The sequence below is a fragment of the Nicotiana sylvestris genome, chromosome 3 (genome assembly GCF_000393655.2).
Source record: "Nicotiana sylvestris chromosome 3, ASM39365v2, whole genome shotgun sequence".
Lineage (NCBI taxonomy): Eukaryota > Viridiplantae > Streptophyta > Magnoliopsida > Solanales > Solanaceae > Nicotiana > Nicotiana sylvestris.
This window is the reverse complement of record NC_091059.1, coordinates 102,929,877-103,001,398: the sequence shown is the minus strand read 5'-3', so window position 1 is coordinate 103,001,398 and position 71,522 is coordinate 102,929,877. Positions and strand designations below refer to the sequence as shown.

General features: G+C 37.3%; 5 protein-coding genes and 1 long non-coding RNA gene across 8 annotated transcripts; 2 read left to right on the top strand and 4 right to left on the bottom strand.

Moving 5' to 3' along the window:
• Positions 1–9,904: 9,904 nt before the first annotated feature.
• LOC138888743 (uncharacterized) lies at positions 9,905–17,994 on the bottom strand. Its single transcript, XR_011406135.1, has 2 exons — positions 17,448–17,994; positions 9,905–10,129 (listed from the first exon to the last, which is right to left on the bottom strand). It is a non-coding gene; the product is annotated as an uncharacterized lncRNA (long non-coding RNA).
• A 12,226-nt stretch (positions 17,995–30,220) lies between these two features.
• On the top strand, positions 30,221–39,400 carry LOC104243262 (uncharacterized). Of its 3 annotated transcripts, none has more exons than XM_009798423.2 (4): positions 30,221–30,828; positions 31,835–31,904; positions 31,989–32,081; positions 37,993–38,249. In XM_009798423.2, the coding sequence occupies exons 1-3, from the start codon at positions 30,424–30,426 to the stop codon at positions 32,039–32,041; spliced, it is 528 nt and encodes a 175-aa protein (XP_009796725.1). In that variant the 5' UTR covers positions 30,221–30,423; the 3' UTR covers positions 32,042–32,081; positions 37,993–38,249. The 3 variants fall into 3 exon arrangements, with proteins under 3 accessions (XP_009796725.1, XP_009796726.1, XP_070027014.1); XM_009798424.2 differs by having other exon boundaries at positions 30,322–30,828; positions 31,989–32,061; XM_070170913.1 differs by lacking the exon at positions 37,993–38,249 and adding an exon at positions 39,273–39,400 and having other exon boundaries at positions 30,325–30,828.
• Positions 39,401–39,445: 45 nt separating this feature from the next.
• LOC104243261 (uncharacterized) lies at positions 39,446–44,505 on the top strand. Its single transcript, XM_070170912.1, has 9 exons — positions 39,446–39,581; positions 40,070–40,213; positions 40,306–40,789; positions 41,037–41,414; positions 41,509–41,727; positions 42,313–42,598; positions 42,904–43,036; positions 43,647–44,176; positions 44,262–44,505. Exons 3-7 carry the CDS (start codon positions 40,583–40,585, stop codon positions 42,957–42,959), a joined length of 1,146 nt encoding a protein of 381 aa, XP_070027013.1. The 5' UTR covers positions 39,446–39,581; positions 40,070–40,213; positions 40,306–40,582; the 3' UTR covers positions 42,960–43,036; positions 43,647–44,176; positions 44,262–44,505.
• A 274-nt stretch (positions 44,506–44,779) lies between these two features.
• LOC104243265 (uncharacterized) lies at positions 44,780–45,679 on the bottom strand. Its single transcript, XM_009798426.1, has 2 exons — positions 45,244–45,679; positions 44,780–44,868 (listed from the first exon to the last, which is right to left on the bottom strand). Exons 1-2 carry the CDS (start codon positions 45,677–45,679, stop codon positions 44,780–44,782), a joined length of 525 nt encoding a protein of 174 aa, XP_009796728.1.
• A 601-nt stretch (positions 45,680–46,280) lies between these two features.
• Positions 46,281–48,158, bottom strand: LOC104243264 (uncharacterized). Its single transcript, XM_070169553.1, has 5 exons — positions 48,059–48,158; positions 47,785–47,959; positions 47,158–47,446; positions 46,898–46,979; positions 46,281–46,810 (listed from the first exon to the last, which is right to left on the bottom strand). The coding sequence occupies exons 1-5, from the start codon at positions 48,156–48,158 to the stop codon at positions 46,281–46,283; spliced, it is 1,176 nt and encodes a 391-aa protein (XP_070025654.1).
• A 1,068-nt stretch (positions 48,159–49,226) lies between these two features.
• LOC104243260 (staphylococcal-like nuclease CAN2) lies at positions 49,227–51,576 on the bottom strand. The gene is made up of 9 exons (XM_009798421.2): positions 51,223–51,576; positions 50,970–51,025; positions 50,713–50,827; positions 50,505–50,618; positions 50,237–50,424; positions 50,095–50,151; positions 49,844–50,003; positions 49,694–49,762; positions 49,227–49,621 (listed from the first exon to the last, which is right to left on the bottom strand). The coding sequence occupies exons 1-9, from the start codon at positions 51,367–51,369 to the stop codon at positions 49,517–49,519; spliced, it is 1,011 nt and encodes a 336-aa protein (XP_009796723.1). The 5' UTR covers positions 51,370–51,576; the 3' UTR covers positions 49,227–49,516.
• Positions 51,577–71,522: the final 19,946 nt, after the last annotated feature.

Genomic DNA, 71,522 nt, shown 5'->3' with positions numbered 1-71,522 from the left:
AGACTCGTGAGAGTATAAGGATTCTAGTTTGTGAATTTTGTCAAATTCTGAGATGTGGGCCCGGGGTCGGGTTTGGCCAATTTCTGGAATTTTTTGATAATTCGATTGTTTTCGCTTGGGCTTTATTCCCTTAGCATATTGTGACATATTCGTTCTGATTTTGGATAGATTCAACGCGCATGGAGGCCATTCGAGGGGCAAAGGCGTCACGAGCTAGAGAATTAGCTGGTTTGAGGTGAGTAATGGTTGTAAATGATGTCCTGAGGGTTTGAAACCCCAGATTGCACATCGTAGTGCTCTATTGAGGTGAGACACGCGCTGGGTGATGAGCGTGGGGTCTTTTACTACTGGGGATTGTGACTTGGTCCGTCCCGATTGATGATTTTACCGCGTATTTGACTGAAACGTATTTGCTATCGTCATGATTTGGGCTTCTTGCTAACTATTTGAACCCTCTGGGGATTTTTATCACTAATTCCTCACTGTTTGACTTATTACTTGAACTCAATCCTGTTGATATTTAGTGTTTTACAAACTCAGCCACTTTTATTCGTACTTGATCTTAAATGATATTTCTAAATGATGTTTTGGGCTGAGAACTACAGTTTTACTAATGCCCGAGGAGCTTGTGATGATTTTCGGACTGAGTGAGGCCGAAGGCCATATGTGAGGATATACTGAGTGATATGAGGCCGAGGGCCTAAGATACTTTTTATTGCCACGAGATGTCTTGATATTGCGTTTGGGCCGTAAGGGGCACCTCTGGAATCTGCACCCCCACAGTGAGCGCGGGTACTCATCATGATTTGAGAGTGAGCCCGAGGGGCTGATACTGTACTGAGAGTGAGCCCGAGGGGCTGATATTGTACGAGAGTGAGCCGAGGGGCTGATACTGTTCTAAGTGAATGTTACTGTGCCCGAGGGACAGATTTCTACTTGTTATTCACCTGCTAAATTACCTGTTTTACTTGGTTTAAAGGAACTTCATTTGATTTCTTCATGGATTTACTGCCTTAAGTGATTTTACTAATTGATATAGAATTGCTTTGTGCTTTTACGTGTGTTCTTGCTTTCAGCCATTATTTATGATTATTACTCACTGAGTCGGAGTACTCACATTACTCCTTATACCGTGTGTGCAGATTCAGGCATCGCAGAGTCCACTCCTGAGTGTTGATCCTCCCAGTCCAGGCAGTGTTTTCGGAGACTACAAGGTAGTTGTTGGCATCCGCAGCCCCGTGCCTCCCTTATCTTACTATTTTCATGTTCTTGAACTTCTGTAACGAATTTCGTACCTAGTAGACTGGTATCCGGAACTATTAGTTGCTCATGACTTGAGACACCCCGGTTTAGGCTGTGTCGGGATGGTTTCTACTGTTGTTATCGTTAATTCCGCAAATTATGGTTATTATATCACGTTTTAGAACTACTTATGATATTTAACTATTTAAAAGAGGTGGTCTGTTTTGGCCTGGCTGGACTTGTCTTTACGAGAGGCGTCATCACGACCGGGTTCGGGGAATTGGGTCGTGACATTTTATCACAAGCAAAATTTCATAAAAAGAAAGGAAATAAGCATTAGCAAAAGACAAAAACGTGTTTGCAAATCTATTCTAACATTTAAATTACCCAAATGTCATAATTTGAAATTGAGATAGATAATTCCACTAATATAATGTCAAAATACTTTCATCCCTTCCATATTTATTCTAGTTAAATATAAGATTAAGACAAAGAGAGATTGAACCTTTGCAATTGTTGAAAATTTCTCAAAAATGGACGAAGTGGGATGTTGACTGCATTAGAAACCACGCCGACAACCTCGAACGGACCTCATCAACCCAAAAAATTCACCGGGTAAACTCGAACCTCTTGAACCCAACTCGAAATTCTAGCTAAACAGTTCAATGACGGAGTGGAGTTGTGTCGGACTCGGAGTAACTAGTAGCTAGCACCGGTGGAGAACAACATATTCGTGAGGAAATGAGGAATTGAGGATGAATCTGTTTTTTACTTTTAAGGATTACATTTCTTATTCCCAACTGTTGTTTTGTAGAGATTTGTTTATTCCTAATTTTATATTATAAAGCAAGAATGATGGATTGAGAAGGTGCAGTGGGGTGTTTGATTCTTATGTTGATTTTGCGTGAGAGAGGACGGGAACATTGGGGGTGTGCTCCCCGGATGTAATGGATGCTTTTCATTTTTGTGTATATGTCTTAAGTGTTTCCAATGAAGAAGACGATTAGGGGAGGGTCTAGGATTTGGGGGGTCTACGGCGGATCTCTTCAGGTAGGGATCTAGGGTGTAGTGTCTAGGGTCTTGTTTGTTTTATAGGGTTTTTTAGGTTAGAGTGTATGAGCCTAGGAATTATGGGTTAGATCCGAAAATTAGGCCTAAAAATGGGCCGTTTGAGCCCAAATTTTATTCTTTTCCCGCGAACGAGACTAAAAATACGATCTCATTTATTAATTAATCCTACTTAAGTAAAATAACTATTAAAATAAGACTGACCATTAAAACAAAACTATTTTTGGTATTTTTCAAGATTTAAAAATGACTACAAAATATTAATGAAACTATTTTTTTTTGTAATTTTCATTTTTGTGTAATAAAATAAAGTAAAAGAATCAAAATTAGTTGAAATAGCGATATTAGGCCTAAATTAAATATTTACATGCTAAAATGGGTGAAATTTCGGGGAGGGTCAAAAATCACATGTCTACAGCTGCCCCTCTTTGACTGGGAACGCGAAGAGTCTTTAGACAAAGAACGAGTAGACAGGTTTTTTGACCCGATCCTTATTTGGAGAGACCAAAACTAAGAGAAAGGGGGATGTGACCGAGCCCTAGTATCTGAGCTGCCTACATATCCTTGGCTATAAAGGAATCATGCCACGTGTAGTTCAGAAGTGAGTGAGATGATGGAGTATACCGAGGTGGAGAGCCGATCGAGGTGCCATTCTGTCGAGGTTCCGGTCTGCGGTCCTGTTATTACATCAAAATAAAAAAATTAAAAAAAAAAAGACTAACTAAGCCTGTCAACTATGAGTTACAAGATTCCTATCTATAAGTCTTCTGAAGCTTGATCTTGAGTCTTGAATGGTTCTTCATGCAGACTTTGGATTTGAACCTTGACGCTTGCTAGTTGCAGGTGCTAGTTCATTCTTCTCCAGCTTTTCGGATCAAAATCGGACTTCACACCATGCTTGTGACTTCAGTCATGTCTTGAGCAGCTCACATCTTTCATCAACTTCTGCATTTGGATTCACTTCTTGCCTTTCTTTTTTTTAATTATAGATTGTGACTAACTTTCGTTGATCATCTCGGACTGTTGACTCGTATTCTTGCCGCGAGCTTCTTTTGTTGCTGACTTGAATTGCATTCTGAAGTGAATTCCCTTATTCTCCAGGTAGCGCCTGATTGCCAACATTTGAACTGTATTCCCTTGTTCTCCAGGCGGGCGCCTGATTACCAAAATTTGAATTGTATTCCCATTGTTACCTTAAATTATTTTCCCTTGAAACCTGTGTTGTCTTCCTTTGAAACTTGAATTGCTTTCCTTGTTCTCCAGGTGGGTGCCTGATTGCCAAAACTTGAACTGTATTCCCTTGCTCTCAGGGTGGGCGCCTGATTGCCAAGACTTTAACTGTATTCCCTTGCTCTCCAGGTGGGCGCCTGATTGCCAAACTTTAACTGCATTCCCTTGCTCTCCAGGTGGATTGCCAAGACTTAAACTGTATTCCCTTGCTCTCTAGGTGAGCGCCTGATTGCCAAACTTTAACTGCATTCCCTTGCTCTCCAGGTGGGCGCCTGATTGCCAAAATTTTAACTGTATTCCCTTGTTCTCCAAGCGGGCGCCTGATTGCCAAAACTTCAACTGTATTCTCTTGCTCTTCAGGTAGGCGTCTGATTGCCAAAATATGAACTGCTTTTCCTCGAAACTTGACCTGTTTCTCCTTGTTCTCCAGGTGGGTGCCTGATTTCCAACACTTGCGCATGTTTTTCCTTGAGACTTGAACTGTTTCTCCTTGAAACTTGACATGTTTCTCCTTGTTCTCTAGGTGGGTGCCTGATTTCCAACACTTGCGCATGTTTTTCCTTGAGACTTGAACTGCTTCTCCTTGTTCTCCAGGTGGGTGCCTGATTTCCAACACTTGCATATGTTTTTCCTTGAGACTTGAACTGCTTCTCCTTGTTCTCCAGCTGAGCGCCTGATTTCCAACACTTGCACTGCTTTTCTTTGAAACTTGCACTGCTTCTCCTTATTCTCCAGGTGGGCGCCTGATTCCGACACTTGCATTGCTTTTCTTTGAAACTGTTTTCCCTTGAAACTTGAACTGTCTTCCCTTGTTCTCCAGGTGGGCGCCTGATTGCTGAACTTGACCCGCTTTCCTTTGAAACTTGAGTTGTTTTCCCTTATTCTCCAGGTGGGCGCCTGATTACTGAACCTGAATTGTCCTCTTCTTGAAACTGCTTTTCTTTTGAACTGTCTTCCCTTGTTTCCCCAGGTGGGTGCCTGATTGCTTGAACATGAACTTCTTTCTATTCTTGAAACTCATGTTGTCTTCCCTTATTCTTCAGGTGGGTGCCTGATTTCAACAAAACAGACAAAACAAAAGAAATTTTTCTGCCCTAGTTTGATATTGGGAACATCTGTAAGTATTAACCGATTCTTATTATCAAAATAAATACTAAGCTAAATTCCCTTATCCTGAAAGATTTCAAACCAAGTCTCATCTCAAAAGTGAAAATTTTAAATGCTAAACTATACTTCCCAAAAGTAAAACTCTTGTCAGACCTTGTCACTTGCGAGGATCTCAAAACTTACTAAATTTCGTTATCCAGGAGGGTACTAGAAACTTACTGCCGAGCCTATCTGGCACCTGTTTTTCTTACGGAGGGTTTCTCCGAAACAAACAAAATTTCCTGCCCCTGTTTCAACCAAAGAAAACTTGTGAGTTTAAACATGGTGGTTGGTTTGCGGCCTTGACTTTGAAGGCGATTGTTCCTTTACTTCCCATGATAACTTCGATTTCACCTCAAAAGACCTTGCCTGTTTATTGACTGACCACTTACTCTGTCACTCTTATCACGAAAAATACCTCTGATCCGTTCGAACCCAATACCATTCATCTATTGTATTATGCTCATGCATTGACATATACTGAACCTTTGTATTTCACATGAATCCCAAAGCACGTCAATTGTCACCCACTTAGTGTGCATGCTGTTCTTTCCTGACTTAACCCACTAGTCTTGACCTTGAGGTCTATTGCTCCTTCACTTGCCATGATAACTTTGATTTCCGCTTGGAAGACCTTGCTTGTCATTGGTTAACCACTTTCTCTGTCAACCTTATCACAGAAAATACCTTTGATCTGTTCACCCAACATCCATTCATCTGTTGCATTGTTCATGAATTGACATATACCAAACCTTTGTATTTCACATGAATCCCAAAGCACGTTGATTGTTACCAACTCAGTGCGCACGCTATTTTTTCCTGACTTATGCCACTTTGATATGCTAGTCAGATTCCATTTTGTGCAATTGGAAAGCTGGTGGCAAAATTTGAAGTCATTTCTCACTTGTTCTGACCAAACAGACTCAGGGAGAGAAAGTAAACAAGACAAAAGGAACAGAGTGAAGGACAATGGAAAGAGATGATTCCTAACAAGAAAACTACAAAGTAGAAACTTATCAGATGTGGATACCAACTCTAATGACCATGACATGAACCTGTGGCCTAATCTGTCAAGCAAGTCTGATGTTCAACTCTTGTTATACCCCTAAACCGTGAAACTAGGCTTCAATGCTCCGATTATCCACTCTGATTCATGATCCTTATTCGACTTGTAGTGCCCGAAGGGTTTCACCATCAAGCCTCTCACATTTTGTTCTTTGTCTCAACTCACCATCGCCTTATGGTGTCTGTGAAGGTTTTCGCCAATAAGTCTCTCATTTTGTTCTTTTCTTCTTATTTCCTTTGATTCTGCAGATGACAAGGCATTAACCATGGTAAATACATCACATATTATTGGCATGTCTAAACTCAGCACTCTCAAAGATTATCTGGGAGGTCTTTTTGGATTGTGATGTGGCTTTTGGATAAGGTTAGAAAGAAAGGATATCATAAAGGCTCAAAATAACTAGGACAATGGGGTTAATTTATTTATAACTTTTGGAATCTATTCTAAAAACTTTGCCCCAATTTCTAAAACAAGGGAATTTGATTCTCTTTTTTTTCCTTTCTTTTTACTAAGAAAAACTGCCCCACTCTCAACTTCGTGGGATTGTGAAATATTTTATTTGATATGACCGAACCGTAAGGCTGCCTACGTATCTTGTGGTGACAAGAATTAGGTCAAACGTAGTTCACACGACTACTTTTGTTACTATTTTCCTTTTTCTTTTTTTCTTTTTTTTCTTTTTCCTTCTTTTTTTTTTCTTTTTCTCTTTTTTCTTTATCTCTATTTTTTCTCTTTTTTTTGAATTTTCCTTTTGGAATGAACTTTCTAAAATAAACATATGGGGACATGAACTTTTCTTTTAGTACGACTCTAACTTGATTCCAAAAGAGGGAAGGTCAAAGAAATCAATACAAGCTCAAAAGGGGTACCAAAGGGTATAAAGTATTTGGATAACTAAAAGAGGGCTTCCCAATCTCTAAGAAAATCAAGTATAACACATATAACTTGAAAATGAAAATGAAGATCATGCATAGCATTTCTTTTGCAGCATCGGCATTGGTATCATTGATATGCCTTCCACTTTTTTTAGTGTTTTGTCAAGTACAGAACCCTCGTTGGGTGATTCCCTCTTCACAATGGATATCCTCCGTCAATTTAGAGAAAACTTCCTTGACTTTATCTTGTAACTTGAGATGCACTTGAACTCAAAGTTGCTTGCTTCAAATCGTCCAGGATGCACTCTCCCTTAACGAATTCTTGTCACCCTATCAACTTTCCAAATTATCTGCCCAGTTTCACACAATTCGAGCTTTAAGTGATCTCAAAAATCCTTTTACTTACTTTCCTCAAATGTCCCTATCATCTTCAAAATTATTTTATTGCTTCATGATTAAGCTAACTTTTAAGACCAGGCCTAGAATTATGCGTGCATGTCATGTCACTAGAGTCAGCAGGAAAAGAACTATAAAAGGAAAAGAGAACTAAACAAACACTGACTAGAAATAACAGAAAACAGGAAATTACATTAGACAAATGTTGACAAGGTTTGAACAACAAGACAAGCAAAATAAACTGGGTACAACCCTGGAATAAACCTAGATAACACTAAATAAGTTACTACGACTAAAGGAACTAGGCAAAATAAAAGGGATGGAAGGGTTTGAGTCACAATACAATATCCGGATTACAACCCTGAAATAACCCGGACAACAGAAATGACAACAAAATGAACCACCAAGACTCCTCCCTGGCTAGCCAAGAAAGGGGCGTCTTTCCAATTACCAAGCTCGGTATCTTAGCCACTGAGTTCCACATCAATATCACTGGGACCTTCACCAACTTCAATCATGTTGTCTTCACCAAGTGGCTCATTGACTCCTTTGACCAACCCTTTGTCACAACCCAAACCGATGGGCCGCGACGGGCACCCGGTACCTTACTCAACCGAGTACCAATGTAACGTATCTTTCTTATTACATCATCATATACACGTGACATACGGGCCTAATAGGCCAACATAATCATTTATAGACTCAAAAAATAGGCCGACAAGGTCGTACAATCTTTCACGTACAAGACATATGTCTACAATCCTCTAAGAATACATAAATGTCATAAAGGTCGGGACAGAGTCCCGTCATGCCAAACAATACACATCTAAATCATACTAACCAAATGAGCAACTCCGAAGCAAATGGAGCGCACCAACATCTTTCACTGAGCTGATAGCCTACTTGGAGGGCTCTCGACCTGTCTATCGGGACCTGCGGGCATGAAACGCAGCGTCCCCAGGCAAAAGGGATGTCAGCATGAATAATGTACCGAGTATGTAAGGTACATAAATAAATACATAAGAGACATGGAAGACATATAGAGTACATGACTCAACCTGTAAGTATGAATAACTTTGTAGATCATAAATTACTTTTAGCGTCATGCATGTGCGTATGAATGTCATGTCGTGCATAGGTACATGTTTCATAACATCATCAGCCTCTGAGGGTATTCCATTATATCATACCGGCCACTGTGGGCAAAATCATCATCGTATACCAGCTGATCAGGTGGTGGTGCGTATATAACGCCATAACCTTTCCCATATCCCATATACATATATTTACATATATACGCGTATATAACGCCGTTTGAGTACATACATATATATGCGTATATAACGTCGTTTGAATCATATTTCAGTCACTGTAGGCAACATCATCATCATATATCAGCTGATCAGGTGGTGATGCGTATATAACACTGTAACCTTTTCCCATATCCCATATACATATATTTACACATATACGCGTATATAACGATATCTGGTCATGGGTCAGTGCACATGAATGCAGTGCATAAAAAGTACGTCAATAAAATTATTCGGAATGTCATAAGACCATTTTGCCTCTGAGTAATATCATAAAGTAAACTCTTTTCAACTTTCGTATTTTTCTGAGAACCATGAACAGATGATAAGACATTATAACACACGGAAATTCAAGAACACAGATATCTCTAATACTTCTATGAATAGAGTCATTCGTGGAATTTGTGCATTTGCACGTTCCGTTCATATCGTATGGATCATGCCAAAAGAAAGAATGGATAGCCTTAACATACCTGAAGTAGGAAAGACTCAATATAATACTGTGTTGGAAAACCTTCGCTGATTAAGCTAAATTTGCCCCTGCTTCTTTAGAAATTCACAGACGAAATTTTATCTGGTTCCTTGAATTTCTTTGGAACGATTCACGTTTTTGGCTCTATAACAATTATTTTAAGCTCGAATTCTTGAACCCTGAACCAGTGGTTCTGGGTTTCTTCCCCAGCAGAGTCGCCAGAGCTGTCACACCTCCTTTTTCCGCACCCGCGAGGGTGCGTGGGAGTTTTTCCAATTAAAGGACAATCGAGACGGGATTGGTTTATTTATTTCAGAGTCGCCACTTGGGAGATTTAGGGTGTCCCAAGTCACCAATTTTAATCCCGAATCGAGGAAAAGAATGACTCCATATTACAGTCTGCGTACCAGAAATCCGGATAAGGAATTCTGTTAACCCGGGAGAAGGTGTTAGGCATTCCCGAGTTCCGTGGTTCTAGCACGGTCGCTCAACTGTTATATTCGGCTTGATTATCTGATTTTATACAAATATGAACTTATGTGCAAATTTTATCTTTTAACCGCTTTATTATTATTGTTTTTAAAAGAAATATGAACATCGCTTAAAACACGTCTTTGGACTGCGTTACATGAAATGCACCCACAATCCGGAACACGTTTTATTTGATGTTTTGGGATTTGGATTCGGGTCGCATGAAATGCACACCCAGGCTTAAGAAAGTAAAATATTAAACACGCGCCTAAAGAGACTATCGCGTTATTATTTTGGGGAAGACCGTGAAATTCGCTAAACGGTCCTTCCGAATTCTAATTAAACCATACATTTTGTGAGGGCCCCGCAATCTATACGTTTTATTTGGCGAGGCTCGTCTCATTTTTATTTTTAAAGGATAAACCTACAATGACTATATTTTCTATTAAGTTCGTCTCTAAAATAAAAGAAAATCTCTTAATTATTTACATGCTGAAAAACGTAACTTATTAGTTATTAGTTTACGGCTAATGCGAATGGAAAATTGCGATCGAGTTTGTACAAAGAAAAACTGCTTTCATTTTATATTCTGTTATTCAATAATACTAGAACATGAGATTGACCATAATATCAAAACAGATTAATTATTCTCCGTAATTTAAACTAACATTATTAGATGAAGAAAGTATACATATGCAACCTCATTATTCATTAATCATTCAACTACATCTTTATACGAAGAAAGAAAAATTATATTCAACCACAAATCTAAACAGGAGGAATTCAACAGGAACAAAGCCTGATTAATATTTCATTTTTTGCTTCAAGCCGAGATTGTACAAATGTGTACCTGGAAACAGCAGTACAAGAACAAAAGAAGGAGAAGTCAGCAGCAGTAATAACACAGCAACAGCAGATTCAGCAACATCGCAAACCAGTACAGTAGGAATAGCAGAAAACCCAGGAGACTATAAACGACTCCAAGTATAGTGAAGAAGTAAAAGGTAGGAAGGTTCTGACTATTTCAGATCTTAAGCGAGGCAATGAAGCAGTAACTATTCTTTTTCAACTTCAAAACTCTCCAAAATGAATTCTGCCCCTGTATATTCAGTGTATCCAGAATGTATATCGGGTGTATACTTCTCACTCCGCCCCCTCTTTTTTTCTTCTCTCTATCTAGTTTTTCCTCTCTTTTTTTCCACCCTTCTTCCTAAATTTTCTCTTCTATTTATAGCAAAATTTTCGAAATTTTCAGATTTGTTTTTTATTATTTTATTATTTTTTTAATTAAAAGAAATCCCACTTACAAATTGCTTTTATTTTTTTAGAAAAAGAAATCTCACCTTTATTTACTTTTATTTTTAAAATTCCAACTTTAATTACTTTATCTTATTTAAAATCCCACTTTTTATTTTTTTAAAAGAGAATCTCACTTTATTTAACTTTTCTTTAAAAAATAAACCACTATCTTTTCTTTTTCTTTTAAAAATGCTACTTTCAATTACTTTAAATTTTTTAAATTTTCAGATATCTTTATATTTATTTTTTAATTCCAACCTTCTTTTACTTTTAAATTTTTTAAAACTTTTTACTTTTTTTAAAATTTTCTACATTCTTTTACATTTTTTTATTTTTTTATTTTTTATTTTTTTAAAATCATTTCCGAAATTACTATATATATATATATATATATATTTTTTTTAAAATAAAAATAATAAATAAAATAAAATATTTTCGGATTTTTTTATATATATAAAAAAACAAAAAATAAAACTATTAATAGTGATAATTCACTTTTTATTTTTTATTTTTTTTTTTTGGTTTTGTTTTGTGTTGGACAAAAATGAAGAAGGGGTGTTGGGTTAATGGACTGGGTCGACCCAGTTCGAAATGGACTGGGTCGTAGGGAAGATTGGGCCATTTTTTGGGCCTATAGCTTGAAATTGAAGAAGAGGCCCAATTCCGACTTTCTTTATATTTTCGCTCTCTTTTCTTCTTTTATTTTTCTAAAACTAAATTATAAAAATACTTAAACTATTATTAAGAACTAAATTAAGTTATAAAGGCGCAAATTAACTCCCAATAACAATTAACGCACAATTAAGTATTAATTAAGCATAAAATTGTATATTTGGACATTAAATGCTAAAAATGCAAACGATGCCTATTTTTGTAATTTTTAGTTTTTGTAAAACAATTTTAATTACTAACAATTGTAGAATTAAATCCTACATGCAAAATGCGACATATTTTTGTATTTTTTATTAATTTAGCGAATAAACACGCACAGACAAATACAAATAATTCTTCAAAATATCACAAAATTGTACACCAAAGAAAAATCATTTTATTTTTGAATTTTTTGGGAGTAATTCTCATATAGGGCAAAAATCACGTGCTTACAATGTCGTTCGCTTTTTTTTTTTAAGCCCAAAGGCAGATTGTTTTCTGAAGCCTTTTCAAGACCAAATGTCTTGGATAAATCAAATCTTATCATACAAAGACTTAAGTTATCACATCTTGGCCATTTGGCAAAGTGAATACTTAGTCATTTCCAATTGTTGTGGCTTCTTGCCACGTGGGTAGGGGTGGGATATTAATTTTTATCCACTTATTAGTTAACTGGGTAATGTCCTGTTACTCGGTAATTAATCAATTACCCGTATAATTTTAAAAATTACCACAAATTACTTAAAATTCTATTTATTTTAAAATACTTCATATATACTTTATATATTATACTACTGTGGTCACATGGCACCTTGTGTGGTACTAGTTTATAATTATCGGGTATTATCGCTCGACCCGTATTTTATTCCAAATTGACTACTTTCAACGAAACTCGTTTTCTCTAATCCGTGTACCCTCTTATTCTTCATAACACTTATTTATTGCCTGCTATAAATAGCGTAAGTACGTTAACGTCAAGATGATCTCATTCCCGATCTTACATCGGTTAACTGAAAATGAAATTTTAACGTACAATACTTTAGGGTGCAACATCGTTGTAACTTAATACTGCGAAACGTGACATCACCATAATGTAATACTGCGGGACGTGACATCTCATTTCCGGGCTCTCATTAATTTATTTATGGTGTATTTTCATGTACGAAAATATGGGGTGTAACACCCTTCGTCATTGCAAACCATCCCAACAATCTGTGCGTTGTCATGTACCTGTAGAGAATTATGTGTGACACTTGGGGTATTACTGCCTTGGACCACAATTATTCCTTCTTGAATCATTCTTTCTATTTCCCTTTTCAAAGCACGACAATCTTTAATGCTATGCCCTTGGACATTAGAGTGGTACATGCACCGTATAGTACGATTAAAACCTTTTGCATATGGGTCTAGCGTATAGCCGAGGAGCGGCTCAATCAGACCAGAATGTTTTAACTTTCCAAACAGGCTTGTATAGGATTCTCCTATTGGCGTGAAACTATTTCTTTGTCTTTGTTTCCCTTCATGCCCCAGTTTTCTAGAGTTGTTGGATGCTCGAAAGTGCTGTGAAGGAAAAAGTGCATTATGCGGTGCTGGCGCTCGCCATGAGGAATGACCCAGTGGTTGGACAGATGACCGAATGTTGTTCGGAAGATAATACTGGGGTGAATTATGTGGTGCTTGGGGATGTTCATAGGGTCAGTATTGAGGCTGAAAGCGTTTAGCAGGAATGCCCCCCGGATCCTGTCGTTGGCGGGACTCAGCAACGTCTTTTCTATCAATGGGAGGACTGTCCCGAGCAACTTGTTCGTTCATCTGAACCAAAATTTCCTAAAACTTTCCTTGGGTTTCTTTTCCATCTAAGATAGGGAGGAGCGGTCTGAGACAATATCTATATTGTACTGAAAGTGTCGTACAAAATCTCGAGCCATGTCATCTCATGTATGCCACTTACCGACATCTTGATGAGTATGCCATTCCAAAGCTGCCCCAGTCAGGCTCTCACTGAAATACGCCATCAGCAACTCATCTTTCCCGCCAACACTTATCATTTTACTGCAATAACCCCTCAGATGGGCTATTGGATCTCCACGCCCATCATACAAATTAAACTTTGGGATCTTAAACCCTTTCAGCTTTCTGGATATCTCATCTTGCTCCACTGTCTTAGCAGGATTTACAGTCTCATCGGGAGGCTCAAAATGAGGAACGTAAGAGTATGGACCCGAGATCTTGAAAATTGGTTCTGGAGCATAGTGTTGGGCATTGGAGATTTTGAACACAATCTCGCTAAAGGATCGAGGAAAGGTAGCAGGTGGATGAGCCACAAAAATATGAGTGGTCAAAGGAGCGGGATATGAGGTGGTTCTGGGGGTGGAGTGTGAAAAGGTTGTGGGGAGATATCTCGGACTTATGACAGTGGCGGAATGGTGACAAGGCTTTTAGTGTAGTTAGTGGGAACTGATGGTGGAGGACGCCCACTAATCCAGGCTTGGTATATTTCGGTCATCTATCCTTTCAACCTTAAGACTTCTTCTTTCAACTCAGATTCTGATTCAACAATTCCCTTAGACAGATCAATAAAGTCCAAATCTTTGCTAGACATAGCTACCTTGCTCTTTGACCTTGTGTTGTATGGATGAGTTACTTAAGAACCACAAACCAACCACCCTTCTGCTTAATGAAGATAACAAAAGGAACAAAATGGGGTCATCCTGTTAGCATTAGGACATTTAACAGCTAAAAATATCACATTGTGTGCAATGCACCTAGCAATAATTAACGGTTCTAGAATGACTTCGAGGGTCACAATGTCACTTGACATCATCCCAATTTGTTCCCTTCAATCATCTCTTTTCGTTTCTTTTCTAGCACTTGCTTGCTCATTTTCCTTACTTTCTTTTTCTTACTGATTATCGCTCTTTTCTTTCCTTTCATTTCTCACGTCCCACAACTTCATCCTCTTTTTTTCGTATTTCTTTATTTTTCTTTTAATAAAAAAATGATTCAATCGAACCTTATGTAGGTTGCCTACGTATCATAATGTTGCATGAATCATATCATTGCGTAGTTCGGGAAGATCAGGAATAAAGTAAACAAAGTAACGTTTTCTTTTTTTTTTCTTTTCTTTTTCTTTTCTTTAACGAATACTGTGATGAGAAATTATAAAGGAAAAACCCCTAGAAGAGAAAAAATATTTTTTGATTTTTTTTCCTTTTTAAGAAGGAAATCTTAAGGCTAAACCAAAGAAAAAATATTTTGAATTTTCATTTGATATCTCTGAAGAAAGATTTCGAAACGAGAAATGAACAAGATAAAAAATATTTTTGGATTTCAGTTTGATTACCTAAGGGAGAAACACTGAAAATAAACCAAAGATAAAGTATGTTGTTTTCTTTTTCTTTTATGTACAATGTCCTAAAGTTATAGTAAAAATAAAAAGAATTTTTTTCTATTCATTTTCCATTAATTTCCCAAAGAAGAACATCAAAAGAAAATCTTTTTGGATTTTTGGAATTAATATCTTAAAGAAAACTTTTAAAAAGGTACTAAAAGGAAATTCTTTTTTTTTTTGAATTTTTAGTTTTAATATACTAAAGGAAATATAAAATTACTTTTTTATTTTGAGTTCTAGATATTAATTTCCTAAAGGAAAACCACCTTAAAAGATTTTTTTTATTTCTAGAATTAGTATTCTAAAGAAAACTTCTAACAGAAATATAAAACACAAAACCTCTTTTTTTGGATTTTTGAGTTACAACACACCTTTTAAAATATAAAGTAGAAAGTACAATAACAAAAGACTCGACATTACTGTACAAAACTAAAAAGTAAAAGATGACATAAAATGAAGAACAGACTCAAAACATAAAAAATAAAAAAAATCTCCTTAAGTCACTCCTGAATGAGCGATCCTGACTGGATGGTCCCGGGGTGTCTGTCATACCCAAACTCCGGTAAGTAGGTCCATACATGTATGAGAAAATTAAGACCAAATAAAGTTAAAGACCTAGAACGCTACGTGGGACAATAACCCTTCCTGTTGGACACATGCAAGACATGATTGTGACTATTTTTCTAAAATTAACCTATGTGGCTAAAAGTGACTAAAAATACAAGATTTGGCTAAAACCCTGCGAAGCCAAGAACTTAAGACTTACTAGAAAAACTGGACCCTATGTGGGTTGCCTACGTACCCAAAAGATGAGAATCAGGTATGCGTAGTTCGGGCAGATTGGATACGACAAGAATTATAAAAAACAACTAATTTAGAGAAAATATATTTTTTGTCCTTTTTTTCTTGAAAAATGATGAAATATGTAAAATCTTTTGGATTTTCTTCTTCCTTTTTTTTATTTTTGGAAAATGATGGGAAAGTGCAAAATCTTTATGGATTTTTCATATATTTTTTTGGGTCTTTTTCTTAAAAAAAAAAGTGAAAGAAAAACATAACTGCGCCCTACTTGCTTTACTTTCATACTTCACCCTTTTTTTCTTTCTCATTTACCCTCAGCCATCATTGGTCTGCCACATGACCCTTTTACCCTTGAAGAAATGTAACATGTAGCACAAAGGATGCATCAGGATGGTCTTTTATTTTTGGGTACACTTGACCTAGACGGACCCAGCCCTTGTGTTAAGTCCCCTAAGTCAAATGCACATGATGCAACAAACGTTCCTACTAGGGATCCAGCATGAGGCTATGTTATTCTAGGTTTAAAAACCTGGGTTTATTTGTTCTAGACCTGGCTTACCCGAGCGGACAGCTCGAGCCGAGGGGCAGCGTACCGGGAATACAGAAGCTTCATCGGCTTTGCAACTTGTCTGAACCTCGTTCTAAAGATTGGGATATGACTCTAACAGAAGAGAAGTCACATGAAGTGTACATTTCCCAGATGATTTAGAAGACTCAAAGAGAGGAGGGTTTCGTAACATTATATATATACAGTCCAAACAACATCAAAGCGGTAAAAAGCGGCAATTAGCACATTAGGCTCAAATATATAAAAATCAGATAATAAATAAAAGCCAACTATAGCAGTTATTCTAAGCTCGAATTTTGAACCCTGAACCAAAAGTTCTGGGTTCTTATCCCCAGCAGAGTCGCCAAAGTTGCCACATCTTCTTTTTACTACCCCAAAAGGGATATAAGGGAGCTTGTCCAATTTAAGTGACAATCGAAACAGGATTATTTTGTTTATTCAGAGTCACCACTTGGGATAATTTATGGTGTCCCAAGTCACCGATTAAAATTCCAAATCGAGGAAGTTGATTCTATTTACGGTCTGCGAATATAGAAATCCGGGTAAGGAATTCTGTTAATCCGGGAGAATGTGTTAGGCATTCCTGGGTTATGTGGTTTTAGCACGGTCGCTCAACTATTAACAATTGACCTAATTATCTGATTAACTATACATTTTAAACCTACGTGCATTTTTAACTTTATCACAACTTTTAATATTTTTTAGGAAAATTCAAGATCATTTAAAGCACATCGTAAGCCACGCTACATGAAATGCACCCGTGGTTCACGACATGTTCTATTTAACCTTGTTGAAAATTAGAATCGGGTCACATGAATGTACATCCAGATTGGAGATTACGTATTGTGACCATGCCACGGGAACCGTACCCATAATCACGATGATTATTTACACGCCGAAAAGTTGCCTAAACATACGGCTAGCGATTAAAATAGTAAAGTAAATAATTAACATGAAAATTTCGACTTTTCAACCTTAACGCCCAACCCTGCAACCATCACATAGATCATTAACTGTGCTTCCCTAATACTTACATAAATTTACTACAAAGAAAACTAATTAACTACAGTGATAGAAAACATAACACTTAGAGAAGAGCATTGCTTTGAAATACGACAAAATCATGAAAAAGATAAAGAAAGAAAAGGTGAAAAGCTAACAATAAGAACGGGAAAAATTAAAGGTATTTTTAACCCATTTTAATGACTACCAAAGTTCTTAGAATCTGAAAGAGGTATTACTGCCAAGAATTTTATAACAAGCAAAATTTCAGAAAAAGAAAGGAAATAAGCATTAGCAAAAAAAACGTGTTTGAAAATTTATTCTAACATTTAAATTACCCAAATGTCATAATTTGAAATTGAGATAGATAATTCCACTAATATAATGTCAAAATACGTTCATCCCTTCCATTTTTATTCTAGTTAAATAAAAGATTACGACAAAGAGAGAGTGAACCTTTGCAATTGCTGAAACTTCCTCAAAAATGGACTAAGTGGGATGTTGACCGGATCAGAAACCACGCCGACGACCTCGAACGGACCTCATCAACCCAAAAAATTCACCGGGTAAACTCGAACCTCTTGAACCCAACTCGAAATTCTAGCTAAACAGTTCAATGATGGAGTGGAGTTGTCAGATTGTCGGACTCAGAGTAACTAGTAGCTAGCACCGGTGGAGAACAGCATATTCGCGAGGAAATGAGGAATTGAGGATGGATCTGTTTGTTACTTTTAAGGATTACATTTCTTATTCCTAATTGTTGTTTTGTAGAGATTTGTTTATTCCTAATTTTATATTATAAAACAAGAAAGAGGGATTGAGAAGGTGCAGCGGGGTGTTGATTCTTGTGTTAATTTTGTGTGAGAGAGGAAGGGAACGTTGGGGGTGTGCTCAACGGGTGTAATGGCTGCTTTTCATTTTTGTGCATATGTCTTAAGTGTTTCCAATGAGAAGACGATTAGGGGAGGGTCTAGGATTTAGGGGGTCTGCGGCGGATCTCTCTAGGTAGGGATCTAGGGTCTTGTTTGTTTTATAGGGTTTTTTTAGGTTAGGAGGTATGGACCTAGGAATTATGGGTTTGGGAATTATGGGCTAGATCCGAAAATTAGGCCTAAAAATAGGTCGTTTGGGCCCAAATTTTATTCTTTCCCCGCGAACGAGACTAAAAATACGATCTCATTTATTATAAGTAAAATAACTATTAAAATAAGACTGACCGTTAAAACAAAACTATTTTGGTATTTTTCAAGATTTAAAAATGACTACAAAACATTAATGAAACTATTTTTTTGTAATTTTTATTTTCTTGTAATAAAATAAAGTAAAAGAGTAAAAATTAGTTGAAATAGCGATATTAGGCCTAAATTAAATATTTACATGCTAAAATTGGTGAAATTTCGGGGAGGGTCAAAAATCACATGTCTACACTTGGTCAATCCATAGATTTGATATCTTTGAACCGTCGAACTTTGGTGTATACCTAGACAATCATAAGTCACACAATCAACCCTTAACCGTCTTTGGTTCTCATTGTTGTGTTCGTTTCAGCCATGAACACCACCTGGTTTCATAAGTGCATAGAGAACTGGCCTTGCAAAATTCTCCTTGAAGCGGCTAATACTTCACAATTACATAGTTGATTCCTAAACGTGTCATCTCATAGATACACTCTTTGATATACCCCATATAATATTAAATATCATTAAAAAAGCCTTAATGATTTATCCTTGGTACTGAGCATTGTCTCATTACGAGAATGGACCAAATTTTTTGTTGACAATGTTGAACCGTTATTAATGACTTTATTTGATCTCCTTGAACCTATATCTAGGGATCTCCAGTCTTCTAGGTAGAGTTACCGTCATAATGACTTGTCCTCGGCCATAGTTTCTTTCCCCTCAATGATCTTTCAACTACCTCTCTAGTTAGGCCATTTATAAGTGGATCCGACACATTATCGCTTAACTTTACGTAGTCAATTGTGATAATCCCCCTAAAGAGTAGCTGCCTAATGATTTTATGTCTTCGTCGTATATGACGAGATTTATCGTTATACATAACGCTCTCAGCCCTTCCAATTATCGTTTGACAATCGCAATGTATGCATATTGGGCCAACGGTTTGGGCCAAAATGGAATATCTTCAAATAAATTTCGGAGCCATTCAGTTTCTTCACCGGCTTTTCCTAAGGCTATGAACTCAGCCTCCATCGTAGATGTCACGACCCAATTCTAGTTTAGGCCGTGATGACGCCCAGCACCGTTGCTAGGCAAGCCAATAGTGAACTATCTAGTGATTTCCATTTTTATTAAGTTATTCAAACAACTAACTTTCCTCACATTTAAAGAATTTAAGTAAATAACAGATTTTTAAAGCAGTCTAAGCGGAGATAACTAAATGAAATCATAACTGTAGAGATACAACCCAAAATCATACGTCTACTAGTGTGTTCCAAGACCTGGTGTCACAAGTGTATGGATATTCTAGTGAAATATACAAAAGAATACTAGTATACTGCCTGAAATGAAATAAATAGAAAATATAACAAAAGGAAGACTTCGGCTGTTGTAGTACGGCTCAGAAGGGCATCTCACCGTGTAGTCTCGAAGCGGGGCTCAAATATGTGTGCCGGACTGGTAACCAGATGCACTCACCTCAAATCCTGTACAATTATGTACAAAAGTGTAGCATCAGTAAGTATCCAGTTTAACCTCGAAGAAGTAGTAACGAGGGGTCGAATTTAACACTTACTAGGGCTAATAATGACATATCGAAGTTTTATACTAAGCATGGTATACATGAAAAACATTGAAACTCAAAGAAAGAAGTTTATCTCCCAAGGCAATTAAGCAGTATCAAATAGGAATAGTTTCAAAGATTTATCATGCACAAATCATGCCGAGGTCGTATGCCCCGATCCAACATAATATTTAAAATTTGCACTGCCGAAGATCGAATGGCATGAACCATAGATGCATCTATTTACTACCGAGACGTTCGGTCCGATCCACAAATAGCAATTTTTTTAAAGAAACACAAATTTCACATTTACAGTCAAGTATTCCATTAAATCTTCAAGTAAGTGAATTTAACCTTTTGCTTTTTTTTTGTCAAATTCCGACATGACTTAAGTAATTAAATTAGCAAGTAAGGACGCAAACATTTCAAATAAAGCATGATACAGATCCTAAACTACTCGGGCAATAGCATAATAGTAGCTACGTGCGGACTCTCGTCACCTCGTACGTACGTAAACCCCACAAATAGGTACACATATTTATTAATTCACCTATAGGGTTAATTCCCTCTTACAAAGTTAGAAAGGAGACTTACCTCGACTCAAGACCTATTTTCTAGTCCTTGATTATGCCCGAAACTCTCAATTCGGTGCCAAACAATCCAAACCTATTCAAATAGTGTAAAAACTAATCAATATATGTTTAAAAGTTCATAACTCAACTATTAAAGTGATTACCCAACTCTATATGCAAGATTCCTAACATTCATCCCCGGGCCCACGTGCCCGGATTCCGAAATTTTTCGAAAAAGTTGTTACCCATAACCTTAGAAACATAAATATATGATTTTCACTACGTTCCATAACTATTTTCATAGTAAAATCCCATTTTTATTAAAACCCAAGGTTTTCATCTAAACTCATGATTTTCACTATTTTACATGTTATAATCTATCCATAAACTATGTATTAAACTCACATTAGGTAGAAATTACTTACCTCACAAAACTAGGTCTAAATCCCCTTCTTAAAAGCTCTCAAATTGCCCAAGAGTGAAATAAATGACCCCATTAATGCCTAAGTCTCGTTTTAAAAACTTCACTACCCAGTTGCCTCCTTCATCGCGAACGTGGAAGGGGGATCGCGTTCGCGAAGGCAAACAGCCCAAGTCCCCTAGAGACACTACATCGAGAATGTGACCAAGGCCTCGCGAACGCGGAGGCTGGCTTGGCCTACCCTTCGCGAACGCAAGGGATGCTTCGCGAATGCGAAGAACAAGTCAGTGGTCCAGCCCAACCCAGGCTCCTCTACGCGAACGTGAGTTGCCTCACGCGAATGTGAAGGTCACCGGCCCCAGACCTTCGCCAACGCGGACTAGTTATCACGAATTCGTAGCACAATTTCCCCCAGTACCAACTCCTTTGTCACGACCCAATTCCCGAACCTGGTCGTGATGGCGCCTCTCATGAAGACAAGGCCAGCCATTCAACCCAATTCATCCTTTTAAGACAATTAATTAACACAATTATAGTATAAACATGGTTTAATAATATCCAATAGCGGAAAGTATAGATAAAATACGGAAATCCAACCCAACTCAGCCCTAACCGGGGTGTCACAAGTCATGAGCTACTACAGAGTTTACTAAAATTCTACAAAGTATGGAATTAGGAACAAAGTCTGAAGATATCATAAATAACAGAAGATAAGGGAGAAAACGGGTCTCCGAACGCCATGCAGCTACCTCGATAACTCCGATGAAAACTGAACAACAGAAAACTCGCTCTATGCCTCAGGAATACCTGTACCTGCACACATGGTGTATGGAGTAATGTGAGTACTCCGACCCAGTGAGTAATAAATATAAATAATGACTGAAGGTAAGAAAACACGTTAAGGCACACAACATTCTATACAGAAGCAGTGAAATCATTTAAAATAACAATTCAGTGAAACATCATGTGAAATTTCTTTTAAACCAGTAAAACAGGTAATTTGGCAGTAAAATGACGAGTAGAAATCTGCCCCTCGGGCTCAATATCAAAACAACAAGTCGAAATCTGCCCCTCGGGCTCAGTATCAAAATAATAACTAGAAATCTGCCCCTCGAGCTCAGTATCAAAATAGTAAGTAGAAATCTGCCCCTCGGGCTCAGTATCAAAATAATAATTAGAAATCTGCCCCTCGGGCTCAATATCAAAATAATAAGTAGAAATCTGCCCCTCGGGCTCAGTATCTCAGAACAGTATCAGCCCTCAGGCTCAGAACAGTATAAAGCAACCAGTCAATAAAATAAGAGCACATAATTATTATGACAGATAATGCAGATAAAGAATAAATGCATGAGTGCAATGCAATGCATATGACGGTACCCTCTGGTACCCACTGCAGCGTGCAGCCCGAGCCATCCATATTTATTTATCGTCGACGACGCTCACTGGGGGTATGTACAGACTCCGGAGGGGCTCCTACAACCCAAGCGCAATATCAAGCTATCTCGTGGCATCAAATCTAGGCCCTCAGCCTCATATCAATCTCAGTATAATCACCCAGGCTCTCAGCCTCAATATCAATGTAATCAACCAGGCTCTCGGCCTCAATATCAATGTAATCAACCAGGCTCTCGGCCTCAATATCAATATAACACTGGCTGCGGCGCGCAGCCCGATCCATGCTCAGTCCAGAAATCATCATAAGCCCCTTGGGCATTTGTAAAACAGTAGTTCTCAGCCCGAAATATCATTTAGAAATATCATTTAAGTTTTCAAATCTTAGAAAGATGGCTGAGTTTGCAAAACAGTATTTAAAACCTTGGACTGAGGTCAAATGATATGCAAAATATGCGAAAGCAGTGATATCAATCCCTGAAGGATTCAAATAATTGGCAAGAAGCCTACAATTGGAAACATGACTGAGGATATAAATTCTTTAACAAAATAAGTGAGGAAAACCAGTCAAAAATCCCCTAAGGGTTCTACAGGTCGGCACAAGGCCCCAAGCATTGCAACAAGCCCAATTCACAATAATAAAGTATACGTCTCAACCAAAAATGTAGTAAAATATCTCTCCGGACGGACCAAGTCACAATCTCCAATGGTTCTCTATCCCATGCCCATTATCCGGCGTGTAAGTCACCTTAATATAGCGTTACGATGTGAAATTCCGGGGTTTCAAACCCTCAGAACAGCATTTACATCTATTACTCACCTCTAGCCGGCCAAATACTACTCCGCGATGCCCTTTCCTTTCGTATCGACCTCTTCGCGCGTCGAATCTGGCCAAAACCACAATGAATACATCACAATAGGCTAAGGGAATATAACCCAATCGAAAAGACTCGAAAATATCAAAAATCACGAAATTTGCAAAACCCGAGCCCCGGGCCCACGTATTGAAATCCAGAAATTTTTACATCAAAATGTTCCTTATCTCGCCACGAGTCTATACATACCAAATTCACAAGAATCGAAGTCCATTTGACCCCTCAAATCCCAAATTTAGAATTTCAATCTCAAGACTTAATTTGTTATAATTTGGCTATGTTTTCATGGATTTCTAGGATGATTCTTCAATAAAATCATGTATTTAACTCATAAAACTTACCTCCAATCGATCTTAGTTGAAACTCCCTTCAATCCCCGTCCAAAAGCTCTCAAAATGACTAAAAATGGTGGAGAAATGGGGTGTTTTTCGCGAATGAAATGTAAACATTCTGCACAGAATTTTTCGGAAATTACCGTTCACCCCGTGTTACTATTCACGGGGCACTCTTCACAGATACTGTTAAGGGACTGTTGCGGGGGTACTGTTCACGACACTATTCATGAATACCGTTACGGGGTACTGTTCACGGCACTATTCACGAATACTGTTACGGGGCACTGTTCATGGGCATTGTTCATGGGCACTGTTCATAACTACTGTTCACAGTGCTGTAAAAAAATGCAGCAGCTTTATTTTTTCGTGCCTAAATCGATCCGTTAACCTTCCGAAATACACCCGAGGCTCCCGAGACCTCAACTAAAAGCACCAACATGTCTTAAAACATTATCCAAACTTGCTCCAATCATCAAAACACCTCAACTAACTCCAAAATCATCAAATTATATCGAATTCAAGCCTAAGTTCTTTTAAAACTTCTAAAACACACATTCGATCAAAAACCCGACCAAAATGTTCGAATGACCTGAAATTTTGCACACATATCCCAAATGACACAATGAAGCTACAACAACTCTCGGAATTTCATTCTGACACCCGGATCAAAATCTCACCTATCAACCGGAATTAGCCAATTCAAGCCTAATTCAACACCGGACCTCCAAAATTACTTTCGGTCCTGCTCCTAAGTCACAAATCACCTCCCGGAACTAACCAAACTGTCAAAATTCACGTCCGAGCCCTCTAACTCATAAGTCAATGTCCGGTTGACTTTTCCAACTTAAACCTTCTTAAAAGAGACTAAATGTCTCATTTCTTATCAAAATTGCTCCAAATAAATTCTAATGCACCCAATACCGATAATGAAACATGAGGAAGCAGAAAATGGGACGAACGAGACAGTAACTCATGAGACGACGGGTCGAGTCGTCACATCCTTCTACGCGAACGCGATGGTCCTTTCACGTTCGTGAAAAAATAAACCAGAACTGGGATTTTCTAGTTTTCTATACTTTGCTCCGAGGGGTCCGTAACTCACCCGAGCCACTCGGAACCCCGTCCAAAGGCACCAACAAGTCTGTAAACATGATGTGGACCTACTTGAACTCTCGAAATGCAAAAATCAACAACGAAACCAAGAATCACACCCCAAAATCAAATTGAATCAAACTTTGAACTTCAAGTTTCCTAATCGCTCCGAATCATACTTAGACTATTCGGAATGACACCAAATTTTGCGTGCAAGTCTTAAATAACATTACGGAACTATTCTGGTCTCGAAATTATGTTTGGAACTTGATATCATCAAAGCCTGTTCCAAACCAAAATTAAAGAACTTCTAAAATTCTCAAAGAACCAACTTTCACTATTTGGCGCCAAAACGCTTTCGGGTCATCCAAAACCCGATCCAAACATACGCCCAAGTCCGAAATCATCATATGAATCTATTGGAATCGTCAAATCCCGATTCTTAGGTCGCATGCTAAAAATATTGACTAAAGTCAACCTTGGCCTTTTAAGCCAACCTTAAGGAACCAAGTGTTCCGATTTCAACCCGAAATCTTTCAAATCCCAAACTAACCATCCTCACAAATCATAAATCAGTAAAAGCAAGTACGCGAAGTCTTATTTAGGGGAACGAGATTCTAAAAAGTAAAACGACCGGTCAGGTCATTACAGTAGAGCTGCCAATACAAATTTGTTTGGACGACTTTTAAGATACTGCTTCTCCAGCAATAGTGAATACATATACGCTTGTGGATTTATAATCAGTTGAACATATGATCCAATTTGCATCACAGTATCCCTCAATCACTGCAGGATGATTATTGTAGTGCAAAGCAAAGTCTTGGGTATGTTTTAAATATCCCAAAACTCGTTTCATCGCCATCCAATGAGATTGACCTGGATTACTCGTGTATCGACTCAATTTACTTATAGAACAAGCTATATCTGGTCGAGTACAATTCATGATATATATTAAACATCCCAACACACGAACATAATTCAATTGTGATATGCTTTGGCCTTTATTCTTTACAAGTGCAAGATTTACGTCAATTGGAGTCTTTGCATCTTTAAAATCTAAGTGCTTGAAGTTTTCAAGTATTATTTTAATGTAATGAGATTGAGACAATGCCAGACCTTGAGGAGTCTTATGGATCTTAATACCCAGAATTAAATCGGCAACTCCTAAGTCTTTCATATTAAACTTGGTAGTTAGCATACACTTAATCGCATTTGTGTTGGCAATATCATTACTCATTATAAGCAAACAATGACTATATGATTTGGAACATTATTAATGTACACACATTTATCACATTCATTTATATTAAAACTATTTGACAATATTGTTTGATCAAATTTCGCGCCATTATTTGGATGTTTGTTTTAGTCCGTAAAGCGACTTAACAAGTCTACATACCTTTTTTCTTTACCTGGAATCATAAATCCTTCAGGTTGTTCCATGCAAATTTCTTCCTCCAAATCTTCATTTAAGAAGGTCGTTTTAATGTCAAATTGGTGGATTTCAAGACCATATACCGCAACTAATGTTACTAACATTCGTCTGGACGCAATTCTTATAACTGGAGAGTATGTATCAAAATAGTCAAGACCTTCTCGTTGTCTAATACCTTTTGACAACAAGTCTTGCCTTATATTTGTCAATAGTACTATCATCTTTCATTTTCCTCTTAAAAATCTATTTAGAACCCAACGGTATATTGTTTGGAGAAAGATCAACCAATTCGCACGTATGGTTGTTCAGTATAGATTCTATTTTACTATTGACTGCCCTTTTCCAAAATAATGATTCGGAAGAAGACATAGCTTCTTTAAATGTTCGAGGCTCATTTTCCAATAAAAAAGTCACAAAATCTGGTCCAAATGAAGTAGACGTTCTTTGACATTTACTACTTCTTGGATTCTCTTGATTATACGTACTTTCTTTTGTTTCTTCCCGAGGTCATTTAGATCCTTCATCAATCGACTCACATTCCTTTTTATACGGATATATATTTTCGAAGAATTTAGCATTATCTGATTCTATAACTGTATTATTATGAATGTCGAGATTTTCTAATTTATGAACCAGAAATCGATAGGTTTTACTATTGGTTGCATATTCTATGAAAACACAATCAACAATTTTCGGTCCTACTTTACCCGTTTGAGTTTAGGAACTTGCACTTTTGCCAAACACGCACACTTTAAAATAATTCAAGTTGGTCTTCCTTCCTTTCTATTTTTCATATAGAATGAATTGCGTTTTGCTATTGGGTACTTGGTTTAGTATCCGGTTAGCCATAAGAATAGCTTCCCTCCACAAGTTCTGTGGCAAACCAGAACTTATCAACAAAGCATTCATCATCTCCTTTAATGATCGATTCTTTCTTTCCGCAATCCTATTAGATTGGGGCATGTAAGGGGCTGTTGTTTGATGAATAATTCCATATTCTAAACATATTTCTTCAAAAGGAGATTCGTATTCACCACCCCTGTCATTGTCTATCATTTTGATTTTCTTGTTAAGTTGCATTTCAACTTCATTTTTATATTGCTTGAATGCATCTATTGCTTCATCTTTACTATTAAGTAAGTAAACATAGCAATATCGAGTAATGCCATCAATAAAAGTTATAAAATACTTCGTTTCACCATGAGATGGTATTAACTTCATGTCGTAAATATATGTGTAAATTAAGTCTAAAGGATTTGAATTCCTTTCAACTGACTTATAAGGATGTTTAACATACTTAGAGTTCACACATATTTGACATTTTGATTTGTCGCATTCAAGCTTAGGCAATACTTTCAAATTAATCATTTTTTGCAAGGTTTTATAATTTACAAGTCTCAAACGTATATGCCATAAATCATTTGACTCAAGTAAGTAAGAAGAAGTAAATTTTTTATTATTGTCAACAACCAATTCAGTTTGAAAAGGCCCTTAGTTAGGTAACATTTTCCTAAGCATATCTCGTTCTTACTTATTACAAATTTGTTTGAAATAAAAATACACTTAAACCCATTCTTTACGAGAAGTGAAATAGAAACTAAGTTCTTCCTTATTTCAGGAACATGACAAACATTGTTCAGAGTCACCACCTTGCTAGAGGTCATCTTCAGGAATATCTTTCCATAACCTTCAATTTTGGTTGTTGCAGAAATTTTCATAAAAATGGTCTCGTCGGGTCCAACGGGAGCATATGAAATAAATGCTTCTTTAACAACACAAACATTACAGGTGGCTCAAGAATCAATCTACCACTCCTTAAGATTTCCCACTAAGTTACATTCAGACAACGTAGCGCATACGTCATCAATATCATCATTTGTTTCAACCATATTTTCTTTACCCTTTTTCTTCTCTTTCTTTGGAGCGCGACATTCTGTAGCTTTGTGTCCAAGATTTCCATAGTTGTGGCAGTTTTCCTTGAATTTCTTCTTGCTGGGATAGTTCTTTGGTCCAAAAGGCTTTTTCCTCTTTTTTGAATTAGTTGGAGCAGTCTCAACAATATTTGCTCCCTTAATTATTGAGTTTTCACATGTCTTCTTTTCTGCAGCTTTATTGTCCTCTTCGATCCTCAATCGAACGATGAGATCTTCGAGTTTTATCTCCTTGCGCTTGTGTTTTAAGTAGTTCTTAAAGTTCCTCCATAAATGAGACTACTTCTCAATCATTGCTGCAACTTGAAATACCTCATTGATAACCAAACCTTCAATGAAAAATTCGTAATTAATACTTTCAACAAAAGCATTTATTCGGATTATACCTTCATCAAGGAGATCATAATTGTAACTTGTAGCTCTTGAACTTGTGTAATGACATACTTGCTGTATTCCATCTTATAGTCCAAAAATTTGGCTGCAACAAACTTCTTCAAACCGGCATCCTCAGTTTTGTATTTCTTTTCCAATACATCCCATAGTTCTTCGAAGTTTTCACATTAATATAGACGTTGTAAAGATCATCTTCTAGTCCGCTAAGAATATAATTCTTGTATAAGAAATCTGAGTGCTTCCATGCCTCAGTCACAATAAAACATTCATTTTCAGGAGTTGATTCCAGCAGAACCGAAACGTCCTCCTTGATGAACTTGTGTAGACTCGAAGTAGTCAAATAGAAGAACATCTTTGTTGCCAATGTTTGAAGTCAATCCCGAATTTTTTTCGGGCTTTTCCGCCGGAGATGGTGGCACAGAACGACTGGAAATAACAACATTGCTCGTAGAACCAACCACGGGGGTTCCTATTTCTGTCATTTTTGTTAGTCACAAAACATAAATCAAATTAATTAACGTTGAAGTATTTAAAATCTTCGAACCGAATAAACTTTAACAGAAACATATTAAATATCACGATGAATATTTAATATCTTCAAAACGAATACACAACTAGTAGAAAATCACAAAGATTTTAATCTCGTAATTGAGTAGAAAGTCCCAAGGACTTTAATCTCAACCAAGGACTAGAAAATTCGAAGAATTTATTCTCCAAAATGAGAGTAGAAATCACTAGGATTTAGTCTCCTACAAACAGAATATAAGATGAATACAAGAGAAAAATATTTAAGTTCCTTACGCTTGTTAGTAATCTGTATTCGAAAATATATTCAAACCAGTAGCAATATAAAATCAGAAATGTAGAAGAAACAGATAATTAATTCGAGCCCACTGAGTTCACAATGTTTCCTTAAGGAACTTAATCCCATCGTAGTACCCGAGGTTTAGGATTATTTTTTCCGATAATAGAAGAGATTACCCTCACTGGTGTAGCGGTACTTCAAACCCCAGTGACCAACGAACTCAAAGATCAGTAGCAAATCACACTTACTGCTTTTTTCTATTAAAAAACTAATGCAGAATGAAGAAGGAGAAATCAGAATTTTCGTAAGGAAAATATGTGGGAAAGTTCATGTATTTATAGCCAAAAAGTTGAGTATACTGAAGAGTTGCAACTCAAAGTGGCTGTTTACGCAAACCGCCAGATTTAAATTATAACGGAAAAATAAAAACGGAGGAAAAATTAAATTACCGTTATAGAAATGGCTAATTTGGATTGAATAATATTGCGTTAATCTTAATATTAACAAATAAATTTGGTCCAAAAAATTAATCAATCAAATTCGAAGTCGAGCGAGCGACGACAACTACGCGAGGCTTGCCTTCTTCTCAACTCAGGTAGAAAAAGCGCAATTGTATGTATACCCATCAAAACTCTTTTTCTCCTCCAATATAGGACAATGTCCCTTTGTCAAAGAGGGAAATTTAATTTTTTTTTTCCTCTATTTTTCATTCACTCTATTTTTGCTCTAACAAGCTTAAACCCAACAACTACTACACAGAACCACCACCATCAACCGAAATCACAACAAACCACCGCCTTTAGTCGGCGCTCGCAAATACCTCCTTTAGCCATCACCACCATGAACTACCATGTTTATATATATAAAATCGCTCAATTATAATCGCTATCACTACCAATCACCACTAACTACTACCCAAAACTGCCACCAATCAAAATCACCACCAACCACCGCCTCTATTTGTTCTTAACAAATGAAAAAGCGAAGTAAACGATCAACAAATTGCTTTGGTCCCATTAAGAAGCATGCTATATCTTCATAATTTGACTCATCGCCAAAAATGCACAAAATGAACTTGTCAAATATCAAATAAACAAATCTTTCAAAAATCAGCTATGGGAAACCTTTTCTTCTACTGAGTACTTAATTTTTATGGATATTAAAACATCTTCTATGGCCACTTGATTTAAAAAAAATCAATGAGTGCGGTCCCAAGTCCCAACGTCTAAGCAATAAAAATCTCATTACGAAAAGAAAAAGATAAAAAGATTTTTTAAAAAAGAAGAGAAGAACATTAAAGATCCAATTTCTATTTTAAAAATCAATTCTGTGGGTGTTCACAAATAGTGATATTATAATAAATATTCCTTTTTAGGCACTCTACAATTACTCAAAATTCAAAAAGTAGAGGCCTAGTGGTTTTTTTTTTCCTGTGACGTTTTATGGGGAAATCGGTTCTTTCGCCAAATAGAATCCAAGATTTTGCCAGAATTATCAGCAGCTCCAATAACAGGATCCACGGCCCGACCCAAGTCAAACCACCCGCATCCAGAATTAGGTCAGTTCCATCCGCAAAGTCCAGGGCGGTGGTCGGCGGCGATTCATCGGAGCGGCGGCTAAAGTTGAGGACGAAGAACATGGAAGAAGCAAGCTCTAACTCCAATTCGAATACTTCTTCGTCGAACCAACAGCGGCAACGGGTGCCCCTTGCTGACGTGGTAGCTGACTGTGTGAAGCGGTGGTTCCAGGATACTCTCAAGGAGGCTAAAGCCGGTGACATTAGCATGCAGGTCCTTGTTGGTCAGATGTATTATAGTGGCTATGGTATTTCCAGAGATGCACAGAAGGTGATTGATTTTTTGCTTCCGTTGATTTTTTTTTTGGCTTGTCTTAGTTCTCTATATAGTGCTCGTAGTTTTCTTATAATCTAGAAACTTAGTGATGTATAAATAACATACTTTAGAAATTCATGCTTTCTATTGACAAGAGAAAACCCCATAAAACATGTTGTTGGAGAGCATTCTGAATTTAGAATTGCATTGAACTTTTTTTGTTTTGATGAGGATGGTGTCCGGGCCACTTGCATGCTTGATTATTCCTCTTGGTACCTGCTATCTACCTTAGTACAAGTACAAAAAATAAAAATAGAGTAAGCTTGTCACAGGTTCACTAGAAAAATCCCTTTGTAGCACAGGTACCGGGTAACACTGTCCACCAATACTTAGGTATATAGGAAGAAATTACCTAGGGTTTTTTGTCTGCGTGGAGTTTACAATTGAACATTTGACACTTTTGTGCTTTTATAGAGTGAAGTTGAACTGTTGAACTTTGGGAAAAATGGCTGAGAGCAAATGTTTATCATTGTCAAGCACATGAAATATCTTCAAATTTGAAATTCAAGCTTGTGGTTGCCTTGTAATACTAGAAGATACACATAATTAAGAGAATGTGTCCTCTATGTGAAGACAACAATGGAATTGAACTCGAACTCTTTAATAATTCAAGAAAAGAAAAAAAAGAAAAAGAAACTACAGTGTGCCTGCTCAGTTCAAGTGCTTATTTTCTTCTTAATCAAGGTACACAATAATTAAGACAACAATGTACGTGCTTACTTATCTTATCTCTTATTCAAGAAGTGAAAAACCAGAGTGTACCCGCTCAATTTTGTCTATTCTCACTAAAAGTTGCTCAAAATTTTCAAAGTAAAAAAGAAAATAGCACCAATCTTTCATCTGCCCAGAATTAGAGTTCTAGGTATGTTTGAAAGATTGACAGTTTTTCGGTTTTCTCTCTCTATTTGTTGTGTCTGAGGATGTGGGAAATGCTTCTACCGATTGATCCATTTGGGTACAGGGAAGAGCTTGGATTAACCGAGCTTCAAAGAGTCGGTCATCAGCGTGGAAAGTGAGTGATAAACGCCCAGGTATGTAGACGTTGGGTTTACTGATTATATTTGTTTGGCATTGTTGTATATTAGTCCAATTGTTATCTTTTTTTTCCTTTTTAGGCTATAATGCTAGTGATTCTGATTCTGATGATACTGTGGAGGACGCAAAGTAAAATTGAAGCACTTTTCACGGGTAAAACAAGCTATAGCATCGTAAGTTCAATTGCGTTAATTTCTTTCACCCTTGTTGTGCAAACTTTTGAAGTTACGGTCTTGATCTACTTTATTTCTTAGTTGATTGAAAATTGTTGCACTTGCTAGGATGTCGAATCTCATGTGGTGTATGACAATGTCACTCTAACTAGATTACTTGATATTTGATAATTTCTTTAGGTGTTTGATCTCCATCTCTCCTTATTAGTCGGTGGACTTAACTTCTTTTGTTAGTCGTGATTGAGAATAAAGTTGAAAACTTTTCTTTAGGGTCATTCTCCACGCTAGATGTCAGCCCAAAATTGCATACAGTTGCTATTACCCACCATGAAGCCAAATGAACTTAGAGAAACTCTTTCTTCCCTTTATGATTCCTTCCCACGAGCATGTCCTGTATGTTGCATGAGAACAATACCTTCCTCCACATGGCATCTTCCAAGCATGCAAATCTCCATAGCGATTTTCTCATCAGAGTTTGGTCTAATATGTTCTTTGCAGATGCCCATCGTCCTGCTTTAATTGGGGCTATGATCTTATCTCACCCTACAAATGCCAGCTCCTTTCTCCATAAGCTCCACTGCGGGAAAAGTCCTTTTGTAGTTTTTCAGTCCTCATGCTAATCGATTCTTGAACAATGATATGAAGCATGTGGGGACACTTATAAGTGCCGCCTTTACAAGAATTTTTTTGCTGCCCTCAAACAAGAATTGTCTATTCCATCCTTCCAATCTCATTCAATCCTCTGTATCATGGTAGTCTCAGTTCCGTATCCTTAAATTTTCCTCCTAGAAGTAGGCCCATGTATGTTAGCCAACTTATACCACAAGCTGATGCTAATTCTAGAATGCTTTGTACTTCTCCAATCAGTAATAATTATGAGTTTCCCAGGTTTACGTGTAGTCCAGATACAACTTTAAACCAAATCATGTGCTGCACAAGAATCGTACCTGTCTTGTCTGTGCTTCAGAAGATGGACAATGCCTCTATAAAAGACTGAAATAGAGATGTCATCTTGTTCCTCCATTGCTTACCTCACAGCCGCTCAAGAAACCTCTAGCTATGGTTGTTCCACCAATCCACCAATGATGTCAATAGGTCTACTACCTCTACTCAATTAGTCAATAAATGTATATATCTCGATTGCCAAGTAGCTATACGAATCCTCTATATTCCGCTTTATTTACAATATTTAATTTCAAACTGTATAAAAAAATTGTTTTTTTAATCTAAATTTAGAAATTCTCTAAAGCTCACACTCATTCCTACACAAACAAGTCTAAACCAGAAGATTTTCCTGTAGATATCTGATCTAATGCAAGCTAGAGATCCTCACAGCAGATACTCAAAATATTTCCACCTCTTCTATTTTCCGCGAAGCCCATTCTGAGAAGGACATATATAGTTCACATGGTCATAGAACATTTTGATAATCCTGGTTTATCACATCTCAACGTCTAGCCTATTGTCTCATTAGCAAGCATACTTGCATCCAAAATCTCTCTCCCCCAAACAAAAGCATTCTGATTGTTGGATGTGAGCTTATAATATGAGACCTTTACTGACAACACCTTTGCTACATACAAAAGTCAAAGTAAACTTTTTTTAATACCCAGTGCCCCCCCTCTCCCCCCCCCTCTTATCATGATTATATATGAGTAACTAAAGCTTCGTTCAAAGAACACACATTGGTAGAAGTGATCCATGCAATTCATTGTGTCATTTCTTGCCACTTCCCAATCAATGTTGAGATGTTTTAGTGAGACCATTCGGTCCAAGTGCTTTATCATTTGAGGCCCGATCAACTCTCTATAGCTTCTTAGACGTTATCAAAGCTCAGAAGTTTTCTTAAGCTCTACCTTTTGTTTGTGGCTAATACCTAAGTTGCTCGCGCTCTTCACTTTCGGCCGCACCTGTGTCAGCATGGCACTAATGCTAGTATGGGTGTGAGTGTGGGATCTGTATCAGATCTGGTCAATCTATTTTGGGTACTTTGACCAAAAGCTAGGGAGAAATTCGAGACAAGATACGGTTTGGTTTTTGAAATCAAAACCAAATTTAGGGTAGCTTTGATGTGAGTATTGCCGCCGTTGTGGAAGGCCTTGAATGGATCCTGCAAGAACCAAAGAACCAGTTCTTGCTTCTTTTATTTCTTTTTCTTTTTTGAGGGAGAGGAGTAGAGAACTTCGAATAGGGACTTTGTGAAAAGAAGAGCTCTACGACGGGAATTGGGAAAACTGTATGAGTAATAGAGTTCTTAAATGAGGCTTAATGTTGGGGTTTACCTGGTAAAAAATATTGTACCCTTTGATCTCCCATATAAGAAAATCAATGTAGTGAAAGCTTGACACATTTGATGAGTCTTCAAGAGCTTTATTCCTATAAGAATTAGAGTTCCAGTCCAAAAGTATAACAATCAATTTTCAATTGTGAATGAAAGATAACTGTGCAAAAATTATTTCTTATAATATTGATAAGTCTCAAAATTTAGGCATATTTTTATAATGCTTTTTTTAGATATTTAAATTTTTTTTAGCCAAATACTTGCACATGTATTTGAATCTAGATAAGTACCCCTAGCTCTAAAAATTTAGATCATGAAGGATCCGACCTCAAGATCCACACACATAACACGCACCGGAGTCCGAGCAATTTAGGCTAATACTCTAATTCAACACCTCCGTGACTGGCCTTAAGATTATTTTTCCTGATTTAGTGTTTGTAAATATTGTAGAAATTTTCCCCTAACTTCATTATCCTCAGGAGCTCCTGTCCATTGATTTAAATTTATATATTTTAAAGGAAGCTATATCTCTTACTTTTATGAGCTCTAGGCGTATGCCAGAAGAACTTGACTTTTCCTTTAAAAGTTCAGTGCAATCTTCATTTTCTACCAATTTTTGCGGGAATAGTTTCCAGCATATCTCCCGTGAGTAACATTTTCCTATAAGTATTTTTTTAAAGTTCTTTTCTTTCTAAGCAGTGGGGAATAGAATAACCCGGCTGAAACGTAATGATCTTACGTCTGTAATGCATTTTATGTCTCATAATAGGTCCCATTCTTCTACTCTTTTCTGGAAGTACCTATACACAAAAGCTCAGCGTGCAATTTACATGAATCTATTTTTCATCTTCAAACTAGTGAGTTTCAATAAATCTGTAGCCAGAAAAATAAATTATTTTTTTCCCGAAAGTATTTTCTTTTATTAATTCTGCATTGGAGAAAGGAATTAGTTTTTTTGCCTGATCTTGTCATCACAAGTCTTCCCATTATTCCCGTCTTTCCGTTTCGGATTGTTCAATTCCTTTGAACAAATTTTCAATGTTTGTCTCTACACTTGCAAACAACTTTTTGTACATCTTTAATTCCTCAATGCTCTTAGGCCTTTAGCTTCTTGAAGCTTGGTTCTCCTTCAACAGAATAGCTATCCCTTTACTCTTTAACCATCATTTTGAAGTTTTGTTGCTGTAATGATGTATTTTCGGATCTGAAATATGAAAGCCCTCTGTGTATCCTGTTCTCTAATAAATATGGCCAATTTCAGATATTGGTTTAGGCAACTCAAGAAGCTATCCTATTCGTCCGTGTGAATTTAGGAATCTCTCTTCCCACCTAGTTTTGTATCAAAAGTCTTTCTGGTCTTTCTACTATGGAAACTCTTCTCCTATTCATCCACATGAACTTTTTCCCGGATAAAGGTATAATCACGACTCCACTAGTAAACTGGTAATATAAGAAATCCTCCGTGACCTCCCTGGTAATATAAGAAATCCTCCGTGACCTCCCTGCTAATTTTATTTTATCTTTTTATAACGGTGGTAGTGTCCTAGCCATTTTGCTCGCACCTCGACTATCACCATGTACTTGCTAGCTCCTATCAGCACATGTAACAAGTAACGTTACCACTAAAGCTTAATTGGATTGGAAGAATTCAACTAGCATTTTCTCCCTTGATTTTCATTCTACTTTATTTATCGTTTGGTCACACCTAATGTTTTAAAAGGCATTTTCGGGGATAGTCCCGGGATGAGCCTTGGGGTGAGGCGCACAAAAAATGCCACGAGGCGATGGTGGGGTCGAAAGTCTCAGGAGGCATACGCCCAGGCGTTGAGGCACGTTTTTTTTGTAGTGAGGCGTAAGCTCAAGAGACTTTTTCAAATTAAAACAAAATTTGCTGAATAAGTCCTTAAAAATATAATACCCAAATTCTCAAAAGTTAGCTTGTAAGTACTTCAAAGTTTTAAAACGGAACTGAAACATTAAATTTAAAAGTCAAGACCTTTTTTTATTGCTAGAACCCCTAATTTATGGTCTTTTCCAATTCTTTATCTTGTCTGCTAGTTTGCTACTATCTCCCAAAAGCAACGAACAATCGATATTTATTTTTGTTGAGAAAACTCATTTTCCTCCATAGCAACAAGTTCAAAGTTCAAATTGCAGGTTTGTCATCCTTTTTATTATTTCAAGTAGAGAACTTTATTCTTTTCAACTCAAGTTACTTGTGCTTTTAAGTGGCGTATAATGGATTATTTTGACTAGTTTTTTGTGGGGATAGAGTATATCTATATATTTTTTTCACTTATTTATAGTTTTCTCAATTTTTATGCAATTTTACCTATTTAAGAACATTTATTGTAAATACCTATGGGGCCTACGCCCCGTGCCACGGGGCTTACGCCTCGCCTTACGCCCATGCCTTTTAAAATACTGGTCACATCCTTCGTTGCCCTCCTTGAACATTCTATCAGAGTGCAATTGTTCGTCGATGCAATTGCATTAAAATTTCCTGTCTCTAGCTTATGAGGGACCTGCCTAATATAGTAACTGTTTCCTAATGGCGTCTCATGGAAGTGAGTGATTGAGGTTAAAATATTTATCAAGGGCCTGGAGAGGTGAAACTTATGGCACCACAACTAAATAACTATTCCTTCTGCTCCAAAATAGACCCAAAAGAAAATCATAGATTTGCATGTATCAGCAAAAACTTCCATTATCTGTTAGTGGAAATTAGAGTTGTAATATGTTTGCTTCTTGTGGACTGCTAAAGTGGAGGAAGTTTCTGCTCTCATTTTCCCTAAAAGAACAGTAAAATGGATTTCATACGGTTTCTAGAAGGGTAAAGGAAACTAAGCATAACTTATAATTGTATTTGATATAGACTACGCCCTTCTAACCTTGATTGATGTCAAGGTAACAGGAAGCAGAATAAGATGACTGTCTATGTTCAAGGCTAGATATAAAGTTGCTTGAAAGGCATTTAAGATGGCACTTTTTCCACAGAAGGTGGAACAAACTTGACTATTTTGTCCTCCTAATGGCAATCTATTTTTTAGTGTGGCTACTTTTTGCTCCGCCACTTGGGACTATTTTTTTGGTTCTGCCAAAGTAAGAGATAATAATTTGCTCATTCGCAATTTTAGTTAAGTCTTCACTAGTTTCTCGTTGTCTTTTGACGCATTTTATGCATTTCCATTTTGGTTCACTCATTGGTTCAATACATGGAGTAGGTTTTGATTTTTGGGCATTTACGAGATTGTTTCTTACCAAGTAAAAGGTGAGCCAACGTGCTTATTTTTAGGAAGCGAAGTGTGCAGGATATGACGACAGAAATACAACTATTGCTTGCAATTCTTTAGAGTGCTAGGAAAACTAACCTTTTGTCAGCTATATAACCTCTTTTCTTTAGTGGTTGTTTTTTTTTTTCCGGGGGGGGGGGGGTTGGTGGCTTACATGAGGGGAGGAGTCTGGTGAGTTATCCAATCATCTCAGTAGAAATAAAGTGAACGTTATATTGTGCTCACAAGTTTATTATGGCGTCCTCGATTTTCTTTTGCCGACAATGGGGCACATCATAGTTTCCATGCTTGAAACTTTATATCCTATAATACACTAATTATAATTTGTTTTATGCAGTATATTTTTGTGCTATGCCTATGCCAGCTGCCAATCCTTTGCAGTTTTGTAACAGACGTTGAACTGGACTTACTGTTCTGATCTTCATGGTCGTTTTTCATTGAAGTACTCCATGTCCATAATGTTATTTTGCCTAACTGGACTGATAGCAAATCACTTTCTTTACATTAGTTTATTATCTTTGTGTCATGATGGTTTGATCTTGTAATTCTGGCTTAACTGGGAAAAAAACTGGAAAGGCAATCATTCTTTGTTTAGTTCGTCGTCAAGTCTGCTTTAGTGGATTTTGCTTTTCAAGTCTTCGTGTTTGTTGAATGGACATTTGAAACCTCAAGTTGCTTTGGTGTAGTTGCATGCCGGAGAGTTGTTCCATTTTGTGGCAAACATAGATAACATTTTGTAGTTTATTTTGAAACCAGCTCCTAAGGACCCGTTTAGCCATAGATTTTGCCAAAATAAATTTGAGTTTTATTTGGCAAACACATGTTTGGTCATAGATTTTGCCTATATTTCGTTAAAATTCCAAATCCCAAAACCAGCTCAATAGTTGGTTTTGGGCCAAAATATCACTATTACATTTTTTTAAAAATTGCCCCAAATTTTTGTATTTTATCAAAGAGCCCACCATTTATTATTTTGTAACAATGTTGCTTCGTCTTCTCGGTCATCTGATAGTGTATTATGTAGTGCATTATAAAAATGATAATTTTGTATCAAATTTATTTATGTTTAAAACTATGGTTTGCGATAATATAATGAATGTCATTGATAATTTTACTGTGAGTATTTGTGATAGTTTTTAGAAGGAATTTTTACATCCTATAGCAAAGGTTAACACCCTATTTATTTAAAATAAATACCATTTAAATAAATTATATTCTATAGATATCTTTTATGATTTATAGCAAAATTTTTAATTTTGGTTATCTTGTACACTTAAGCCACTAAAGACGCTATGTTTTATTTTCCTCCCTCCATTCTTAGATTTTTCTTTCTCATAGTTACCATTTTTCATACAACTTTTCAATACACGTTCACCCTCTCTCTACTTTGATACAATCTATTTTCTTTCCAATTCCCTGTAAGCACAATCAACACCAGAGAATCCTCCTCACCCACACCACTGCTTCCTCCTTCCCCAATATCGGCGTAAACCCTAATCTCCTCAAGATTTCTCATTTGTTTTTATAATTAGTGTGATAAGTATTTAATTTTTTTGATTTTCACTATTTTTGCTTATTCTCAACATCTCTACTTACCAAATTTTCTCTAATCAACAGTACCTAAGCGTATTCTCACAATGTCTGAGAATACACCCCGCAAGTTGATTACTAGAGGTATACCCACAAAAATTCTCAATTTTGACGGGCCCTCTTTCTCCTTGCAAATCACTCAAGGGGAATTGGATGCAAGTTTAGCCAAAAATATGGCATTGAAGAAGAGAACAAAATCTCGACATGACAATTTCAAAGAAACCCAAGTCGAGAAATCATTGAAGGAAACAAGACTTCCCATTCCGGCCTGAAGCTTCTTCTGTCAAGGAGAAGGAGGTTGAAGCAAGTAAAAGCTCAGATACACTGGAAGAAAAGGTAATTTCTGATGTATTCATCTGTATTATAAATGTATTCATATGTATTTATATGTATAAACCTGTTGAATTCTCTGTTCAAAAAGGATATTCAATGTATTTTTGTACTTATAGAAAATAATGATACAAATATGTATATGTATTCTTATAGTTGTATTTATAAGGATTTTCAAAGTTCCAATTACTGTTTTATTCTAATTGCAATGTCTTTATTTGTTGTATGCGTATGTATTATATTAGTACATATATTTCTATCACTGATATCTTACTCCAGTTTATTTTCCAGTCTGTATTTAGTTGTATTCATATGTATTCATGTCAGTTATACTATGAAATATGTGTTGTATTCAGTTGTATTTATATGTATTTATTCTTGTTAAATGCATGGAATTAAGTTGTTTGTGAAAAAACAGCCTATATTTGCACCTCATATCAGTGTATATACTAACACTGACATAGTCTCCGAGCTAAAAGAAAATCTTACTCCAGAGCAGTACAAACAACTGGGTAATACTTGTTTTGGTAATTTCCTTCAAATGAAGCATTGTGAAGCCCAACATCAACTCTTCAGATGCTTCATGGCTCTCCAGTTAGAAGGAAGTCCTAACAATGTATTTGCAATACACATCACTGGTACTTCCTTATCTTTCTCAATAAGGGAGTTTGCGCTTGTGACTGGCCTCAAATGTGTTGGTAACGATGCTGATTTTGAGTTCAATGAAAAGGTTCCTAACCGGCTTATTGAGACTTACTTTGGAGGTGTCAATCTTGTCAAGAAGAAAGATTTGATGAAATGCTTTGCTGACAAGAACTGGCGACAACGATGGGGATGCCTTGAAGATAGCTGTTTTGTATTTCATACACACCTTCATTTTTTCATCAGAGAAGAACAACACAACCATCCCAAGGCTACATTTTGACTTGGTAGAGAGTGTGCTCTATTCTGAATATCCATGGGGTTTAAAAGCATTTGAAAGCCTGACAAAATCTATTAGCAAGAAGATGGATGCTCAGAAGAAGTACTACATGATAGCTGGGATGCACCTAGCTATGCAAGTGTGGTTTTATGAGTGCTGTTCAAATGTTGATCCCAAAATTGCTCTCCGAGTTGATAACGTGGTCCCCAGAATACTCAATTGGAGAACCACCGGAAATCAGCCAAACTTTGCTTATCTGATGAACGACATGTTCAATGACAATGGAAACATGGTAATTTACAATTTGTATCGTGGCTAGTTTTCAATTTACTAATCATTAATGCTGGATACAGTTATTGTTGCATACAACTGCATGCAGTTGAATACAGTTGTTGCTGCATTCATTATTACTGCTGCATACAGTTGCATATAATTTACTAATCATTACTGCTGCCTTCATTTGAATACAAATTACAGTTTGATTCCAGAATTGCATACATCCATTCGTAGTAAGACTTTGATTGTATTTCGTTTTTCAGATTGTTTACAAGGACATCCACCCGACCGATATAGAGCTTGCTGTTATTCAGATTCCTCCAGTAGGCGTTGCTGTTGAGAACAATCCTACTCCTACTCATTCAGACAAGTCGGCAGAGGATTCAGATGACTTTTCTCCGACACCTGATCTTCAGTGTAAGAAGAAACATGCTGCAAGTGTTGGTCCATCTTCATCACCGCCCCATAAAAAGCGCAAGGAACAGATTATTCATCCCTCAAATATAGAGAATAAATCCAAGATTCCTCCTGTTGGTGTAACTGAAATTGCACAAAATGTTTTACAACACAATAAGCTGGCAGATTCCAAAAATAATGAAGTATCTTCTTTGAGGAAAGATCTAAATTCATTCAAAGAATACGTGAGTTTTTTATCCACGCATTACACATTACTGTTTAGTGCTTAACATTCGTATATTTTTGGCGCACTTTTCTAATTATTTCTGTCTTGCTAAGGTTGTGGGCGAGTTCAAGTCTTTGAGATCATTGATAAATGATAACTTTAAGAAGCTTTCTGACCATCTTCAAGACAATCAACAAAAAGAAAGCTTACACCAGAGAAAGGAAACCACAGGGAGACGTGATGATGATATTGAAATGCCATATGATGCCAACTTGCAAGATATTCCAAAAGGTCACAGACAGACTGATACAGTTGTCGGGGATAATGTTGAGGTTTAACATTTTTAACATCTTTAGCATATGTTTATATTCCTATTTGCTCTTATTCGGATTAATCTTATATAAACCAATTTTGTAACATTGTGAAATACAATTATATACAGAATAATTCAGTATTTTTAAAAATCTTAATCCTATATGTATTTATATTTTACTAACTTTATTTCTACATAATTATTGTGCTCTTCTCATGTTGTATCTACATGTATTCATATATATATATATATTACAACATGATATTTGTATACATTTAAGCTGTATTTTACTGTATTCAGATGTATTTTAAATGGCATCATTATTCTTAAATAACTGTTGTATTTTACTGTATTCAGATGTATTTTAAAAGTTCTTAGTAATTGTAACTAACAGATGTATATCAGTACTATGTATTTAATTGCCTCATTAGTCTTGAATAACAACATATATTTAAATGTATTCAGATGTACTATTCTTGAATCTGTGTGATGTATTTAAATGAGTTTTCACTTATCATATTCAGTTGCTTTATTGTATTTATATGTATTTAACTGTATTCATACAGTCAGTTACTACACTAACAATGATGCATACGTCTAACAGAATATAATGGTTAATGCTCTTTGTGTGGAGTCAAGAGTGGAGGGGAATACTACATCAGAGGTGCCGTGCAACATACCACCTATAGGCCAAGATGGTGCATCTACAGATTACTATGTATCTCAATTTGAGCTGGACGACAAGTTTCTTCCCAGTCAAATTCCAGAAATTAGAATTGTGATACACAACAGTGCAAAAAAAGTTGAATCAACCCCAGTACCATCTCATAGGAATCGTCGACCAAGTAGATGGTATTCTTCGCCTTACGAGTCTAACTTCGACTCCGCAGGTTAGTGTTTTATAAACTAATGATCTATTTCCCTATGGTTTTTATAATTAAAAGTCTCTATTCACGAATTCAATGAACAACAAGTACTTCAATAAAGTTGACCCCCATTTTTGAAAAAAGACACCCCTTTGAGGATGATTCAATAACGGGGCCACATCCTATATTAATCATACATGAATACGACAAATGGGTTTGTGATGGTCTTCTCGCTAGACATGAACATAAGTGAGTTTTTCCCCAGTATGTCTATTACGTATTTATATTTTTAAAAATGGATATAATATTTTTTTATATCATACTTGTAGAAGTAATTTGGAAGATCATTACAAGAAGAACAAGTCAACACTTCATATACCATTGAATTTTGGAGTTGATCAAGTCAATTCAAAAAATTGATTTTACCTTCTATCGTTTGACGGTAAACTATGAGATGACAACGTAAGTTTTACCCCTTCCAACTCCACTTAATTCATTTCTTTAGTATTGGTTTTTCTAATTGTATAATTCACAAATTGAGCTCACATAAATTTGTCTTACATTACTTTTATGTATTCAATTGTACTTAGATGTATCTTTTACATGCTGTATTTAATTGTATTCAGATGTATTTTAACATTACTCAGTAGTTGTAAATAACAGATGTATTTAACTTAATCTGTATGATGTATTTAATGTCATCATTATTCTTAAATAAATGCTGTATTTTACTGTATACATATGTATTTTAATGTATTCAGTAATTGTAACTAACAGATGTATATCAGTACTATGTATTTAATTGCCTCATTAGTCTTGAATAACAACATGTATTTAAATGTATTTTAACATCACTCTGTAGTTGTAAATAGCAGATGTATTTAACTAAATCTGTATGATGTATTTAATGACATCATTATTCTTAAATAATTGTTGTATTTTACTGTATTCAGATATATTTTAATATATTCAGATGTCTTGAATCTGGAACTGAGTTTCACTTATCATATACAATTTCTTTTTCTTAATTTGATTCATTGCACTAACACTATGTAATTAAATTTGTGTATAGCATATTGACGTCATATTCTACTATCTGAGAAAGAAGGGAAAATATAACCAAACAAGCAACTTCAAGTATACAATTGTTGATTTTATATTCAAGACAAGAATTGCAGAAATCTTCGACAGGTATGCTGATACAGATAGTAATGCAAATGTAACCAAAGAAGAGGATGTGGTATGTGAGTACATAAGGGGATACAGATTGCTAGCTAATGTACCTTGGCATACTGTTGATAATGTATTGATACCAGTCAACTTGAAGGACAAACTACACCGGATATTGGCTATTGTCTCATTCAAGGAGAGATGCATCAAAGTGTATGACTCATACAGATCTGCAGGTCATGATGCCTATGTAGCTTCTGAGATAGATAAGATAGCTAAGCTTATACGTCTGTATCTATCAATCAGTGGCTTTTACAGAGATAGTGAAGGCATAGATTGGTCTACTTACTCAACATACACTGACAAGTCGCATACTGATCCCTTTGAAGTTGTTTTCATATCAAATCTGCCTCAACAAAAAGCTGCGAGCCTGTCTGTATTCAATCATCATTCTTGTATCATTTTAAAACTCTAATTGTATGAATTATTTTTAATTGTTTCAATCAACATTTTTCAGGGATTGTGGGGTGCATGTTGCGGAATACACAGAGTTTCTGAGCACTCTTGGTGAGATTGCACAAACAACATTTGATTTTAATCTACTCTGTCAAAGATATGGTGCTCTCCTCTGGGACTATGCTATGCGGAAGATAGACGCTGATGCCATAAGTGATAATGAAGCACCCTCCAAGATTGCTAGGCAAATCACGGAGTCAGATTCAAAGTTACAGATAGTGTTAGAGTAGCTCTAGGTGAATGTAGTTTTGGAATGTTGTTTTAGGTGAATACTGTTTTTTAGAATATCTTTTTGACAGAAGATGGTATTCAGTTAGAAAAATCAATGTTTTAATCACTTTATCAACAATGTTCATGTATGACAATTACAACTTTTCAATCTATGTTTCATTGTTTTATTCATAAGTATTCATGCTTAATCTACAATTTCTACTCGTATGTATCTTATAAGATGTATTCATACGTATTAAACATGGCATATAAATTTGTATTAATATCCAGTCCCTTGGCTTATCAAAGTCATTGAAAGTCAGCAACTGTATGCTTCAGGTTTATCAAAGTCAACTGTAAATGTTGCTGTAAATGTACCTTGGCAACTGTAAATGTTGCTAATACATTGAAATATCAAAGTCAGCAACTGTATGCTTCAGGTTTTTACATATGTACTCAACTTGATGTATTGATTTTACTTACTCAGGTTATATGTATTTATTGAAATTGTTATATTATAGCTGAGTATATAATTGTATTCCGATGTATTTTGATTAGTTATGTATATACAACACAGGCACTGTCTATAATAAATTGTCTAAGTACATGTTGACAAGGTTGTATTCGAATGTATTCAACACAATAATACAACTAAATGTATCCAAAATCTATTCGCGAAAGGAATTTCAAAATTTATTACTTCACAATGTCATCAAAAGTAATGACAAATCGTTGGAGCACTAATACATGTCAGAGTGTTAACTAAATCTTACGTGGAGCATTTCTACACGTTTGTTTGTTATGTCTTCCTTGCCGACATATGCTATATGAATGTTGATTTTTCGGCTGCAGCAATTCACTGAAAGGTTTATCGCACTTCTTCTTTGGCCTTCCAGGAGGTCTTTTCCATTTGGGTGGTAATACAACTTCCTCTGCAACATGTGCTGGTATATTCCAGTCATTTCTGTCCGGTAGCGGGATAATAGGCACATCGTATGTCATTACAACAGAATTTGGTTTGTAATAGTTAGAGCAATAATCTTCTAGCATTAGAAACTTGCTCTTCAGTACAGCCCAAGCATATATGCATAATAATTCATCAACTTGGAACCTCCCACAAAAGCATTTTCTCTCTAACAGGCAGACAGTGTAATGTCTCTCTCCATAGTTAACCGTATGTAAGTATTCAATCGATAGTACCACGTACATTTAAACATAGACCTATAACTTTTGAGCACATACAAATGAATTTCTTTATGTATAATGCTGAATTATTCAGTTAAATACAACTGAAATGTTTGAATACAGAAGAATACATCATATATGTAGACCGACAGACTATAAACTATAATTACGTCTTAGCTTATGAATACAATAACATACATCAAACATCTGCTTAACCTTAGGCAGTTGAAAAGAAAATACATCTAAATACATTTAAATACATGTTGTTATTCAAGACTAATGAGGCAATTAGATACATAGTACTGATATGCATCTGTTTGTTGCAATTACTGAGAACTTTTAAAATACATCTGAATACAGTAAAATACAACAGTTATTTGCAAGGATAATGATGCCATTAAAATATCATTATAAGTCTACTGCATGACAATACAACTGAATACGTCTATCTAAAAAATTCTGTATAAGTTATTTCAGAAAACAATTAAGCTATCTAAAAAAATAGCTTAATATGTGATACAATGACATTAAAATGAAACTTACAGTCACGCGTGTAGACATTGCCTCATTCAAAGTCAGCATCTCCTGGTATTTTTTTTCCAAGCGTTGTGCATGTCTGTGTAGCTTATTTGCGGTTACTGCAATTCCAACGTCCAAACATCTTCCTAACTTCTTCGAGGAAGTCGTATATTGGAAATTCCCTTGCTGACACTAGTGCTGCATTGATTGACTCAGCAATATTTGACGTCATGGTCCATCCCCTGTTAACAGGTGCATACAACCTAGCCCACTTTTCGTATCCAACTAACTCCAAGTATTCTTTCACCCTAATATCTACCTTCTCCATCTTCTCCATCAGACTGTCAAATTCAGCTTGTGTGTATGCTTTCGCCATCGAGAAGTATATCTCGCTCAACTTTACATGGCTCTTTTTGAATTTCTTATATACGTTGTTCCATAGATGCCATATACAGGCAAAATGTGGTACATGTGGATATACTCTCGATACAAATTTAATGATACTCTCATTTCTATTTGAAACGATGCACATGTTTTTCCTGTCACCGTATGCTATCTTGAATTGCTCAAAGAACCACGTCCAAACAGCATCGTTCTCTGAATCAATAACACCATATGCTAGTGGCAATATATGACCTGTAAAGACAATTGAATACTTATTTTTAAAACATGTATTTCAATCTTTAAAATATTAACAAAATTTATTATAATTCACGTACTCACCTGCACCATCCAACGTGCTTGCCGAGATAAATGTCCCGGTGTAGTAAGATTTTACGTGACTTCCATCCACAACCACATGGGTCTACAATGATCAAACCCCTTTACAAAGGCATACAAAGATATATACACATACATGAACTCATTTTTGGGCATTTTACCATTCTGATGTGCGAAGCTGGATATGTTATATCCATTGTATATAAGTATCCTGATAATTTTTTGTATGAATCAACCGGTTCACCTCTCAAAAAATTTATTGCCTTTTCTTTAGTCCGCCACGCCAACATGTAGCTAATATCTACACCTAAATCTGATTTCACATCATCAATAATATCCTTTGGGGTGTATTTCCTCTTATGATTAGTAAGCTTAGGCCTAATCATACCACCTATAAGGCTGCTACTTGCCTGTCGCTGCTCATGCACCTTGTCCTTAAACGGACATGTATGGTTATCAATGAACTCTCTCACTTTGAATAGTTCTGATTTGTTAATGCTCGAAGCCTTAAACCTCCATTCACAATCTTCTGACATACATAATAATGCATAGCTGCAAAGAATCTATCATTATACGTATGATTAGCATAAATGTTTACCAAAAAATGTACTCATATACACATGAATACATTCTGACATCTATATATAAAAATTATTATACAATTGAATACAATTATAGTTATATGCATTTAAATATAATGAATACAATTATAGTTATATGCATACAATTAAATACAAAACAGTAAACAAAATAGGAAAATAAACAAACAGATGTTAAACACATCAATGAAGATTAAGTGAAAATCCACAAATATGCATAAATACATCAATGTATAACTTACAACTCCAACCAATAATACAATATACTAAAAAAATTAAATACACTCAAACCTGACAGTGTTAGACCTATCAACCCGGAATTGAAACCTTTGAGATATAGCATAATTCTCCATCACCTCTTTCAATGTAGCCTTATCCTTATATACTTGTCCAGCCATAACCTTCCTTTGATTAGTTTTTGAAATTATCAAATCCTTGTCCAGTTCGAACACCCCAATTGCTTGTCCTGAATTGACAAAATCTAGAGCAAGTTTATCATCTGTATCGGAATCATACCTTTAAACTGCTTCGTCTATTTGCACAATGTCGCCTTGATTTAAACTACCTCCGGATACAAGTTCTTTTTCAATAGTTGTTATGCACAAAGGATACATCTCAAATTCTTTGTTCTCTTTTTTCAACTCTACATACATCCTGTAACCCATATCATTATGTATTTCCATTGGCGTGCAATTTCCTTCTACTTTGTATTGAATTTTAATGGACGTTGAGCTCAAATCTATTCCCAGTTGATTAGAGATTCACGCAACCAAGTCATTATACGACGCATACTCCTTTATCAGTATTTCCTCAACTAAACAAATTGCTCTCAATGTTCCACTTGCCAGAATGTCGCAACAACACTGTTAAACTTGCCATATGTATAATGGAATTATACCGTATTCTGTATACAATTGTATCAATCGCACTGTTTCGTGGTTGAAAAGAGAACTAGGTACAGAAAAAAGGGAGAACTGAAAATTCAGATGTTGCTCTGGTTTTCGCTATTTTTCTTGTTGAATCGTGAATGGAAGAATACAGATTTATGGGCAATAGTTTGTGTTAGTTGAGTTAAATTAGGAGAATATCAAGTGAATTGATTTCCTTTCCGTTTTAAACAAGTTCAACCTTCCATATTTTACGCGAAATACGTTACTGTATTCACGATAAGGACGTGTGAATACATTTGAATACATCTCAAGCTTAGTTGGAATTCCAAAAGTCACGCCTATTTTTGCTATTGTATTAATGAATACAATAGCTTAAATACATCAAATAACCACATAAAAGGTATCTATAATCCGTAATATAACAAAAGGTATCTAAAATTACTAATTACACCTAAAAGATAGTGCTTTATGAAAATTTCTCTTTTTAGAACTTGTGAGTATAAGTCATATTTCATGTTTTTCCAAAATAAATTTGGAAAATATGTTTTGAAAACTGATGTCCACTCACATTTTCATCTTCAAACCAAACTTCACCCAAATCAGATTTTTCTAAACAAATTTGAAAATCTATGGCCAAACGCTAGCTAAATGTGAAACGATACGTGGGGAAAAAATTAGAAAAAGTGGAGATTGTTCTGGTGGACACTCAAGGGTGTGATGTAGCGTTCAATAAAGTGGGTAAATATGGGAGATTTTCTTCTTGTTTATCTAAGACTTTAAGGATAGATACTTGGTACATGTGCTATGGGGTCGCAACACCTGATAGAATAGTCGAGGCGAGAATGAGTTGACTAGGGCACAACTGTTGTTATAGAAAAAAAGTTCTGATGGTAATGCATAGACCTCAGAAGGAAATAATACATATACAACAAGGAATGTACAAGTATACGAATATTGCTTCCTTGGGGTTAAATACTTAAATTACTAGGGGCATGTAGCTTCTCCATTGCACCTCATCTACATCAACACAATTTAATCTGGTTCAAGCTTTGAATATAATGTTACTCTGGCTTCCTTATGCCTTGGCTTTGTTGGAGCTCTTATTTTTCAAGAAAAGTATATCTTTGTTGGATTCAAGAACGTTGATTTTCACGTTTCTGCTTCCTCCATTCCCATGGCATTTCAGGATTTCTGGCTGCCCACAAGCCGATTCGATTTGCTCGAGCTTCTTTCTCCCACTAAAGCCATGGAGGAAAAAACTTTAGAAACATTGCCTTGGTCGGTCTACAGCGACATGAATTCTCAGTTACCTTTTCTAACTCTGGACGCTTGTCATACGCAGTATAGTGCCAAGCCAAGCCCTTCTTCAGCATCACTTCCTATAAAAAAGGTCAAGTCAGGACTAAAAGACTCTTAATTGAGTAACTGGGAGAAGAAAGTGTTGTATCGGATTTCAGTACCTGCACAAATATGCCATTGCAGTATATATCTCCTACACAACGGCCATAGTGATCCTCCTCAAAAATTAAGACCCTTAAACTCTTGCCCTGAACAACTTTAGTTAGTTCTTCCTTGGCCTCTTTACCATATGGCATTGCGCTTTCTGGTGCATCTATTCCCCTGATTTCTTATTCATTCGTTATTACCAGTTTGATATATGCATATATACCAAAACTAATGAAAAGACTTTTCCAAGAAAGTGTCTTGATACCTTAATCTGATCCTATATTTTCGAGCAAGAACTCCCTCATTGTTCACTGGTATCACTCTGTTGACAAAAACTCAACTCAGAGAACTGAAAGTAATGAATGTATGAATGGAAAAACAAACGAAGCTATGCTTATGCAACTGACCGATATCCTGAATCTATGATTTGTTTGTGCAGTTCATCTGCTTTGGGATAATTCTTCTGAGCTCTTGCTTTTGATCTTTGGACTGCCGCAACTTGCACATCTCTTGGAAGACACGATGACTCTCTAGGATCTGTTGTACTTACATATACAGTTACTGTATCTCCATCTGCCACAGCCTTTGCATCCACCTAGCACATAAATACTAGGAGCATTGCACTTATTTGAAGATTCAGAGGTTTAACAAGTTTTGAGATTGTAAAATTCTTACAGGGAGAGTATGCAATTCGAACTTGAGTCCTTGTGGATGTGATGGAGGAGCACCGTCGCTGCTCAGTTCAACCAGGGAGTGAGGAAGAGGAAGACCATAGAAAGCCAGTAACCCCTGAAATCAATATCAAATCTATGACAGTCTAGCTAGACATTATTACAAGTTGGAAATTTTATGAGATTATTAGTATGTAGCGCCGAGTGACTACCTCAACATCTGCTTTCTGATGTCTTTTCAAGGTCTGAATGACAAGCCGTGAAGCATTTTCAGGTGTTTTAGGGGGAGGCTTTGTTTCTCTCCATGCGTCTGAAAGTTTCTTATACCTTCATTTTTCACCAAGAATGTACGTGTACTCAAAGCCAAGGAAAACAATCACACAAATGCAAAATAGATACACATAAATTAACAGCTAATATTGATAATTGGAGCTAGCTAGTACTACCAAATTGCTTAATGAAGTTTTACCAGTTAGCTTGAGCCTTCTTGGATGAGACAACATGCTTACTCAGTCCTTGAGGAACCTTGAGAAAACACAAACAAAGTTTATAATTTTATACAGGATCCAACTGAAACTGAACAACCCGGATCTTAAAATTGCTTGAAAATTGTGTTTTGGACCTCAATTCAGCAATTGGTAGAAGGACAATTCACATTCTTCAGAACAAAACAGAAAATTCAGGTTAAAGGAACAGTACAAGCAAACATAAATTAAAATTACCTGGGAGGTGATCTCAAAGTTGTAGAGATCGTGTGCTAGAGCTGAAACGCCGACGGTGGTATGTGTCACACCGTGATGGCCGAGGGAGTCAGAATCTGCTGAAGGTTTGCAGCAATGATCATACAAGAATCTTAGAGCGTTTCCCATTCTTGGGGATCTAAATTATTCCTTTTCGTAGATTCTGGGAGAGATATTTGAAGCACAAGAAGATGCAAAACAAGGGGGTGGGATTGGATTTAGCTTTTAGGTTAGAGGATAGGTAAGGAATCCTTCGTTGGATTGGAGCTGAAGAAAATTGAAGATCAAGTATAGGAACCAATCAGGCAAAACTTGGCAACGTAGTGAGTTGTGATTGGTTTAAGGATACGTAATATGTACACTTAAATCAATGAATATCTATCTGATCTGGCGCCTGACAGCTACTCTTGATACTTGTGGGTCAACGCCTCAACCGTACTTTACGTTCGCAACATTCCGTGTCCTACGCGTATATTGCATCTTTTTAACTTTAATTCTATAAATATTGTAAGTGCTGAAATATTTATACATCAAGTCGCATATAAGGTGGCTTTCCACAAAATCTTATCATTAATAATAATCAGTAACATGATAAAAATGATAACTAGACTAGTAAAACTATATAGATAGGTAAAAAAATTCTTCTATCATCATTGTTGTTTACCCTAAAAACGGATAACAATTGAATTTATACGTGGTTCTAACGACACGTGATTTTACTTGGCACAAACTGAAAAAATATATAAATTGATATTGAAATTGACTGCAAATAAAAGCAAACCGAAATAAACGTATAGCTTTGACCCTCGAGCTGGGCCTCCCTCGAACCAACGAATATTTTACTGGAAAATATGAACAGAGCAACAGAGTATTGAAAGCTTAAGAGAAAGGTAGTATATTACTTTGTATTGCGTGAATATGATGTCTTTTACAAATGATCATATCCCCTTTATATAGTAGGGGAGTCCTACCACTGTTGCAATTCTAAAATACAGTAAAAAATCCCATGATTAGCTTATCGGCCTCTTCTTGATACGTGCCGAGATTTCTGCCGTGATCCTCGTCCGATTGCGGATATTTCGGCTTTTCCATTCCTTATTGTTGCTTTTAGTGCTTAGATAAGTTTGTTTGTTTTGTAGCACGGGCGGATAGAAAGTGCTTTTTCCCGCAGTAGGGTAGGGAGAGAGCTTATTCCCTTCTTGTTCACCTTTCTTTTTCTTTACTTATTTTCTTTATTGAATGATTGGCTCAATAGCTTTCTTCCTTCAATTAGAAAAGGGGCTCAATTCACTTCTATGAAATGAAAGAGTTTCACGGGAATTGTCTTGATGTCTGATATTAAGGTAGTCTAATTCCAAACCAACTGCAGTACCTAAGCTATCCTTTAACACATTACCCATTCCATAAATAAGAGGCCCTTACAAGAAGTCCCTAGACTAGGTCGTCTCGGAAAGCTTCCCTCAATCTTGCTCGATCTCTATCCTGCTTGGCCTCGATCTTGGCCGATCTCGGTCTCGATCGATCTCTGGTGTACGAGATCGGCAATCTTTATATCATGGTCCGATATAACATGGGATCGAACCTTGGCCTGCCACGTTCCAGTCTCGATTAGTTATACGAAAAAGGGCAAGCCCGATTTTGACTGTACACAGATAGCCCCTCGTTTCTCGGAGAGAAGATGACGAGAAATGATATGAGCTTTTCCAATCCCATCTCGATGGGCCATGACGTAAACAACGAACTCGACCATGACGTTAGAGATAGGTGGATACTGAAATGCCCCATCGGTTTAGATACTGAGGCATTAAATGTCTTTTAGTTGTTGTCGGCCACTACCGATTCTGAACCGTCGCATACCTATAAAAACCCTAGCCTTTCCCATTCAAACTTTTTCACTCAAAGTCTTCTCTACCTTTGCTTTCATTCAATAAATCTCTCTGTTTCACAATCTTCACACCAAATTCCTTGAACCCTAATCAAACCGCGTACTATCCTCAATTCTTTCTTCTCTAGTTCATCAATGCCTAAAACTTCCAAAATCGTGCCGCAAAAGGAAATCGTTTCTTCTTCACGACCCGCCGGTGGTGAGGCTCTGGCAGAACCCCACCCTGAGGAATTCGTTTTGCTAAGGTGCCCAACCAATGCTGACTTCAAGCTCGAAAAGAATCCCGCGATACTGGGCCGATGTGAATCGGTCTCGAGATACATATGCACCATCACCCAAGCATCCTTAAAAAGGTGAAATAGGAGTGTAACTAGGTGGACAAGGACGTAGTGGTTCCTACTCCCGAGGAATCGATCACCACTCACGTGGAGGGGTATCTAAGTGTTTACACTTACCCCTTCACGATGGGTCCCTTAGACCCCATCATCTCACCTTTTGCAAGAGGTACGATGTCACCCTTGGCCAGATCCACCCTTCGTTCTAGACGATAGTCATTCTCCTCCGTTTCTTTACAAGCAAAATCGAGGGATGTCCCTTTACCCTCGATCACCTCATGCGCCTCTATAGTCCCTGACACTATCGAGGGGGACTGATTAAGCTTGTCCGTCGGGCCAATAGAGCCCTGTTCTCCAGCATAGACAAGTCTCGGGATCGAGTCTGGATGGGCCGATTTGTCCGAATAAAGACTTCGAACCTAATCCCTGCTGAAGATATGTCGTTCGCTGAGAAGTGGAACATGAAATGTATGTACACTTCACCTTGAATGTTCAATATGCTATTTTACTTCTTTCTTCCTTTGCTCATCCATATTTCGGTTATACAGTTGTGGACCAGATACCGGAACCAATTTCGGAACTTAAGCAATGGGTCGAGAGCTTAGTGTCACAAAGACCCTACTCCGAACGTGCTTGGATGGAGTTATCGAAGGGCCAGTGGGAGGCCCGTAATCATGGTAGGTTTCTTCCCTGGAATGGCTATTGCATATGCTCCTCCTTGAAATTACTCATCATTTTTCCTTTGTAGGTCTCGGGAAGGACTTTACAATGAGGCTACTATCTGGTGATGAAGAAGTCCTTCTCCAACCACCTGCTCCAAAGCATGCCCAGGAGAAGAAGAGGAAAGAGGCTCTGAGTTTCCCGGGCCCGGAGAAGAAAAGACCAACGAGGAGGTCTCGTAGGCCTAGGGGGCTACTGTCACTATGCCTTCAGACTCAATCCACCGATTAAGGGATGAGCCCGAAGAATAGGAGGAAGAAGACGACGACTAGTTGGTAGTCCATGCTAGGGCTGGTGCTTCGACACAAAAGCCCTCCAAATTGGAGGAAGCTGACGAAGGAGCTTCGGCCAAAGTTTCGGAGCTAGAAAAAGTCGATGCTGCTCCATCCCAAACTGAGGTGATTGAGGGAGGATCCAGAGGTGAGGCTTCTTGAATAGATGACAATGTCCCGAGGGACGACCTCAGAGTGATTGATATCCCTGAGTCCCCTCAATTTTCAGATGCCATGATCCACGAGGCTGCCAACTTGGTAGGTCGCTCTGGCGAAGGTCCTCAAAGGGCAGTTGACATCCACAGCTACCTGGATGGGGTGAAGTTCGAAGCCTTGGGAGATGTCACTGGGATTGGTGACCTATTGGTGCCGAGGAAAACACCGTCATCAGACGTTGCTGGGTCTTCATCGATCTCGAAACTAGTAAATCGATTCCCGGCCCCCAATGTTAACCCTAATCATAGGCGTACCATAGTGCTTATTGTCTTAGAGGATGCCCGAGTCTTCTTTCCCCCTACGTGGGGATTGCTAGCTACTTGAGATGCTTGGTGACCGAAAAGGACCAAGCTACGATAGATGCGGTGGGAGCCGCCTGCCTATTCAATGAGGCCCAGCATGCTCTGAATCAGGTAACTTCGAGGTCCATTCCGTTATCTTTTTTTTAAACTTTAAGTTATGGATAACTCTAACATTTTCTTTCTTATTCGTAGGCTTCAGTGTTGCATCACGAGGCCTTCCTTCAAATCCGAGAGGAGCGCAAGGCTGAGGTTCGAGACCTCGCTTAGAAAAACAGTACCTACAAGCTTCTCAGTGAGAAGCTTTAGGAAGATTTGCTGACGACTCGAGATGAGCATGCTGAGATAGCCGAGCAGGTATTCCGGGTGCTTCACAATAGTGAATATGAGTTGGAGATAAAAACTAACGATCCGATTCTATAGGTCCAATAGGGGCTCGAACAGATCAAGGATCTTTAGAGACAAATAGATGCAATAGAAGCCGAAGCTAAAAAGTTCAAGGGGTGTATAGACATTTTATCTTCACAAAAGGAGGCTGTCCAAGAAGAGCTGGAGTTGACTGAGTCTCAGCTTCGGGCTGCAAGGGAGAAAACCTCGGCACATGCCATAAAAATCGAGGAGCTACAGTCCCGATTGGATTCGGCCATCTCCGATAAGGTGAATTTGGCCAACGAACTCGAGAGGGCCAAATTTGAGGTGGCCAAGGCCAACACTAAAGTTGATGCTAAGGTGGCCCAATTTAAGGTCGACGTCGAGGCCATTCAGGCGAAGGCCAGGAGTATGGTGGATCATGTGAAATGGCAAGCTCGAAGGGAAGCCCTCGAGGAAGTTCAGGCTCAAGGTTTCGATATTGGGGCCGAACTCGAGACTGCCAAAGCAGAGGAGACCAGAGTGCCTAGAGGTTGGCCTTTCTTGAGGAAGACTCTGAGAGCCTAAATGGATCCGAAGATGTGGAAGATCCCGAGAATGGAGATGCCGCCTCCGACGAAGACTGGGCTACTTAGGCTTTTAAATAGTTTTTGTATTTCTGTTGAGGCCGTTTCAGCCTTTGTAAAGAACTTCCATCAGGCCGTGTTGCCCTTGTAAGAGGTTTTGATGAATATATAAAACTTTTTTCCCTTACATGCCTTCTGAGTCTATTGTCTTTTTGTTGATTTGTACAAAGGTTAGAGCGCCTTAGCATAAAATTATGAAGTTGTATTCGAAGGTCCAAGGTCGAGATGGTAATGACTGATAGTAAGTACTGCCCTCGACCGTTTTTGAACGATAATCCCTGAGCGAATGTTCGAACTCAAATTATGGTAGCCCTTAAGCTTAATACTTAGTCCTAGATTCGGGGTAATAATTCGATCTTGAATCGAGGCGGCCCTTGGGCTTGATAGATAGTCCCCGAGTGAGGATTTCCTCGAAATCGACTTAAGGTAGACCTTAGGCTTTATGGTCGAGTGAGGACTTGCTCGAACTCGAAATAAGGTAGCCCTTAGGCTTTCTAGTTGAGTGAGGATGATCTCTCGAACTCGAAGTAAAAGTAGCCCTTAGACCTTTATATTTTTGCTTTCTTTTGTGTCTTTTTCGAGGCCATTTTGGCCATTGTAAATTTTGTATTTGGCCAATCTGGCCTTTGTAAAAAGAACGTTTATGTACATATATAAGGCTTTTTACCTTTATCGTCTCTCAAATTTTTTCCTTTGCTTTATCATTCGTATTTACAAAGGTTGGAATGCCTTAGCATGAAATAATAAGGTGTGTTCGAGGGTTCGAACAAAACCTTGCTTTATTGCCTTTCTGGGTTAAGGTGTTATCGGGGTTCGAAGTTACCAAAGTTTTCTCCCAAAAATATCTTAAGTTTAAGACTCTACCGAGGGTAGCCTTTAGAACCGGTTGTGAGAGAATTTTTTCTTTTTTGAAGGCCTATTTTTGTTACGGATTTTGGATCTCCGAACCGTGTTAAACTGGCCGTAGCCTTTTAGCTCGGGTGTAGCCAAGTGAGCTTGCTTAACATAACAGTCCCCGAGTGGGTATGGCCGTGGCCTTTAAAATTTGGGGGTTGCCTGATATGTCTTACATCCCCGATATTTTGATAGCTCAATCTATTTCGAAGTTGGTTTCCAAATGACAGTCCCCGAGTGAGGGAGTGATCATCCAAACTTTGATTATAATCGGCCCTTGAGCCCATTTTATTAAAAGATCGAAAGTACGGGATTGTAATGTGGAAATTTTTCCAAGATATAAGATAGTTGCAAAGAAAGTACTTCTCTTTATTATTGTCAAAAATAGTCACACATGCGTACATGTTTTATGTCAGAGCTCGAGCAATCTACGTTGGCACGGTTCGTTTTGAACGTTTGACCCTTACAGTAAATCCTACCTATCGAGACCCTTCCATTTCGAAATAATTTCCTTCCTAGAACAATTCGATATCCGAGGGTAATCCCCCTAGTATTCGAGGTTGATTGTAAAGAAATCTCGGATACTGTGAACATAGTTTTTGATATCGATTCATCAGCCTTTGATTCTAAGTTAGCACAATCCATTATTGCCTCATTAAAAACCTCGCCAAAGGAAAAAAGAGTGCAACGTGTGCTTTCACACCTAAACTTCATGTCAATAAATCCATCGTTGTTTCTTGTTGACCACCTACAAGTGTTAATTTAAAACAAAAGGAAATAGAAAAGGGTCGTACCTTAGCAATAATATCGTTTTAGGTAAGATACATTCCAATTGCTCGGTAGTTGTCCCCCATTCATCGTTCTGAGCTTGTAGGATCCTTTTCCGGTAACTTCGAGAATCTGGATGGTCCTTCCTAGTTTGGGCCCAATTTCCCTTCGTTCGGATTTCGAGTGTTGAGGGTGACTTTCCTTAGTACCAAGTCCCTGATGCTGAAATATTAAAGATTGTCTCTTCGATTGTAGTATCTCGCGATCCGTTGTTTTTGGGCGGCCAATCGGACAAGGGCAGCTTCACATCTTTCATCTAGTAATTCTAGGCTCATATTCATAGCCTCGTTATTTGACTATTCTGTCACATATCGGAACCTGGTGCTTGGTTCTCCGATCTCGACCCGTATCAGAGCTTCGGCGCTATAAAATAATGAGAATGGGGTAGCCCTGGCACTAGACGTCAATGTTGTATGGTATGCCCAAAGAACCTCGAGTACAATTTCCTTTCACTTTCCTTTTGCGTCGGTTAGCCTCTCCTTAAAATTTTGAATAATGGTTTTGTTGGTCGATTCGGCTTGTTCATTTCTGCTGGGATGATAAGGTGTTGATAGTATTCTTTCAATTTTATGATCTTCGAGAAATTTAGTCACCTTGCTGCCGATGAACTGCTTCCCATTATCGCATACAATTTCGGATGACATCCCAAATTGACATATGATGTGATCCCAAATGAAGTCGATGACTTCCTTCTCTTTGACTTTCTCGAAAGCCTATGCTTCAACCTACTTAGAGAAATAATAAGTCATAAATAAAATAAATTGAGCTTTACCTGGGTCCCATCAAAGAGGGCCAACAATGTCTATTCCCCACTTCATGAACGACCATGAGGACAAGACCGAATGGATTAGCTCCCCAGGTTGATGAATCATCGGTGCATGTCTTTGGCACTTGTCGCATCTTTGAACAAACTCATTCGCATCTTTCTCCATGTTTACAATTAGTATCTGGCTCTGATTATTTTGTGGACCAATGATTCGGCATCGGAATGATTTCCGCAAGTGCCCTCGTGGACTTCCCTTAGAACATATTCGGTATTCCCTGGTCCCAAACATATTGCTAATAGGCCATCGAACATCCTTCTAAACAAGGTCCCATCTTCGAACAAGGTGAATCATGCTGCCTTTGTATGCAGGGCTCTCGATTCTTTTGAGTTGAGGGAAGCTTTCCATTCTTCAAATACTCTATGTATTTGTTTCTCCAATCCCAAGTCAAACTTGTGGAGTTTATCTTGGCATGGCCTTCCTCGACTACTGACCTCATGAGTTGTACGCCAGCCCTCGAATTGAGTTCGTTGTCTTCGATCGATGACCCTAGGTTTGCGAGGGAATCGGCTTTGCTATTTTGATCTCGAGGCACATGTTGCAAAGTCCATTCCTTGAATCGGTGTAAAGTTACTTATAGCTTGTCCAAGTATCTTTGCATTCGTTCATCTCGAACTTCAAAGGTTCCGTTAACCTTGTTCTTCTCGGACCAGGACTCCACTTACCGCTATCTCTGATACTTCCAGATACAAGTAAAGTTGTTCACCTGCCCTCGACGTGTGAAGTAGCGGTGGGCTCGATAAGCACCGTTTAAGCTCCTCCAAGGCCTGCTGGCATTCCGGGGTCCATGTGAAGTTATTCTTTTTCTTCAACAATGAAATAATCGATGGATCTTATCAGAGGACCTCGAGATGAATCGCCCCAGGGAGGCTATGCGCCCCGTTAACCTCTGCACCGCCTTTACGTTGTCTACTACCGTGATATCCTCGATAGCTTTTATTTTGTCGGGGTTGATCTCGATTTATCGATTGGATACCATGAAGGTGAGAAATTTTCCAGAGCCGATCCTAAATACGCATTTTATGGGGTTGAGCTTCATGTTGTATTTTTTCAGTGTACCGAAAGTTTCCTGCAAATGCTTTAAATGGTCCTCTGCTCGCAGGGACTTAACTAGCATGTCATCAATATAAACTTCCATAGATTTACCTATTTGTTCTTTGAACATTCGGTTTATTAGGCGTTGATAAGTTGCACCAACATTTTTAAATCCAAATGGCATTACATTATAGCAGTAGGTCCTATACTTAGTGATGAATGAGGTTTTTTCCTGGTCTTTTGGGTTCATCTATATTTGTTTGTACCCGGAATAGGCATCGAGAAAACTAATGATCTCGTGGCCGGCCGTAGCATCGATCATGCGATCGATATTAGGCAAAGGAAAAGAATCCTTGGGGCATGCTTTATTTAAGTCTTTGTAATTTACACATATTCTAAGTTTGTTCCCCTTTTTAGGGACTACCATTGCGTTTGCTAACCATTCGGGATACTTTACCTCCTGGATGGACCCTATTTTGAGAAGTTTGGTTACCTCGTCTTTGATGAAAGCGTGTTTGACCTCGGATTGGGGTCTTTCACTGGATAGAACTTCGGGTCCAGGCTTAGTTTATGGGTGGTGATTTCCGGTGGGATCCTTGTCATATCGAGATGGGACCAAGCAAAGCAATCCATATTAGTTTTAAGGAATTGAATAAGTTTCCCCTGAGCTTGGGGGCTAGCCCCGTGCCCAGGTATACCTTTCGTTCAGGCTGGTGTTTGATCAGTATGATTTGTTCCAGCTCTTCGACCATTGACTTGGTGGCGTCGGAATCATCGGGGACTATGAAAGGTCGAGGAACCCCATAGTCGTCATCCTCATCAGTCCCCTGCTTCTCTGATTGGGTCGAGGCCGGTGCCTATGGTTTCTATTTGACTTCCTATTTTCCCTTCAAATTTGGCCCCTTCATTGATGAGAGTGCCGATATTGGCATTACTTTGTCGACGACAAACATTTCCTTGGAGGCGGATTGCTCCCCGTAGACCATTTTGACTCCCTCTACCGTCGGGAACTTTAGAACTTGGTAAAGGGTCGAGGGCACCGCCCTCATGTTGTGGATCCATGGCCTCCCGAATAGGGAGTTATACCTTATATCGCCCTCGATCATATGAAACTTTGCCTTTTGGACGGTCCTAGCCACGTTCACTAGCAAAGTTATTTTGCCTTTGGTGGTTTTACACGCCATGTTGAAGTCGTTTAGCACTCGGGCCGCAAGCACAACCTGATCCTGCAGGCCGAGCTGTTCTACGACCCTCGATCGAATAATGTTGGCCGAGCTACCTGGATCAATTAAAACACGTTTAATTTGAGTCTTATTCATAAGTACGGATACTACCAAGGCGTCATTATAGGGTTGTGCGATCCCCTCTACATCCTCGGTATTGAAAGACAAGGTTCCTTCTGGTATGTAATCCCGAGTTTGCTTTTCCCTTGTGATCGACACCTTGGTGCATTTTAATACTGGTCCTTGAGGAATATCGACCCCTCCAACAATCATGCGAATCACGTGTAGTGGCTCTTTTTGCTTGTTCTATCTGTTTGAATCTCTGTTCTTGAAGTGATTCTTGGCCCGATCGCTTAAGAATTACGAAGGTGCCCCTCATTGAATAACCGATCTACTTCCTCCCTTAGCTGCCTGTAATATTCTATTCTATGGCCATGGTTCCATGATACTTGCACATTTGGTTTGGATTTCTCTAGGCTAGACCGGTTTACAGAGGTCGAGGCCACCTAGTATCTTTGATACGTCCGATGGCTGATGCGATGGTGGATGCATCAATTTTGAAGTTATATTTCTGATAGTCGCGGTGCTTCTTTGGGTCTGGAATCCCTATTGAAACCATTCTTGCTCACGAGCCCTGACCTCGATCGTTTCTCCTTTCACCTCGAACAAGGTAGTGCCCAGGCCTGTTGCCTCTCCGATCTTCGTTGTATGGCTGGTAGTGATCCCTGCTCGATCGTGGCTCTCGGTCAATGTCCCTTTTGACTTTGTCGACGGGCCTGATAGGATAAACAAACCCGGAAAGAGTCCTCAGCTGATCATCTCTGACCGTAATCTTTGATTAGTACCGATTATACACATCGGCCCAAGTGACAGCTGGGTATTCGATCAAGTTCTGGTTTAGTTGTCGTGAAGCCATCGAGTTTCATACATTTAATCCTTGGGCGAATGCCTAAACGACCCAATCAACGGTGACCGATGGTAGATCCATAGGTTCCATTTGGAATCAAAACACAAACTATCTGAGCATCTCGTTATCTTTCTGCCTTACCTTGAAGAGGTCCGACTTCCTAATCTCGACCTTTATAGCTCCAGCGTGTGCTTTGACGAAGGAATCTGCAAGCATAGCAAAAGAATCAATGGAGTTGGGTGGCAAGTTATGGTACCATATCATCGCTCCTTTCAACAGGGTCTCCCTAAATTTCTTCAACAATACGGACTCGATCTTATCGTCCTCTAGATCATTTCCCTTAATTGCACATGTGTAAGAAGTGACATGCTCGTTGGGTTCGGTCGTTCCATTATACTTGAGAATTTCTGGCATGCAAAATGTCTTGGGAATTGGTTTAGGAGACACGCTCAGGGGGAAAGGTTTTTGCACGAACTTCTTTGAATCCAAACCCTTCAAAATCGGTGGTGCCCCCTAAATTTGATCAACCCTGGAATTATAGGTTTCCACCTTTTTGTCATTTACTTCAATTTTCTTCTCCTCCAATTCAATCCGTATTGTTAGTTCCTCTAGCATCTTCATGATTGCGGGATCATTCCCTGATTCATCTCCATTTGATCTCTTTGGCACCGATTCGACCCTACAAACAACTTCCTATGATGGCTCGGGCTCAATCATGCTCGGTGCATGGTTGTGATTTTGGAGTTGTGCTATTGCATCTTGTTGAGCCTGCAACATTTCGAATATCACTCGAAGGCTGATCCCGCCTTCTTCACCACCCTGTGCGTTCTAACATGCTAATAGAACGTCTCAACGGATGCTACTCTTAGGATCGACGGCCAAATTTCCATTGATGACAACATGGGAACTTATGTCGATTGGGTCTACGATCGAGATTCCATCGAGGTCAACTGGAGGTACTTCATTCCTTGGGGCTGCTATGTTGTCATTTTCGCCATGGAGACCAAGACCATTATCTGTGTGTGTGGGTGCTGCTTGAGAGTTTGACATGCTGATCCTGGAATCAAAGGTACTTACAAGAACAAGTATAAAATAGAGTGTGCCACGAAAGCTAGTACCAGGCAATCACTATTATCCTTAGCCCCACGGTCGATACCAAACCGTTTACCCTAAAAATGGATAACAATTGAATTTATACGTGGTTTTAAGGACGTGATTTTACTTGGCACAAACTGAGAAAATATGTAAATTGATATTGAAATTGACTGCAAATAAAAGTAAACCGAAATAAACGTATAGCTTTGGCCCTCGATCTGGGTCGCCCTCGAACCAAAGAATATTCTACTGGAAAATATGAACAGAGCAATAGAGTATTGAAAGCCTAAGAGTAAGGTAGTATATTGCTTGGTATTACGTGAATATGATGCCCTTTACAAATGATCAGATCCCCTTTATATAGTAGGAGAATCCTACCACTGTTACAATTCTAAATACAACAAGAAATCCCATGATTAGCTAATTACTCGGCCTCTTCTTGATACGTGCCGAGATTTTCGCCGTGATCTTCGTCCGATCGCGGATATTTCGGCTTTTCGTTATTCGGCTCGGAAAGCTTCCCTCGATCTTGCTCCATCTCTATCCTCCTCGATCTTGGCCGATCTCGGTCTCGATCGATCTCTGGTGCATGAGATCGGCAATCTTTATATCATGGTCCGATATAACATGAAGTCGAACCTTGGCTTGCCACGTTCCAGTCTCGATTAGTTATGCGAAAAAGGGCAAGCCCGATTTTGACCGTACACAATTGTATAGGTGTTAATTTTTTTTTCTTTTCGCTTTTATTTTCAATGAAAATAATTTTTAAAAAATATTATTAAGCTACACCTTTTACCTTACCTCCCTAAAAGTAAAGCACTTTAAAATACTTCCTTGCCGACCATATTAGGCATCGAATTTAAGTTGAAGCCAAACAGCCCCAAAAATTAGTTGACTTTTAATAGACAACACAAAACGTATGTATAGGTCGTCTTCATTGCATTGGATCCACCGTCGGCATCATGCAGTGCTAACGTTCCAAGGAATTTAAAAGCATCATATAGTTAAACAATTTATATAATATCTGTTTTCCCCCGCAATCACCAATAAAACAGACAAAAGGATTCAAAACCAATGACAACACCTTCAAAGACGGCCCTATGATTTTTGTCGAGGGAAAATTTTCATTCTTATATCATATAGGAAACTATATTATCAAATATGTTCATAGTTTGCATATTACCCTTCATGCTAATAGTATTCCTACAAAATATAGACAATACATTAAATAAACAATTATTATAGCTGTAGGATTCCTTATTTAGGCGCGTTAAAATTGGGGAATTAAATATTCTTTAAGATCTTCCACAACGCAGATCACGCACATTCATAATTATTGTCGGCTTCACTCTGATCTTTCACAATGCAGATCAAGATTCTCCATACTCTGTTTTTGCGATACACTCTGTTTCCAGAATTTTCTCTACATCTCTTTCTATCTCTCAATCCCAAATTTCAGTAATACAAAACAAAGGAAAAGAGAGAAGCAATTCCACCATTGACAACCATTAAAAAGCTTGAAAACTTTGAATTCAAATTTGGGTTTTCAAAAATCATTATTTGTTTAGATTGAATGTTGTTGAAAATAATTGGGAATATGTTTTGGAGTTTATATCTCAATTTTGAGGGGATTTGGTGAAGATTAGACTTGATTTTGACTGAATTTCAGATTGAAACTCGAAGAAGAAGAAGAAGAAGACGTATATTACAGAAATTGTAGAAAAAATGTAGATAAATTAAAGAAAAATTGTAGACTATTGTTTATTTATTTTTCTTTTATTCATTTACCTATTGTATGAAAGTTGAACAACATTGTATAAAAATTGTATTTAAGTAGATGATTTAGTACTGTTTTGGATAAAAATATGTATAAAAAATGTGAAACATACATTCAAGGGGAAGCATGTCGAGTCCAAATATGTACCAGTTTGTTGATATTTTGTAGATAAATTATAGATTATTTATATTCTGATTGTAGATGCTTTATATTCTGTTTTCACAAATAAAAAATGACTAAAACCTCTACAAGTCTTCTGAAAAAATACAATTATGTCAAAAACTCAATTATGCTACAATTGAATAGGAATTGGGATATTAAAATTCAATGTACCCACTTTGTAGATATTTTATAGATAAATTATAAATTATTTGTATTATGATTGTAGATGGTTTGTTTTCTGTTTTTACAAATCAAAAACAACTAAAACTTCTACAAATCTTCTGCAAAAAATGTAATTATGTCAAAAATTTCGATTATGCTACAATTCTATGATTCTCCTATATGATCTTGTTACTCTTTATGAAACTGCTATGTTAAATATGGAATCCAAAAAAATATGCTGAAGGGATAGATCTTCCTAAGAAATTTTGTAGATAATTTGTAGAAACATTGAAATTCTGTATTTTCATATTAATTTTTCAAATAATATGTAGTTTTGTTGTAGATTAAATGTAGAAAACAAGCCATTATAAGTCTTATTTGACTCATTCCTCACATTCAACCTATTCTACAAATTCACGCCTCTATAAATACAATATAACTATATTTTCTTGAATTTAAAGGTATAACAATATATATAACTTAAAAAACATCTTCTCCTCTGCACAAGTTAGCTCCAAAATAGACGAAGTGGAATAACAGGCTCCCATCAAAACTTTTAATACAAAACACAAAGCTCAAAAATAAATAAATAACAGTCTACAATTTTTCTACAATTTCTGCAATATAATGTATGTCATGTCTTCTTCTTCTTCTTTTTCGGGTTTCAATCTGAAATTCAGCCAAAACCAAGTCTAATCTTTACCAAAACCCCTCAAAATTGAGATATAAACTCCAAATCACATTCCCAATTATTTACAACAACACCCAATCCAAATAAATAATGATTTTTGAAAACCCAAAATAGAATTCAAAGCTTCAAAGGTTTTTAATGGCTGTCAATGATGGAATTGCTGCTCTCTTTTCCTTTTCTTTTATATTACTGAAATTTGGGATTGCGAGATAGAGAGAGACGTAGAGAGAATTCTCAATTCTTTGCAACAATATCCAATCCAAATAAACAATGTTTTTTGAAAACCCAAATTCAAATTCAAAGCTTTGGCTATGGAAGAAATAATGGGATTTTGATACAGAAATCGTGGGTGTGGGAGGGAAACATGGGTGAAGGTGTGAGAATTGGAGAGAGAAACATGGGAGGAGTGGTATTAGAAGGAATATACGGTACCATTAAATTAGGAGTGTAATTAATACCCTTAAAAACCACTAATGGTATATAATTGGTAATTAGGTATACTAATATAATTATATCAAACCTTAAACATTGAGGGTAATATAGTTTCATATATGGCATAGGAATGTAAAAATTGCTTTGTGGAGTCATCCTAAATTCTGGATAATGTTTATTTGGGTTTAAGGAGCTTGAAGCGAAGATGTGGGGGTAGACATGTAATTTTTGACAATTCCCAAGATTTTTTATACATTTTTAGCATAAATATTTAATTTAGGTCTATGATAGTTATTTCAACTATTTTTGACTCTTTTACTTTATTATATCACAAAAAATAAAAATAAAAATAAATAAATAATATTTTCTTTATTTAGCTAATTGATATTTTATTTAGTTACTTTTAATTTATCCACCATTCATAAAATTAAAAAATACAAATAGTTTCACTTCTAGTATTTAATTTTATTTTAATAACTTATTTTAATTAAGATTGGTTATTATATTTTATAAATACATTATGTTGCTTAGTCTTCCTACCCCAAGGTTAAAACCCAATAAGACATGGTCCAACCCAATTTACTAAATTCAAGCTTATATCTATTCCCCGTTTGATCTAAGGCAATTCGCTAAAACAAAAAGACCTACACCCTATGAGATATTCTTCATCTTCAACCTTAAGCCATCGGACCAATCAATCAACACCCCTAAATAGCGGACACCACCCAAAAGAGGAAAGGAGCCGCCTCACCCCTCTCTGAATTCCTCCATCCTAAGAGCAAATAGCAGGAGCCGTCCAAACCCTCATTGCTTCAGCCATGGAAACCACCCAAAAGTCACTTTCTTCACCAAGCAAACTCCAAACTTCAGCTGAATAATCCACCCCAAAATCGCAACAAAACAACCTGTGATCGCAGCTAGGAAGAGCAGCGAAAATTAGCTGCAAAACAGTCCAAATTGCTGCTCCCTTTTCCACCCAAAATCAACACCAAAACACCACCTCAAACCACCCCAAATGCGCTCTGTTTTCTGCTAAAAAAATACCCAAAACCCAGCAAAATCCAATTCAAAAATAGCCAGAAACGCAGTTGGAAATCACCCAGCCAAACAAGTTCAAAATCAGTCCAAACTCAGTTCTGAAACCATCTTTAAAGTGAGGCGATGTTCGAGTTCGCCGGTCCGAGGTTCCGGCGATGTCGTTTGAAGTTTTCGATCTAGTTTCGGTCAAAGTTTTCAACTTTCTCGGTTCGAGCTCATCGGCCGTTAATTTTAGATGCTGTAAATTTTAATCAAATGAAAGAACTTTATTTCACTCAAAGGTTTATTTTCTTCACCTTACTCTATGAACTTCTATCTTAATTGCTGTTGCTCATTAGTTAGACATTTTCTTTTATGATTTGTTAAAATATTATTTTTCTGGTTATTCTCCTTCAATTGCTTTGTTTGTTCTTTTGATTTACTTAGTGTATTTGAAGCTAGAGTTTTATTCTCTGTTGAATGGAAAAAACTTAAACCCATCTCTAAATCTTTATTTGTTTGACAAAGATCATTGAAAGGAATCTTGGAAAATGTTTGTTGCTCCTTCTTTGTTTAAGTGTTGTCTCAAATGTAGTGACTGCTTCTGCTCCACCAACTTGTCCTGCTGATATTGGTAGTGATTGTGGAAGTGATTCAGGGATTGGAAATATTAGCCAAAATTTACAACATAGCATAAGAGTGCTAAGTGAAAATTGCTAATGGTATTTAAGGAGTAAGATTTCCAATACTGAGTTACAGACTGCCTATTTAAATGTCGTGCATTCTTGCAACTTATTTGTTTGTAGCTTAGTAGTCTTATATCTTTATATCACCGCTACTGCAACCCATGAACATTCGCTTAGTTTGTTTTAGACACGTTTAAATAAATTATCGTGATTATGTGTATGGTTCTCGTGGCATAGTCATGATACATAATCTCCAATTCGGGTGTATATTTCATGTGACCCGATCATAACAACTTCGAACGATAATAAAATAAACATATCGCGAATCACGGGTGCATTTCATGTAGCGTGGTTTGCGGTGAGTTCCAAAACGACAAGTGTACGACAATCGTAACTTGTTCAAGAAATGATTCCATAAATCCTAAAAAGCGGTTATAAAGTTAAAAATGCATAATAGGTTTAAAACATATAATTAATCAGATATTTAAGTCAATTATTAATAGTTTAAGCGACTGTGCTCGAACCACGAAACCCGGGAATACCTAATACCTTCTCCCAGGTTAACAGAATTCTTTACCTAGAATTTCTGATTTCGCAGACTTTTAAATAAAGTCGATTTTCCTCGATTTGAGATTTTAAAAAATAAATCGGTGACTTGGAACACCAAAAAAACTATTTCAAATGGCGACTCTGAAAAATAAATAAAATAATTCCATTTCGATTAATGTCACTTTAATTGAAAAAACTCTCTTATATCCTTCTCGGGTAAAAAGGAGGTGTGACAATGGGTAGCCAAATTTATTGTCGTATTTACAATAGGTCTGTTTTAGGGGGGGGGGGGGATCTGGAACCGGTCCAGTTTGTACCGGTACCTCTCTGTTCTGGTCCGATTGGGGGTAGGGGTAAGGGATTTAGGCAAAGAGAACGGGGAGTGGAAGTTGGAGGGTACTGATAAAGTATCAGTAGAATCGGTCCGGTTGATACCCTTAAGGTACCAGTCCAGTACCGCACTGATACCCTTAACGTTTTTCTTAACATATCCTTCACAAAACCATAACTCTCTTATCTTCTCCTACCAAACATGTTTAAATTAGTGCTTCTGTAGAAATAGATGGCTCCTTTTAAAGCATTTATATTTACTAGATCATTACTTCAACTGATTACTTTTATTTGATAAGTATTTCAACTTATGATTTGCCTAAATCGGGTAGCAATTTCAGCTGAGTCTCTTTCTATTTCACAGTAAATCATACCATTCCATAATTTACAACTTTACGTATCAGCTACCAATTCCAAACGAAGAACCACACAAAATTATTGGAAAAATTACGTAAGTTGTTTAAAGAAAATATGTAATTTTATTTTTACAAGTATTAAAATACAAATAAATACTTGTAACTTGTATTAAAAATTTAATATTTATATTGCATTAAATAAAATAAAAGGCACTTCATAGCTTTGAATTTTTTTCATCCCTTAAAAGTTTGTGCGTGTTTAAATATACTAATTTTTAAAATTTTAATTTAAAAATATCCCTAAGTACCTTTACCGCACCCTTAAGTATCCCCCTTTCCCTTAGGACTGGTAGTGGTACTGGTACTGTATCCCCAAAAATTCCCTTACCCCGTACCCTTAATTCCCCTTAACCATAGTCACCTTAAGGAATCCCCCTTCCCCCCTCCCCCTATCAGTACCGCCCCCTTACCCAAGCTCCTTAAGTACCCAGAACTCTTCTGATGTTTTATACTTCAATACCACACAAGAGGGGATGGGGAGGGGGGAGGGGAGGGAAGAATTTGTGTGGTACCCAATTCTTGCGTGCACTAGATTATTGAGGGACCTGGGTCTTCTATGCGTTCCTTACATTATACTTGCAGAATAAATAATATAGAAAATAAAGACCACAAGCATTTTTACGTGGAGAACATCCGGCTCAAAAGGTGAAAAAATCATGACCTACTACCTAGTAGGATTTTTCCCAAAAGCTTTACTACAACTCTGAGCCAACAATAAAGTTTACAAACTCTTGCAAACCTAAGGATTAACTCTAACCCTTGTAGTAACACGCCCCAAGTTGTTGCGACTACTCCAAGTTAACTCTAACTTGAAAGATACAACACACGTTTACAACATCTTGCAAACCTAAGGATTAACTCTAACCCTTATAGCAACAAACCACAGGCTGTTGCAACTGACTCAAGTTAACTCTAACTTGAACAATATAACTGAAGTACCTAATACAATTTGCTTCTAAGAAAAGCTGAAAGGTATAACTCAAAACGCCTACTACACTTTAAACCAGAAATAAAGAAAGACACATAAAACTCTTTATGGGACTGGTTCTTCAATCTGGTTCGTGTAGCTTCAGGATCACACTCTTGAATCTCACAGGAATTGCTCACAAAATGCCTTGTTATTTTGCTTTCAATTCTTACTTTTACTTCTACATGTGTGTCACCTGTAAAAGAGAACAAAACTGATATTTATAGAGTTAGTAGAATAAGGATTAACTAAAAGTCTAAGACTTTACTCTTTCTTGGTGGAAGAGTTCTAATTAACTACTTAACTTCAACTTCTAACTATTTCCTTATCTTTGATAGAGTTCTCTTCAAGTAAGGAGTCCTGCTACTAATCAAATATGCAATCTTTTCGTTCACGAATTATCAGACATAACCACTTACACTTATCCCTTTTACGTGCATGCCTTTTGCTTGAATTTGAATGTGACTTATTTACATGTCACGACCCAAAACCCGACCCATCGTGATGACGCCTATCGTGAAACTAGGCTGGCCTTAACTCAACAACAAACACAATAACAATAAGTTTGAAGACATAAACGAAAGACTTTAACAGTTATAGAAACTATTTGAAACAAAAGAAATTCCAAGAACAGATATAACCCAGCCCAAAACCAGGGTGTCGCTGAGTGCATGGGCATCTAGGGAAATACATAGTCTTTTATAATGTCTAAAGAAGCAACTGAAATACAACTGAAGAATAAGAAGGACAGCCAGGGCCTGCGAACGCTGTGCAAATACCTCAAAGATCTCCTAAGCCTGAAGTCTCGATCAACAGCCGCCACTGGATCCAAAAGTGCCTAAATCTACACATAAGGTGCATGAGGTAACGTGAGTACACCAACTCAGTAAGTAACAAGTCCAAACTATGGACTAATAGGTAGCGATGAACTAAACCTCAGCAATTATAACACATTTAAATGGAATAGTAAAGTAGGCATGCTAGCAGTTTAATTATTCAACTCAACAGTAAAGCAAAACACCAATCCGAACAATGTGAAGTATAAAGCTCAGTAAATCTCTACATGTAAATGCCAAAAATGTATGACAATGCACCATGTGCTCCCACTCTCGAATGCTCAACCACTCGGTACCGCATATGGCCATCTGGCCTAGGGAAATCCATCCCAGAATATATATATAACACTGACTTCAAGCCAACCGATACCGAGGAACAAAGGTAATCCAACCCTAAGGAGAAATCCATCTTCAAGTATCAATACTTCGGACAATTCCATGTCTAGGGAAATCCACCCCTCAATAATATTATCCGCGCTCACTGGGGGGGGGGTATAGACTCCGGAAGGGCTCCTTTCAGCTCGAGTGCTATAATAAACCAACGAAGGCATAATCAATAACCTGCTGTGGCGTGCAGCCCGAACTCACAACTATCACTCATAATCAGGCTCTCGGCCTCACTCAGTCATCACTCTCTAGTTTCACACACACGGGCTCACAATGCCATGAAACTAGCCCGAAACAATGATATAATGTGTCAAATAACAACAACCGAGACTGAGACATGAC

What these genes read in the sequence shown, in the direction of transcription:
- LOC104243265 (XM_009798426.1), bottom strand. Translation starts at nt 45,679, where the DNA reads ATGTACGTGGTACTATCGATTGAATACTTACATACGGTTAACTATGGA. An exon ending in AACGTGTAGAAATGCTCCAC is followed by an intron (nt 44,869 to 45,243) that starts GTAAGATTTAGT and finishes TCAATGTATTAG; the next exon opens with CAACATTTACAGTTGCCAAG.
- LOC104243264 (XM_070169553.1), bottom strand. Translation starts at nt 48,158, where the DNA reads ATGGGTTACAGGATGTATGTAGAGTTGAAAAAAGAGAACAAAGAATTT. An exon ending in GATAGGTCTAACACTGTCAG is followed by an intron (nt 47,447 to 47,784) that starts GTTTGAGTGTAT and finishes GATTCTTTGCAG; the next exon opens with CTATGCATTATTATGTATGT. An exon ending in AAGCACGTTGGATGGTGCAG is followed by an intron (nt 46,811 to 46,897) that starts GTGAGTACGTGA and finishes TTGTCTTTACAG; the next exon opens with GTCATATATTGCCACTAGCA.
- LOC104243261 (XM_070170912.1), top strand. Translation starts at nt 40,583, where the DNA reads ATGGATGCTCAGAAGAAGTACTACATGATAGCTGGGATGCACCTAGCT. An exon ending in TTGTCGGGGATAATGTTGAG is followed by an intron (nt 41,728 to 42,312) that starts GTTTAACATTTT and finishes TACGTCTAACAG; the next exon opens with AATATAATGGTTAATGCTCT. An exon ending in GTCTAACTTCGACTCCGCAG is followed by an intron (nt 42,599 to 42,903) that starts GTTAGTGTTTTA and finishes TCATACTTGTAG; the next exon opens with AAGTAATTTGGAAGATCATT.
- LOC104243262 (XM_070170913.1), top strand. Translation starts at nt 30,424, where the DNA reads ATGGGGAAATCGGTTCTTTCGCCAAATAGAATCCAAGATTTTGCCAGA. An exon ending in TTTCCAGAGATGCACAGAAG is followed by an intron (nt 30,829 to 31,834) that starts GTGATTGATTTT and finishes ATTTGGGTACAG; the next exon opens with GGAAGAGCTTGGATTAACCG. An exon ending in AGTGAGTGATAAACGCCCAG is followed by an intron (nt 31,905 to 31,988) that starts GTATGTAGACGT and finishes TTTCCTTTTTAG; the next exon opens with GCTATAATGCTAGTGATTCT.
- LOC104243260 (XM_009798421.2), bottom strand. Translation starts at nt 51,369, where the DNA reads ATGGGAAACGCTCTAAGATTCTTGTATGATCATTGCTGCAAACCTTCA. An exon ending in ATCATAGATTCAGGATATCG is followed by an intron (nt 50,152 to 50,236) that starts GTCAGTTGCATA and finishes TTTTGTCAACAG; the next exon opens with AGTGATACCAGTGAACAATG. An exon ending in AAATATAGGATCAGATTAAG is followed by an intron (nt 50,004 to 50,094) that starts GTATCAAGACAC and finishes ATAAGAAATCAG; the next exon opens with GGGAATAGATGCACCAGAAA.